The following is a 72,089-nucleotide window of genomic DNA, read 5'->3' on the forward strand; positions in this document are numbered from 1 at the left end:
ACATTAAAATGGAATGAACATAAAACAGGGATAGAAAGACATAGTACCAGTAAGGTGGAAAATAAAACACTAGATTGACAAAAATAAGTTTGTTGGTTTGTTTCAGAACATTTGTAGAGGTCTGGGAAGATTAGACAAGAGGGTAAAAAATAAACCTTTTGGTAACACTTTACAATAAGGTACACAAAATTGTAGTAGCTACTACATACCTACTACATAGGTTTTTTTTTTTGTGCTACCTATGTGTTAGGTAGCACAAAAAAAAAACCCTATGTGTTAGGTAGCACATAGGGTTTTTTTTTTGTGCTACCTATGTGTTAGGTAGCACAAAAAAAAAACCTTATGTGTTACCTACTACATAGTTTTTTTTTTTTTTGCGCTACCTATGTGTTAGGTAGCACAAAAAAAAACCCCTATGTGTTAGGTAGCACATAGGGTTTTTTTTTTGTGCTACCTATGTGTTAGTTAGCACAAAAAAAAACCCCCTATGTGTTACCTACTACATAGTTTTTTTTTTTTTGCGCTACCTATGTGTTAGGTAGCACAAAAAAAAAAACCCTATGTGTTACCTACTACATAGTTTTTTTTTTTTGCGCTACCTATGTGTTAGGTAGCACAAAAAAAAAACCCCTATGTGTTAGGTAGCACATAGGGTTTTTTTTTGTGCTACCTATGTGTTAGTTAGCACAAAAAAAAACCCTATGTGTTACCTACTACATAGTTTTTTTTTTTGCGCTACCTATGTGTTAGGTAGCACAAAAAAAAAAACCCTATGTGTTACCTACTACATAGTTTTTTTTTTTGCGCTACCTATGTGTTAGGTAGCACAAAAAAAAAAACCCTATGTGTTAGGTAGCACATAGGGTTTTTTTTTTTGTGCTACCTATGTGTTAGTTAGCACAAAAAAAAAACCCCTATGTGTTACCTACTACATAGTTTTTTTTTTTTGCGCTACCTATGTGTTAGGTAGCACAAAAAAAAACCCTATGTGTTACCTACTACATAGTTTTTTTTTTTTTGCGCTACCTAACACATAGGTAGCACAAAAAAAAAACCCCTATGTGCTACCTAACACATAGGGTTTTTTTTTTTGTGCTACCTAACACATAGGTAGCACAAAAAAAAAAAAACCTATGTAGTAGGTATGTAGTAGCTACTACAATTTTGTGTACCTTATTGTAAAGTGTTACCAACCTTTTATTTAACTTTATTCATATCGGCTATCCTGTAATCATCTTGCGATCCCTTACATTCAATTTACCTGCCCGGTTGGGTAGGCCTGCCATCTGCCTTTTAGGGTGTATTCACGTATGCCGTGTTTGGTTCGGTTGAAACGAACTCAGATGCACTTCTGCCTTCGGTGCGCATCTTTCAGGCAGGTGTGAATACAGCAATCGCACTCGGGTGCGGACCAAACAAACGCTCCGAGTTCCAGCTGAAGAGGTAGTCTCGATGCGTTTCCAAACGCACTCTGCTGCAGTTCGTTTGTGGTGTGAATTGGTTCGGACTCGATCCGACCCAAATGCAGGAGGCACTGTGCCTTTTCTTTCTTTTCTTTTTTAATAAATAGCCGTCAGCTTCACATTATGGGAAAGTGTTGTTGTCGCCATTGTTAGGAAGATTAGTTGTGGTTTGACCGGGAGCCCAGAACAATATAAATGCTGAATGTGTTCAGCGATCAGATGAAGGAGAGGGGAGCGTCTCTCGCACAGTGCCAACAGGTTCACGCTGCGCAAGAAGTGTGTGTTTTTATTTTGCTTCCCATGTACGGGACCGTCAATACTATCCCCGTGTCAATTTGGAGCTGAACTGCGCCGACCCAGCTGATACACAGCTTAATCAGTTGAGTGTCAGCTTGAGCCTATCCTTCTCGCGTGACGCGCATCCAGCACCAAAAATACAGTAAAAATTATGTTTCACATCGTAGGCTACAAGCCACATAACGTGGCATTGACATAAGGCTACACATTATGACCATATGAAACAACAATAATTTGATGTTTTTCCTCTTTATTTATAGGTTAGATGTAGGCCCTTTTATTATTTGTAGCCCCATATTATATCAATTATATATATTTCGCAGTTTAAACTTCGTGCTTCCTGTTTCTCTCCACCCCAGAATGTCTGTCCAATGAATGAATGACCTCAGATCACGTGTGGTTTTGCTTCGTAATGCTGGTTCACTTGCAAAAGGGGCAATATGAAAGTGGACCACACCAAACAAAAAAAATCAAAACTCTATTTGGTCTGGACCAAAGCAAGTGCACTAGCGGACATTCCCAGTGTGAATACACCCTTAGTGTCAGGTTTGTGTTATTGATGTGTTAAAAAAGTTAATATAGGCTATATATATATTTGATTTTGACTCTTATTTACATAAAAGATACGGATTGTCAAACAAGTTATATTATGGTATTCAAAACAAACACAAATTCATGAAATCAGCTATTTGCTCAAAACATTACAAATTAACTAGGGCTATGTCAGTTTTTTATTTTAATGGCTTAAACTTGTATATAATTTTAAATTGAAACACCACATGCTCCCAGATTGTGAGAACACACAGCATACCTGATCTGATGTAGGCATAGTAATACAGCATGTGTATTTGTATCTGCAGTATTAGTGCTACTTGTGTTGGGTCACATTGAAAATAATGACAATTTATGACATCACAATATGATCAAGCAACACATTCAGTAACTTGTACTTTTATTTGAAAGCCGATTTCAGTAATAATCAGGAACAGAGATTTAAAAAGAAGTTCCTGTCTGGATGTTGTTACTGACTGTTGACGATGACAACTTCCTGACTGCTAACCAGAGTGGTCACAGATCTCAAGTGTTTCTGGTCAGCGGCAGCAACATCTCTCCCTGTGGACAATACATGGAAATAGTCAGTTGCTGTCAGATTTGTCAAGTGAGAAACAAGATGATTCAGACATTATTTATTCTTTTGGTGAAGGTGAGTTCAGCTAAGAATATCTCTGATTGCTCTTCCTATATAACAAAAAAAAGTCAAACAAACGCATATTGTTTCAGTATAAATCTTGAATACTGTACTCACTCTTTCTGAAGCACCTAGGTTCACAGTTGTCTCCATGAGAAGGTCGGCACACAGTGGTTTCGCAGTGGATGTACACCTGGTCAAAAACACATGTATTGTTTGCAAATATGTAGACGAGGTGATATTAAGCATAATGTAAAAACTCAAGAGAATGTTTTTTACTTTTTCTTGAAGAGGAATCATGACCTCTGGATCTGCAGGCCCTCCCTTTCCTGCATCTAAAAGCAAACCCTTTTGTGGATCGGCAGGGTTAGGGTTAGTTACAGTACCTACAAATGTGAACATCTTGAAACTAAAACGCCTGTGGTGAGTTGGGAATTCAAGTCCTGATGAGGCATCAACCGGGATCAGGCTGGAAAGATAACGATCATCACGGTAGGGACAGCTATGAAAAGAGGAAGGAGTATGGAATAAGGACTGAGTATAACATAAAAAAAAGAATTATAAATATTCAAGTCAGACCAACAGTTACTGTTACCCATCAATCAGCAAGTCCCATTGGGGATAACTATAAGGGATGGGGTCAGAAGTTGCCCAACATCTTCCAAGAGTCAAGACAAGGTTTGGATCAGTCCTCTCCTGGATTCTGACCTCAACATACACAAGATCCCTGAGCACCTTTACGACGGGGTAGTCGCCATCCGTGTAGAAGGAATTGAAGGCTGCATCCTCTGCTCAAGCAGAAATATTGGTTGGTGACACAGTCACTGCAAAATAAGACTAATTGCACAAAATATCGCTTTCCCACTAACCTTCCACACAACCCTTGACATGACACAGGCCATTGCCCAGTCTGAGCTCCACACGCAGGGGTCCAGGAGCTGCAACTGGAACTGGTGGAGGAACTAGGCCAACCTCAATGACCAGAGCCTCAATTGAGGTGCCAATGTATCTACACTGCACAAGCAGCCTGAGAGAAGAAATAAGGTATAGGTCAGTCAGTCAGCAAACCATTTGGGTGGCGTTTGGCCTGTAATATAAATTATAACAATCAACTAATCGCTAACACATTATAGAAAAACCGGGTTCACTGTACCCTTCTAAATACCACAATATATTTTTATATTGCAACCGGTCAGTGTTAAGAAGAAAAAAAAAACATACTCAAATTGGCTGTCCCTGGTAATCATTCCGAAGGGTCCAACAGCGACTTCAAACGAGGAGGACATCCTGTTCTCATAGATAACAACTCCAGGTTCCTCCTACAATAAGTTAGCAGTAATTCAAACTTTATTTCTACCTGACAAAAATAATACAGGTCAAATCAAAATGTCAAATGAGTCGCCGACCTTACCATCATGACAGTCCCACAGCCAGTGACGGGGAACTGGTAGATGGCAAAAGCTGAAGTGGTGCCGACAGGAGCGCACTCTTGACCACTTCCAAGGAAAGTAACTGACTCCAAGTCGATATTGGGTAGGGTGGCGTCTCTGGCTACCACCACAATGAACTGGGCATCCTTGGTGCACTGCAGAGTCACTGAGAACAGCAAATGATGAAGCAAAAAGCAGTGCTAATGCAAATGAACAAATTCAGTTGTCAGAGTAAGATATCCATGTAGTTCTGAGAGGAATAGAAAAGCACTTACCAGATTTGCCATAAAAGCACATGCGTCCATCGAAGCAGCAGTTTATCTGATTACAGTCTTGAGCAGAGAAGCCAGCAGCACCACACTGTATCTTTTCGAAGTCAGCCACTTCACAAGTGTGAAACGAGTCTGTATGCGGCATTGTCTTCTTAGGTGTCTGTGGCTTTGGCTGCTGAGGTGTCTGTGGCCTTGGCTGCTGAGGTGTCTGTGGCCTTGGCTGCTGAGGTGTCTGTGGCCTTGGCTGCTGAGGTGTCTGTGGCCTTGGCTGCTGAGGTGTCTGTGGCCTTGGCTGCTGAGGTGTCTGTGGCCTTGGCTGCTGAGGTGTCTGTGGCCTTGGCTGCTGAGGTGTCTGTGGCCTTGGCTGCTGAGGTGTCTGTGGCCTTGGCTGCTGAGGTGGTAGATATTGGGGAGTCTGCTGTGGCTTTGGATGATATTTGGGCTGCGGTACCTGTGGTTTTGTATAGTCGGGCTGCGTTACCTGTTGTTTTGGGGGCTCGGGCTGCTGTACCGGTTGTTTTGTATAGGGGGTCTGCGGTGCCTGTGGTTTTGGGGAGTCGCCGTGCTGTACCTGTTGTTTTGTATAGGGATCATAGGTATTCTTCTGTACCGGTGGTGGATGGTAGGAATCCTGTGGCTTGCCAGATTGAGCATCGGCCAGACAGCCAAGCAGGGCAACTGCCAAAAGGTAGCCACAACTGAACTTCAACATCGCCATGGCTCCACAGCACAGTGATTCGCAGAGAACACTCGATGCTGTGAAAGATTCGGTGCAAAAAGCGGACTTTTATAAGGTATTGGTAAAGGTCACTTGTTAATAACTCGCATCCTATTGGCTACCACAGCTGCCAATCAAATGCACCACTTACTGATTGGTCCATGGCGATGGGCTGAAGAGAATAGAGGTAATGACAAAAATAAGTAAACTAAAGTAAAAGTAAGTGAAGTAAATAAAGATATTACTAGTGTACACAGTAAAATTGCTATTGCATACACATTAATGTCGATTGCATTCGTGGATTAGATACTTAATCCATGCTTGGCACAGAGAGCCCACTGACATTCCAGCTTGTTTGAACAATTTCAAAACCAAAACCTTCAGAGGGTCAGTGTGACCTGCAATCTGTAACGCTGTATCAGCAAAGCCATACAAAACAAATACCTCTTCGTATCATACGTGCATTTGCCAGCTGAAAACATAGGAAGTGATGATACCTAACCTTCTTTTCAGGGAAATTTGATATACAATCATCATTAATAACCTCCAAATTGCCCAACCTGTAGGTACATGGCAAGTGTATTCTTTCCGTATTTAATTTCTTGGCCGAATTCACATTACATTTATTAGTATTCATCAACTACTAGTCAAATAATACATTTCAAATATCTTCAGAAACTTGAGTAAATGTCCTTTGTTACATTGCACCACTGCTTAACTTGGATAGCTAAGATATTTAGCTTCATCAATAATGACACCTCTCCTCTAAAAAAAAATCTGTTTCCTAAAGTTAACACAAGCCCTGAACCAAGCACTGTGCAACAAAAACAAGAAGAAAATTAAATTAAGACTTTATCTATAGTAAAGTTGTTTTTTTAGTTGTTTTTCAAAATCAAAGGGTCCTTATTAGATCAAGTATTAAGTAATTCACCAATATCTCTGTTAGGAAGAATCAGGGCTGTACAGTGCGACAGTTTTGATCGCATTTGCTACTGAAATTGATCACGTGCGATGATGAATTCAAGTCCAGTCGCACCAGTGCTAATGAGCAGATGATGTCTGTTTGAGACACAGAGGAGCTATGCACAATACTGCTTAGAGGGCTCTACATTAACACTCTCCAAATGCGGGTGAATGTAGTCTTAGGCGAGTAAGTTATTAAGTCTACCCTCCACTTTGGCCGGTGAAAGATGTGTGCTCGGGATCTGTGCTTTGTGCGGCGATTATAGCGTCTAACTTCACCAACGGTTAAAAACAGGAAGGAGACGGCTCTCTTTACATTAAGGCAGTCAAGTTAGTGCGTGTGCAAACAGAACATTTCTTGTGCGCCTTCACAATAAAAGTCGGTTATTATCCAAATGCGAGTTGACTCTTATTTTGAAGCAGGTAAGAACAGGAAGTTGGCGCTTCTCAGCCCTGCAGTCAACCATGGACCTATAAAGAAAGCAGTCAACAGCAGTAACTATCTATGATTTAAACAAAGATTGACACAACCTATTTAACTTGGCCTAAATTGTATAACTATGTTTACTAATTTATTTAATAGGCTATATGTTCAATGTTTTAAAGTATGGTTTTCATTAAAAGAATGAAATGTTCTAAAAATGTGTGTTATTATTAGCCTAATATAATAATGATATGTTTATAAAAATATATAGGTATAGACGTTATTTTTATAGTTCTATGGGGGGGAAATAATTCTGAATCAGCAAAAAAATTGCCATTGGCAGGTTAGGCTCTTTTGTCTAAATTGCAATCAGTGCACCCCTATTCATTTTTCTACAATTATTACTGCACACTAGGATATCATATTCATTGATAATCTCAAATAAAACCAAGATGACATGCTCAAAGGTAATTAGAGCGAAATGCAAGGGTTAAGGTTATGCAAGTTTTCGATCATTCTTTGTGTGCTACCAAATTTATTTTTGTGCTACTGAATTTTTTTGCTTGCTAGCACCAGTGCTACCACTTTAAAAAATAAGCGTACAGCCCTGGGAAGAATACATGTTATAATAATGAATCCACCAAGATAGACATTTCTTGTTATTTTCATGTTATTTATCTGCAGCATTATTTAAAACTATTAACAGTCACCATCAAATATCTGGTAAAATAGAGATCTGGGGAAAGGACTGGAATATAATATTAATAACATATTTTACAAAGAAATGTATATGACTTTTTTGGAAAAATGAATCTCTGCCAACCTTTTAAGTTGTTTTTGGATCAAATGTCACACTTTTTTTTTTTTTTCTACTTTTATTTTAGTGGTTTTATAGTTTTATACACATGGACAAAAAAAACAGAATAAGTAAACACATACAATACATACACAACACTCTCCCTTCCCCCCTCCCCCCTCCCCCCTCCAAATGTCACACATTTTAACATTAGAGAAACTAACTTTGGAAAATCTTTATCAAGGTCATATTATCATGACTTTTTGCTCACACGTAGGCCTATGTTTGCAGATCTACTGTATGCATGTATGTATGCATATGTTCATGTGTGTATATGATGAAAAAAAGTCGAATTAATAATAGCTATAGAAAATAATTAATATTCTCTCCTTTTACATACAGTATGTGTCTATAAAATACATGGAGAACCTTTTTGTTGCAGCATGCACTTTTGTCATCTTCAAGAGGTTTTACAAAGAACAAAATGTTTTCTGGACTTAGTGCAGTTGAAACTCACACTTGGCCTCTGTATTCTTCATCAATCAATCAATAACCTTTATTTTCGAAAGACACTGAGGTTTCCCTCATTAACAGTGACAACGAGCATACACAATAAACACAATTACAAGGATAACATATAATGAGCAGAGAAAACAGAAATTAAATAGGATAAAATTAATATATATTAATTTAAATAAAATAAACAAATAAAGTATATAAAATAGAAAAAAGAGCAAGAATAAAATGAGATGAAATACTAAATGAACAATGAATTCAGCCAAAACAGTTAGTCAGATGTGTAAAATTCAGAAATCATAGATTTAAATAAACCAAGTTTTAAAGCAGTCATCTGTAATGAATCTAAGAGCTGAATGATTCATGTATTTAGTTTATCATGTATTTAGTTTATCTTAGTTGATACTAAGTTGGACCAATATTTATTTGCAGCCCGTGACAAAATGGACTTTGACAAAACATACTGTTTGACATGTGATGTTGAGGGCAGGTAGACCTAACCCGGTGTCAACATAACTTTTTATGACCGGAATATTTGCCAAACATGTATCAATCTTTTCTTCTTTGCATGATAAAAATAAATAGTAACTTTCAAATGCCTGCCAATGCGTGCTCTGCGTCTCATATTTTCTTGGCAAAGTCGCATTTTACACATGAAAAAAATAATAAAGCTGAACATGCCTCACCAGAGATTTAGGCATCACTTTTGGAAACAGCCTCAGTGATTTAGTGATTGTCTAAGGTGTAGTGGGGGAATGGCCAATAGAAGGGGCGGGGATTTATGGAAGTTCACATGATCACTGTGTTATAAAAGTGGGTGCATCTGTCCATCTCTCTCACAGCACCTGGTGAACTGTGCAGAGCACTCGTTGTTGTGAAGCCATGGCGATGAAGTTTACTGTTGCCTGCCTTGTGGCACTGGCCTTGCTGGGCAGCTTATGTGATGCTCAGTACGGCAGCCAGAAGCCTTCATCATATCCAAAACAGGAGCCCTCCAAACATGTGCCCCAACAGGAAAAGCACAACTATGAGAAAGCCCTCGCCTGGGAATACCCTCAGGATCCAAAGCCCGAGCCCAAAGACGAAGTGAGTTTCATGCTGTTGCATCCTGTTCCTGCTGCCACTGTTAGTGTTGAGTGCGGAGAGCAGATCGCCCAAGTTAGAGTCAACAAGGACATGTTTGGAATTGGTCAGTACATCGATCCCGCCGACCTTACCCTGGGAAACTGTAATGCTCTTGGACTGGAAGGCCAATTTGTGATTTATGAGACTGAACTGCATACCTGTGGCAGCTCATTAGCGGTAAGCAAAATGGAGATGCCAGTCCCTGAAAAAAAAATTATGAATTGGGAAGACAAGTATGGTCAAATTTGTTCATGCATGATGCTATTTGTTTGCACTAAAATTTGTTTATTTTCTAGACGACAGAAGATTACCTCATCTACACATTTATTCTGAACTATAATCCCCAACCTTTGGGAGCTGCTCCTGTGGTGAGGACAAACCAGGCTGCCGTAATTGTGGAATGCCACTACCCAAGGTTTGTAGACTCTCACCTTTTAGGTGTGGCAAAAAAAAAACAAAAAAACAGATAAACAAACAAATACATAAATCAAATAATATGACATAAACATCTTAAATCCACATCCCTTGGCCTAAGCAACCCATGAGCATGGATCACTGAATCTTATTTGCCTAATTTCACTGGCAGGTGCATATTAACAGGTGAATAACTTTAGATTTCTGGTTTCTAATTGAAACTAATTTAATCTTTTAGGAAACACAATGTGAGCAGCCTTCCACTTGACCCCAAGTGGATCCCATTCTCTGCAGTTAAGGTGGCAGAGGAATTCTTGTACTTCTCCCTGAAACTCATGACCGGTGAGTTAAATAACTTTCTTTTCTCCACATATGAATTTATGGAACTGTGATTAATGTAAATATCTCATTACGCAGATGACTGGATAAATGAGAGGCCAAGCTACCAGTATTTCCTGGGAGACACAATCTACATTGAGGCTACCGTCATGCAGTACTTCCACGTGCCCCTCCGTGTTTATGTGGACCGCTGCATAGCTACTCTTTCACCTGACATGAACTCCAACCCCAATTATTGCTTCATTGAAAATCATGGGTAAGGTATTGTAATGAGGGAATCCTTGTTCTGTAAACTGAGGCTAGATTATTACAAACACAAACACTTTTATATTCTCAATGTTGTTTTGTATGTTTTCCTGTGTACAGGTGTTTGGTCGATGCTAGGATCACAGGCTCTGAGTCTAAATTCATGGATCGCACTGCAGAGAACAAGCTTCAGTTCCAGCTGGAGGCCTTCAGGTTCCAAGGCGCCGACAGTGGAGTGGTGAAAATCTCAAAGATTGATTTAATAATTTCAGCTATGTATTGAATGCGGCAAAATGACATTTGACGAGTACCCTAACCCTCTGGTAATATTCCAACAGATCTACATTACCTGCCACTTGAAAGCAACATCTACAGCCCACCCCTTGAATGATGAACATAGAGCTTGCTCCTACGCCAATGGGTGAGTATGCGCGTTTGCATGTGTGTCAATGCAAAAGTGTGACTTGATCATTAACACTGTGTTTGCTGCTCGTGCTAGGTGGAGGGAGGCCAGTGGAGCTCATGCAGCTTGTGGCACCTGCGGCGATGCTGGCGGACAAGTCACTCCGGCTAATCCTGGAAGGAAGTACCGTGATGTTTCCCAAGCTGAATGTATGTTAATGAATGGTCTAAATAATTTGGTATTATTTAAGGGAAAATGTAACAATAATATAATGTTGCAACATATAGGAATATTGTACCACTACCATGATGAGTTGACATCTTACTATGTGCTTGCCTGTGCTGTAAGACAACCACTGTGGTGCTTAATGTAACAAATGTCTCATGTCCTTTTTTCTCAGTTGTCGAATGGGAAGGTGATGTCACCCTGGGTCCCATCCCAGTTGGAGAGAAAGTGATCGCTTAAGTCAGTTTTCTTGCCATGGCTATTACCATCAAAATAAACATCATCTTTGATTCATAATTGTCTGGTATTATCTTGCTTCTAGTTAATAATCTAGTTTATTAAAATAAAATGTTGCCACTTAAAAACATTTGAAAAAAAAGTGTACATAACTAGATGTCCCTGAGATAAAAGTGTAACCCGTTTCACATTGCCCTCTGTGTAATGACAAATATTACATATTGACCAGTTAATGGACTGTGAAATAAAAATGCAATTGTGTGAAAGGCTTGTGTCATTCACTGTACATGACCGTTACAGAAAACCATTTCCAATTTTTTTTCCAAAGCAGAAAAAAAATGTTGCCTAAGCATCATGAAGTGAACAACCAAATAGATAAATATGGAAATTAAGTGGTAATTATTCAATTTCAGGTCATTTGAAAGGGACTCACTGTTTTTTAATTGATAGACTAAGTAAATCCTAATATTCATTAAATAAAGGTATAACATTACGAAACATACACCAAAGAAAGCGTCAACTTTCACACAATGAATGAACTTTCATCGCCACCGTGTGGCATATATCACAAACTGCAGCGTTCAGCACCGCAGGCAGTGAACAGCTCCACACAGCCACCACTTAGCACGGCATGATGCTTCCTTGATTCAATGCCAAGCTCGGGACAAAATATACATTTTCAATGTATTTTTCACTGGAAAGACAGTGTTTCTGGAGAAAAAAATGATATTTTGCCTAACTATGATGTTTTAACTCACATAGGAAATATGCACTTGAGGCTGGTCGATCGTATGCACGAAAATAAAAATACAGACAATAAGAACTTATGTGCTTTTGTATATCTTCCATAACGCCACATATCACCCCAGTTCGTAGGGTTGCATCCCTGTTGGGAGAGAATTACTACTACAACTATACATTATTTTCGTGATAAGTTATCCTGTATTCCTTTATATAGCCTGCCCTACATCATGCATGTGCACCGTGAAACTATAGCATAATTTTTCTTTCTGTTTAATATCGAAATAGTTTCGTATTTTACCTTGTGGAACTGGATTTGCAATCTTTCGCATCCTGAGAATTCACCAGTTCTTCACTGTAATCTTTTCCTATTGTTGTTTGTGTTTTATTTATTATGGAGACAAGGGTCAAGTTGATGCCACGTACCTGATCATTACTTTAAAATCATGGAAAACAGCTTCAGTAAAATAGATTTTTCTCAAGGACCTATGGTGGTCCACGGACCTAACTTTGGAACGCACGTTTGCACTGACATACTGTAGGCTATATTCACTGTCAGTGTAATCTCACTGTAAACACTTAAGGGGAATTGTTTTTCTCCGCCACTGTTTTGCTGCACGTTGAGCCTGCAGGCGCTTAGCTCTGCCTGCATCCACTCCTCATGGGAGCCTGTTTATAATACGATAAAGGCACTGACGTTACATCGTCTCTGCTCTACATCCCCCTCCTCCTCTGTCTCCCTCTGCACTGCTGGCCCTGCATCCGCTGTGTGTCACAGGCAGCATCACAGCAGCAGACATTTGGCGAGGAAACGCTCGGACTGCCGTCGCATAGGCTACTGCACGCTTATACTTCGTGTGGACGTATCCTGGGAAAACAGGATTGTATTTTGATAGTTGCGGTGTTGTGTATTGTCTCTGAAGATTTTTTTTTTTTTTTTTTTTTTGGTGCCTTTACAACCTCCTCCTCCCTTGCCTGTGTGGATGGTTGACTGCAGATTTGATGGTGCTGAGCAGGCTCGTCTGATTGAAGGCTTGCGGGCAGGGGGGCATCTGTGGGGCCGCACAGAGCTAGAGTGAGAGACAGCTCTGTCCACGGCTGCAACTGTCCAAGGCCCTGTGGTTGTGAATGGACTGCGCTCCCTCCCTGTATTTTCTACCGTCACTGAGTCATTTGTAGTAGAAGATGGCGGACAGGGCTGAGATGTTTTCCCTTTCCACTTTCCATTCCCTCTCTCCCCCTGGATGCAGGTAAGCACTTCCATGTAGAGAGACACTGGTGGTGGGTGACGATGCACGGTTGATGAGTGGAGGAAGAGACAGTAAAAAATTATAAGCTTGTTTTACCGTTTTGTTTTCATGTAGCCTATGCGGTAACAGCGCCCACCGTCCCATTGTATGAGTAGCTTATTACCGATATTTTGATGAACCTGACAAGGCCGCTTGTCTACTACTTTCTCCCTGCACGCCAATAGCTGCTGCAGCTGGTCAGGGCCGCAGGTTTGTGTTTTGGAGCTGACATTTCCTTCAAAGGCAACTGTTTTCATAGGGTTAACTTTTGTTGTTCAGCGTAAAGTGTGAAAAAGCCAAAATGGTAAAATAGACGCTTATGATTCATCTTTAGCTGACTCGCGAGTCGCGACAGGCACCCGCCTTGCGCATTCTCCGTTAGAGGCCCACGCCCTGTTGGGTCCAACCCAGGCAAGGGCATGTTGATGAACAATGATTTGCGGGAAGTCCTACTCCTTCAGTATAGCTTGAAAACGCTTCAAATGTGACTTCTAGACACATAACCTGACAAATCTACATGGCTTTCTTCTTGACCTAACACAGTTGGTAGCCTAGTGTGATTCTGCTGGCTGTTACCATATCAACAGCGTTTGCAGAATTAGTGATACAGCTACAGCTTTTTCTCTCCAAGGTCTCTCCTCTCCAATGACAAGTTAGAACACATGATATGGCATACAGCATAGTTAGCTGGGTTGAAAATTAGGCATGTAGTGTGAATATTGGTGTGATATAGCCTTCATGAGATTGCGATGAGGCTGCTGCAATAATCAGATTTGCGTTTGACTGGAGGCATATAGCCTAGTATTATGATGGATAAATATGATCGATTTCATTGTATTTACATTTTAATAAGATTTCCACATGTACTAATCTAAAGCCTACAACTGCTGTTGCTGCTGTAATGTATTTTCTTTCTGTTACCAATTGCATGAGGAGGAGTTATTTGGGCTACTTAAAAACAAAAACAATGATCTGTTATTGTCTTGTTTCTGTTTGCTGCTACACTGTCATTTTAACTCAGCAGAGTGGCAAAAAGAAGACAGTCAGGACAATTGGAAGGGGGTTGTTTGCTTTGAACATCACAAAGCGTATGCGATAATGTATATAATGGCACATCATTTCATTGCCCCTGTGCCTATACCTCCAAAAGTCACATGTCAATAAAGAATACAATCATGTAATTTTATATCCACAACATGTACTCATGGGGGGATCTGGTTACACGCTGTAGCTTCATCTCATGGACGGATCATGTCAGATCAATATACCGGATTTTTTGCATGACTACCAGTGACCTTAGCTCAGAGCACAGAGCCAAGCTTTGGCGATCACATCAATACTTTAAATGTACAGCTTTAGCGAACAGCTGGAGAAAATTCATCTCAATTGTTTCAGAGGAATAAAAGCCAGGAGTCTTTTCTATATGCTGATGTCTGTCGATCCGCCTGCTCATTAAGTACATCACATATCAAAATCTGGTTACTCTTTTTACTTTACAAGATAATGATGACAATTGAAGAGCAGCTTTTTGCGTCACTCTACTAACTCAGTAGGGTGGAGACTGATCAGTTTCTATCTACTGTTTTCAATGAGTTTTATGTGCACTGAATAGTACAAATATTGTTCGTGTTCATTTTGGTTCAACAATAGATCATCGATTTCCGACTAGGAAACACCAAAAAGTAATTTGGAAAACATATTAGTATGTTGAATGAGATGAGATGCCTTTATTTGTAGATTTGTTTCTCCATAAAGAACAACCATATCCAACATTTAATAATGTGTGTCCATGGGCGCCGGTTTCCTCTCAACAGAATGTTTCTCTGTGTTTTTGTGTCTGCCTCATTATAAAACTATATAATTATAGTGCTTACAATCATGGTAAATGTTTTGGTTTATTTTTGGATCTGGTTCCTAGCTGGAAAAATACGTTTTGTTCAACGAGAGCGCAGATTATGAGTAAGTTAATTATGAAGTTGAACAACACAAATATAACTACATATAATGTATACAGTGTGTGTAATAATTTAAATGTTGAACTGTTGATTGGACAAAACTAGACGTGAATACATTACCTGGGCCTCTGTGATGTGATGGACATTTCCCCCTTTTTTCTGAGAAGCTGAAGCATCAAGAAACATTAATCAATAATGAAAATATAAGTTATTTCAAGCCCATGATTCAACAACGGATCCAGAAGCTTTCAGTTTTAATAAGAGAGATACTCTTACCAGAATTGATATTCTAATGCAAGTCTCTGCTGTATTGTACAAGTAGTGCATCAATATCTTTAGACCTAACTACTACAACATTTCCAGTAAGCAATGCATCCTTCTGATGTCACCCCCTGTATCCCTCCTTGTGTGAATCTTATTTGTTTAGTGGTCGATGTTCCACTTTTGCCTTCTGACCCTTGAGTGTTGTTGCATGAGGCAGAGGGAGGGATGTGCGTGGTGGTTGGTATGGCTACCATGGGGGTAAGAGGCTTAAATCAAATACAGATTCATTTTGGCTTAAGCGGTACATCTCTTCCCCCCCACTGTCCTTCTATCCCTCCTGTTTTTTTGCGTATTTCATCTCACTCTTCCACTCTGCACAAGCAACACTTGCCATGTTTTGGCACATCAATCTTTGCAGCGGCTGTCGCTATAGCTCTGTTATTCCTGTATGACAATAATTAAACAAGTCATCATCATGTAGCCAATGAGATTTGTTTTCCCATCCATCAGCAGCAGTGTTTACTTTACATCAAACGGCGAGATTCATCCAACTCCAGCCAAAATCGACATGAAATCATCTTCTCTGATTGAACGCATCCTCTCTGCCTTTGGTTTAAAAAAAAATGGCGTTATCTTCTGGTTTGGATCTGACACAGACAATAGAGAGTGCTTCATTAGGTTAAATGCATGACTCATGTGCCTATGTGTGTGTGTGTGTGTGTGTGTGTGTGTGTGTGTGTGTGTGTGTGTGTGTGTGTGTGTGTGTGTGTGTGTGTGTGTGTGTGTGTGCATGTGTGTGTGTGTATGTGTCGGCTGTGTGTGTGTATGTGTTGGTTGTGTGTGTGTGTGTGTGTGTGTGTGTGTGTGTGTGTGTGTGTGTGTGTGTGTGTGTGTGTGTGTGTGTGTGTGTGTGTCCGTGTTACTGGAGACCTTCAGTGGGTAAAAAAGAAGGAGATTGATCCCGTTAATGAGTCAGAAGCGACCACATCAAATGTCCTGGGCTTTTAAAGAGGTTGATGTCACCGTGAAGCAGGTGCTTATGGTTAAACGCCAGTTAAATCACAGCAGAGAGAGATTTCATGAAATGGACTATATTACTCTGCTAATTATCTTAACATATGACTAACATTAACTTAATTTACTGTATTTGACTTTGTTGTACCTGGACTGGCTTTTGTTTAAAGAATATACAGTATCTGGATCAGGGATGCAATGAATGATTCTTTTCATTATTGATTCATATGACAATTCTTTTCTCATTCGGGCTCCAGAGGTCAAGGTGCATCTTCAAATGTCTTGTTTTGTCTGACCAAGTGTCCAAAGCCCAAAAACAGCACATTCAAAAGCTGGAATAATCAATTATTGTTCATTACTACTTAAAAAAAGATCGTCAGTGTTCATTTGATTACAAAAACCTAAAAGTGCAGAAAAAAAAAAAAAACATTCAAAGTAAGGCAATGACAGTGTGATGCTTTGACAACAGCTGGTCTGGACACGACAGTATCATAGATGACAGAGCGCATTAGAACAAAATATTGTCTGGAGAGTTTGTTTGCCTTAGAAGGGGAAGGGAGAAAACTAAAAGGAGCGAGCTGTGAAGACGCACAGAGATGGTGGCACAACCTTTAGCTGTTGCAGATAATCTGGGAGTGCCGTGGCATCATTATGAAAGTACGGTAATCTTTTGCTGACTTGTTTCCATGCAGTAGGATTCTCATTTCGCTCGGTGTCAACATTCAGACGAGATAGAGGCTGGTGTGGTGCAGGCCTTTTTTTCTCCCTTGGATGCTGTCTAAACACCAAGCAGCGACATGGACATGCAATCAAAATAATACGACTGCATTTTTCAGACACAGGACATTGTTGAGAAAAGAGGATTAGGAGAGAACAGGGAACTGGTTGGTTTGTCGATCTTCAAGGTGAGATGAACAGGAGATGAACAGGTGGATGTGTATGAATAGAAGATGTGCTTGGAGGTGGGTTTTCACTCTTCCAGGAGAGAAGAGAGAAAATAGGCCTTTGGTCTGGGCATTATTCTGGGTCTGCAACTTTCACTGACACACATTTCTTATGTTTTCGCCAGTTTAGGGGAAATGGGGCCACACTCTGTTGTGACGTGCATTGCTGAGCTACGGGAAAACTCCCAACACTTAGCAGACGAGCACACAAACAAAATGGAGTCCGAGCAACACAACAGAACGGGGCAATAGAGGAGATCAGAAAAAGGCATAAAGGAAGGGGGAAAGGATGAGACACAATAGTAAAATGATTGCTGATCCAAATAACAACAAACATATTTGCTCGATACCTTAGTGGTTTAGCTAGGTTTCATTTATTCAGGTTTTTGGATATCTGTCCCTCATCCTTCTGCCTACTTGGTCACTTCACCTACTTAGGTTACAGTCCCCTCCCCTGTGTTCCTCTGTTTCTCCATCACTATCCAACCCTTCATCCAGAAACAAAGCATGTCATTTCACTGGTGTGGTTGTGACTGACGACTGCTTTGGCTGAAGCTGCACCAATGTAGTGTTTTTTCATTGAAGTGAATCACACACTACATTAACAGCCTCTCTGAAAACTTGGATAGCTGAAGGGCTCATAAGAGGCATTTTCTTCAAGTATTTTGGTGGATAGCAAAATAGTATTGGTGGCTCCTCTGTCAGTGTGTGCTTCCATGTTGAATGGTCTGGAGTGGACGACCTACAGTTTACACCATTTTTATGTTGGGATGAATGTGAATGAATTTTACTGTACTGTATATTATTTCACAATGTCAGGCTCTAGTAGAGAGGTTGTACCAGTGTAGTAAGGCAACTTATGTCCAATATTGCACACCACATAATCCATTGTACTATCATGTCAAGTCAATCTAAGCATAATTTATCCGGATTAAATTCTTTTTTTTTTCGCAAACTGATTTTGCAAGCACAGTGTACACACTGCCACTGACCAATCACAAGACTGAATAATCTCACAAACAACAAAACACTTGAATTTTTCAGCTTTATTCTGCTTTAGAATGATGAAATTTCATGTACACACTTAACATTGTATTATTGAATTTACAAATACATATAGATCTGGACATACCAATTTGAAAATGTAAAAGGCGTATATAACAATATTAGGTACTGTACTATTATGACAAATACGTTAATTGCGAGGAAATCCAAATTTTCCAAACTAATTAGTTTACCTCAGAGCCGATGTCTAAAATGAACCAAAGCCTTTGTGGACGCAAACTTAATCATTAACATCTGATCAGGTTTATGTTCGGGTTGGTTCACTCAGATGAGGCTTAGGCAGCTGTAGCAAAGCCAACGCGGTTGTTGGTGCGGTCGTAGACGGAGTAGTACTCTCTGAGGAACACGTCTCCGAAGATCCACAGGGGCTGGCCATTAGAAGAGGGCAGGTAGGTAGGGGTGATGCCCACTGAGCAGAACTGGTATCCATTCTGGTAGTTCTGGTGGGTGGAGACAGAAGACCGGAAACTTTCACAACATTGCACACATGTGCACAGGCAAATAAAAAAAAAATTAAAATACACATAAAGGAAACACAGAAATGCACAGAAATACATTATCTGAATGCATGTAGTAACTTGCCTGAATGATGTAAGCAGAAGGAGGCAGAGGGTAGGCAATGCCGCTGATCACGAAGGTGAGGGTTGGCAAGTTGTTGATCTGTCCGCAGTTCACCATATACTGGAGATAAAAATAAACAGGTCCATTGTTTCAGTACATTCCTTTATCTACGCTTACAATGCACAGGTATGTGACTTAGACGTCCACTGCCTAAAATTGATGGATGGAATTGGATAGGTTTGAGGACTAACAATGGTTCATTTATTTCCTACTGTTTCACCTATGTGTGAGAAAGTGTCTGCCTGTCCAGTTGTCTTACCATTCCATACTGGCTCTTTTGGGCTCCAATGGACTGCATGAGGGCAGGCATAATCTGGCTTGGGGCTGTCAGCATGGAGGTTCCAGTGTCCACAATGGACTGGCATCCCTGAGAGCACCATCCGGTCTCTTGACCGTTGATCTGGAATCTGAAAGCCAACACACATGCCAATTTATTTTTGGACACAAAAAAACTAATCAAAGCAGCAATGCTCAGTAGTTATCAGAGAAGCACAAACCCTTGAATGCCGATCTGCCAGTATGTCTGAGAAGTGACTGGGGTCCAGTAGATCTGTCCCTGGTACAAGCTGTTGTCCACTCCTCCAAAAGAGAGCACGCTGCCCTGCTGTCCTCCCCTGTGCCAGACATCAACCAAACACTTAACTTCAAGCTCTACTTTTACTGTTTAGTGCTACTTGTAGGGCTATACACAGTATCTCCCATATGTGATGTTTGTTTGTTTTCATAAAATTCTTATTTCAGTTATACCTGGAAAGGTAGAAAGAGAACATGTTGGCATTCAGCAAGTGTTGAGAAATCATGTTGTCCATGACGGGAGTCTCTCTTCCGGCTGAGATGCTTGGGTAGGACAGCCCGAGGATGCCGTCAAACTTGGCCACCACAAAGTTCTGACCAGGCTCGTCTGTGCTCAGACCAATCTCTTGGTTATTGATCACAATGCCGCCAACCTGCAAGTCGAAAACCCAGAAATATCATGAGTGGGATGCAAATCACAGACGGGGTGTTATATGCTTTCCTTTTTGTGCAATCGAAAGTATCTTTTATACAAAAATACATATCTATTTTTGTTTTTCACTAATTCATCCGCACATAAAACATAAAACTGCTTCACTCATCTTTATTTACTGATCCTTTACAGCATGATGCAACCATGGCCATGCCTTTTTGAGATAATATTGAAAATGTCTCCTTCCTGGTAGCACTCTTCCTGGTATGAACTCTGTGTGTTTGGGTGGTTGGACTCACATTGACAGTGTCATATCCAAAGACTCCAGAGAGGCTTCCAGCTCCGTAGGGAAGGTAGAAAGTCTGTCCATTGGCACTGTAGGTGGAGGACTGCTGGGGGTTGAACTTGGTGTGTGTATCTGTAAATGGCATAGATCAGGAGGTTTTTCTGGGAGTTTATTTCCATAAACATGTCCATATGCCTTGCAGAGCCCATTGGCATTCCAATGTTTCACTTGATCGTAGAAATCATGAGCTTAATTTGATCTAGCACATCAGCTGATGTTTCCCAAAGCCCGGAACACATTGTGGCGTGCCTGTAGTTACTCTAGAACTCCAAATTGCATGTATCTACAAAATGTAATCTCTTGGAAACACGATGACAAACCCCCTTAGCTCTGCACACATAGGACATGTCAGTGCTCTTGAGAAGTTATTCACATGCTAAGACTGTATGTTCTGAAGAAAGTGACACAAGAAGGACATAGTTGTGTAAAGCCTGTTGGTTTGTACTCACTACAGGCCTGAGTGTTACATTTGACCGAGTCCACCCACAGGTTGGCAGAGCCGGTGTCAAAGAGCACCTGGAAGGACTGGGGGGGTGTTCCAATAGAGATGGCTCCATAGTAAGTGGTCTGGGAAAAAAACATTGGTTGCAGGTAAAGAAACAGGGGAAAATAATAAAAGAAAGTACAGACCCATCAGTCAGTTAATGTTTCCATCAAAATAGTGTGTACGGTACATGTGAAAGAGGCATTAAAGTGGGATTTCTTACATCAGCGTAGTTATTGATGTACATGTTGGCGGAGCCGTAAAACTCCTCGGGCTGGTACTTGTGAGCTGGATCTTGGTAAGGAAGCTCAATTCCTTGCTCTCTCAGAGCCTCACGCATAGACTTGTGCTTTTGCAGAGGGATCCTGAGCAAAAGCACAAATGATTTTAACTTCCCATGGCTGTCAGTCACTTTAAAGGGATAGTTCAGTATTTTTGGAGTTGGGTTTGTATGGGGTACTTAGGCATTGTTAGTTTTTTACCTTATGGAGATGGTGCTAAGTGAAATCACTTTAAGGAGTTTAGGGGAGATCTCGCTGGAGCAGAAGGGGGCCAGCTGAAATTTATTTTTTCTCAACATGCTGTATATAAATGCTCACCTATAACCTAAGTATCCGTTCAATTGTACACTAAACTGAATTTTTTTCCAAAGATTTAGTTTGCCACCACACAGCCGTTTATTTTTGTTTTCTCGGCTCTTTTGAATAATCCACAGTAGCTCTGTGTCGAGCAGCTGATTGGTAGAGTGTTAAAAAAAAGATAAGCTGTCTGCTGGCAAACTGAAGCTGTGGAAACAATCTCAGTTTAGTGAACAATTGAAAGAACATTTAAGCTTAGCATTTATATATGGGGTGCAAAACTGTTTATCACCTGGCCCCCTCTGTAACAGTACAAGGCTGACTTCTGCTGCAGCAACGTCTCTTCCAAAACTATTTAAAATGACTGTGCTGACCGCCATCTCCATAAGGTAACACACTAACTATGCCTAAATACCCCATACAACCCCACTTCAAAAATACTGAACTATCCCTTTAACAGTGGACCTTAACATCAAAACTATGAAGGTAATGATAATTTGTCATAAAGCAGGCACAGCAACTATATAATTTCCTTACCTGACGAGTCCCTCGGCCAGCACCGCACAGACTAGAACAACAACAAGACACTTCATGATCCCTCCCGTATGCTCAGCTCTCCTGGATGGATACAACTCAGCTTGGATCTGAACAGGCTTTATATACACATGTTCGGCTGGAGCGTTATCAAACATTCAGCCATATCACTTCAGACAGGGTGACCCACACGTATATATCACTAATTCAATATAGGCCTACACCACCACCTGTGATAGCCACACTCCACAAACACAGACTAAAAACAAACACATATAACACAGTGATATAATACGATGTTATTCAGTTAGGTACATGTGGTAGAACAATGTAGTAAATTTGAAACTTTAAGTAAGTAAGTAAAGTTTTTATATAACACACAGATACAAAATGTTTGATAATTATATACACAGAAACAATAGATTAAATAATTAAAGTAACAAAATCATACAATACGGAATTCAGCATGCCATTTATATTGAGATTTGCCTATACAAGTGGATTTTTAGAAGCTGCTTAAAGCTGTCCAGTGATTCAGCAATTTACTTTTTGTTTTACAGTTGGAGAATTGACGATCAAAACATTTGAACGAGCAGAAAGGAGATCAGTAATGTTTCTAGGGGCAAGGTCATGCAATGACTTACATGTACGCAAGAACAGGGGTAACGTGGGACCAGCGGCTAGTTCTAATTTAATGCCTTGCAGCTGAATTACAACCATCAAGTAAAGTACTTACCTGTTTTATGTAGTATGATATTAAGCCATATATAAAGATTGCTTTTTCAAAATGAAAATAAATAAAATACAAGAGGAATCAGTTGTTATTTCTTAAAGTTACAATCACAGTATGATAAATATGTGTGAGGAAACAGAGGATTTCAGCCCTGGCAGGGCACGGAATCTTCCGTCTCTGTGAGAATGGTGAATGATTCCCTCACTGCAATCTGGTGTGTGGCACTGATAGGCCTTTCACACCAAAATGAACCAAGAGTCAGTTCCAGGCTGGTGTTGGGGTCAGTTCAAAACTGGTTACAGCCTTATCCCAGTTATGAACCGGTTGGTTTCACATCGACCGGAGACAGCCATGGAGCCGGCAAGAGAGCAACGTCATGACGTCACTGTAAACGTGTGTGTACGTCACCCGACGCCGCTGCTCTTGTGGCTAACGCTAAAGCTACCGCTAGCTTTAAGCACAACAACAGCGGCGAATACGTCTTATTTTTACACTTGTTGGCTCTCGCTTTGCTTTCTTAAGCAAACAGGACCCATACAGCGTATTCTCGCCGGTCAATTTGATCGCTACGTTCGGTAATTATGTTATGTTTACGTCTCGTAGTAGCGGTGTTTTTAAATATGGCGGGCATGAGGTTTGAGTTGCTCTGGTTGGTCAGGATAATCCCTCCCCCAACCGTTCGCGCAAGCAGTTCTTATCAAACCCTGCTCAATCCTGGGGTATGAGTTCCCCCGGTTTTTACGGCCCGGAGCAGGCTCTCTGGCGGTGTGAAACCAAAACACTGGCTCTAACTCCGAACAAGCCCAGAACTAGCTCCGATTTTGCGGCGGTGTGAAAGGCCTATGATTGGCTGATTGGACCCAGGTGTGAGGAGATGATATATGCTCTGAGATCCCAGTGCTCTGTGCTGCTCATTATCTCGCCTTCTGAGGTTGTGAGAGGTTCGCTCTGAGTGTTCTCTTGGTTTTGTCTTTCTGAAGTAAACTGTTGAGTTCTTTGAGTGTGTTTTCAGCTGCTTGGCAGCAGTGGTTAAGTTGGTTGTTTTAAGTGTTATTTCTTTAAGGAAGCCTGTGTGGCCCTTTACTGTTCTGTTGTGTTTTTGATTTCTCCCCTTCCCCGTCATCGCATTGCGATTTAGTGGTTATTTAGTGGGATAACTTTTTGAAGCCCCTTGGTCCGCACCTGTGTCCCAAACTCCCCCCCGAATCCTTACAGAATGAGCAGCCAAATGCAGGGCACAGCGGACCCCACTAGTGCTGACAGTTTAGAGGTCCATAGGCAGGCAATTTCTGCTCAAGGAGCCATGTTAGGCTCGCACGACCAAACCCTACGTGCCATAGTAGAGCAACAGGCCTCGCAGGACTGCATGCTTCGGGAGATACTGGCCCGTTTACAGCCACCTGGGCCAGCCCCTACCCAAGCACAAGCACCTCCAGTTCCACCCCATGACCCTTTTGTAGGCCAGGAGACCAAGCTGGCAACCCCAGCCCGCTATGACGGGCATCCAGGGAGGTGTAAGGGATTTATAACCCAATGCAGTTTAGTGTTTGAGTTACGACCCTCTATGTTTAGCACCGACCGAGCCCGGGTCGCATATATAATATCCCTTCTTTCGGAAAAGGCCCTTTCATGGGCTACAGCCTTATGGGATAGGCAGACTCCAGTCTGCGCTGACGCTCCCCTCTTCATGGCGGAGATGAGGCGGGTGTTCGACCACGACGTTAATGGCCACGAAGCAGCCAAACGCCTCCTTAGGTTACGTCAGGGCTCTGCAAGCGTTGCAGAATTTTCAATTAAATTCCGGACTTTAGCTACGCAATCAGGTTGGAACAGGGAGGCTCTAGTGACCACTTTTAGTCATGCCTTGTCTGAGAAAGTTCAGGATGAGCTCGCTTCCCGTGAGGTTCCAGATTCACTTGAGGATTTAATTTCATTGGCTATTAGAATTGACAACAGAATTCGTGAGCGCAATAGGGAGAGAAAACAAGTGTATACCCACCAGATGTCCGAGGAGTTTAGTATCCCTTGTGAAAGACCTACCCTGCCTGAGGGGTCCCTTAACAATGATGATCAGGAACCCATGCAAATAGGACACACACGGCTTACTTCCATGGAAAGACGGAGGCGTATGAGCAGTGGCGTGTGTCTATACTGTGGGAGTGTGGGTCACTTCATTCGCCAGTGCCCCTCAACGCAGAAACACAATAAGCAGGGAATCAGGGTAGGCGTGTCAGACCTTGGGGAGGTCTTGCAGAGTCTTAATAATTCCCCGCCCGTGGCCAGTAGTCACACCCCTTTGTCCTTTGAGTTATTTTGGGATGGACACTGGCGCACCTTCTCGGCATTTGTTGATTCAGGAGCAGCAGGTAGTTTTATGGACTCAACCCTGGCCCAAAAGCTCAAATTACCCATTTATGATCTTCCGTGTCCACTCGCAATTACTGCAGTGGATGGGCAACCTTTGGGTAGGGGTAGGGTTGAGAGGGTCACCGGCCCGATTTTCATTCGCATTGGCAATCACACGGAAGACATTACGTTTTTTCTTATTGATACACCTCAGTTACCCCTCATTCTGGGACACCCATGGCTCAAGGAACACAACCCTCACATCAATTGGAGGACTGGGAGGGTGATGAGCTGGGGGCCCAACTGCGCATCTCACATGATGGAATCAGACTCTATTCAACTCCAACCTGTTGGATGTGAGCCTCCTCCTGCCACCAGTGCCTCTGTCTCAAAATCTCCCAGTTCAGTAGGCCTCACCTGTGCTACCCCCAGTGACCGCCTGACTCTTGGGGTTATTGAGACCTTGACTCCCTCTGATCCTTCGTCTCTTCTTGCTAATGGGGTTCCTGCAGAGTACGCTCAACTTAGTGAAGTCATTAGTAAACATAAGGGCCGTCCACGTTCAAAAAATCGGAGGCTAAATGCCTTATCTATACGATTCCAGTGTTCAGATAGGGACAGTTCTCCAGAGCCCATTGTGCCCCTTACCCACATCCGTGCCCCACTGACCGAGGAGATTTACACAGTGGTTCAGGGGGCTCAACAGCAGGAGCCTGACCCAGGAGGAGACCCCCAAGGCTGTCGGTAAGTTCCGGCACGAGTGCGATCACAAGTGCTTGAGTGGGGCCACTCCGCACACCTCACAAATCACCCTGGTGTTCGTCGCACTATTGGTTTTCTCAAACAGAGATGCTGGTGGCCCCGGATGGGTAGAGATGTGAGCGAGTTTGTGGCAGCTTGCAAAATTTGCACCCGAAACAAGACGGCACAACAGCATTGCCGCCCAGCCCCAAACTATCGGGTGGGTCAGAGGGTGTGGCTCTCCACAAGGGATCTCCCACTGCGGGTAGGGTCTCGCCAATTGCCGCCACGTTTCGTTGGTCCCTTCAGGATCATTCGAAGGATAAACCCCGTCACTGTTCGCCTCTTGCTCCCCCGTTCCATGAGGATTCACCCCGTGTTTCACGTTTCCCGCCTCCAGCCAGTCTGTTCCGATCCACTAGCCCCTCCAGGGAGGCCTCCACCCGGGGTGGGTGGGGGGTCCTGTTGGAACGTCAGGTGCCGTTCCTTAGAGGGGTGGTCCTGTGAGGAAACAGAGGATTTCAGCCCTGGCAGGGCACGGAATCTTCCGTCTCTGTGAGAATGGTGAATGATTCCCTCACTGCAATCTGGTGTGTGGCACTGATTGGCTGATTGGACCCAGGTGTGAGGAGATGATATATGCTCTGAGATCCCAGTGCTCTGTGCTGCTCATTATCTCGCCTTCTGAGGTTGTGAGAGGTTCTCTCTGAGTGTTCTCTTGGTTTTGTCTTTCTGAAGTAAACTGAGTTCTTTGAGTGTGTTGTCAGCTGCTTGGCAGCAGTGGTTAAGTTGGTTGTTTTAAGTGTTATTTCTTTAAGGAAGCCTGTGTGGCCCTTTACTGTTCTGTTGTGTTTTTGATTTCTCCCCTTCCCCGTCATCGCATTGCGATTTAGTGGTTATCCCCTCCGGGGATAACCACTAAATCCGGGGATAACTTTTTGAAGACCCTTGGTCCGCACCTGTGTCCCAAACTCCCCCCCGAATCCTTACAATATGTCTGCCTGTTTCACTTGTCTTTGAAGAAACTGATGCTCAGTACTGAGCTATGACTTTGAGTTTGGATTATTAATTAATAATATTCAGCATTTTATATTAAGAGCATTCTGTCCCCGTATCCCTCTGCATGTTTTTAGAAATGCTGAGGATGCAGCTTTAGTGGAATTTTAGATAAACATATCAGCAGAAAGGTCAAGATCATTAGTCTGTGTGCTCTATCTAGGCTGCAGTATCAGTAGCACCTTAACCACACAGTTTAATCAAAACCTTTTGTGTCGTCCACCTTATCATAACTTTTGATATTGTTTTTTCCTCTGATACAATGTAATGTATTGTTGGGTGTTTAGAGTAATTGTTTTTTAAAACATCATGCAAATACATTTAAAGTTTAAGGGGATGTAGTTAATATAAAAAACACGTGTTTATGCCTTATGCCCATAAATTGCTTTAATCCTTTTTGCTTTGACAGAACTATATTAATTAAAGTCTTGGATTGATGATCATTAGCTTTTTACTTTTTCAGTATTTACAGTACCAACCTTGTCATACATTAAAGCAGAACAGTAGCATGGGGGCACTCGGTTGCAGTGACTTTTTCATATACCTTTAGATGCATCAGCATGTCCTCATTGGCTCAATGGGAGCAATGGCATTGTGTAGACAGGACCCTGTATGTCTGTGTGATGTAAGCTCCCAATACGTAATATGTAGTGTCCCTTTCTTAGGTAGGAACCTGCAATGCAGCATTTCCTTCAACACATTGCAAGCAAACTCCTCTACAGAGAGCCTGCTGAAACTAATGGAGCATAGATGAGATTGAGCCTAATGAAGAGAACTGGCAATGCCACGTCTCATTTCAGATACATACAAACTTCCCTGCTGCTGTGTCCTGTTGCTGTAAATAGAAGTTCAAAAATATTTAGTGTGAGAGACTACCAACAATCCACTTCCAACAAGGTGTAGAACAGGTGTATACATACTATAGGATAAAAGAAAAGCAAATTTTCATCTGAAAAATGTACTTTTAATATGGATTCTGTTGTCACTGTTGCTATTCTGCACCACTTAAATGTGTCAAACCTTGTTATGATAAGGGTAGACAGGATAGACGGCGTGGGTGTTTGTTTGGCAGTCTATGTCCAGTATATGAGACTGAGACCCAGATAGACAATGACAGCCAATAAGTTATTTCCCCCTGTTTCCCCTAGGACTGGGCTAATATTTGGGCACGACTCGATGAGAAATTCCCTTCTCGACTATCACTGATACAATGTTTTTCTTCAAAGCATGTAGACTAGAGAATTGACTGTCTTTCTTGTGTTTTCTAGGCCATCCCACGACATCAGCCTGGAGGAGTTTGATGATGAAGATCTCTCTGAAATCACAGATGACTGTGGGATTGGACTCAATTATGACTCTGATCCATATGAGAAGGTGAGGCCCCTCAATTAATTAAAAATTTGACCTTTCCTTGCATCATTTGTGCTTTATGTCTCGAATGTCTTTTTTTATAATTCAATAGATGAACAGCTCATCTGTTTCTTCTTGCTCATCGACAGTTGCATTGGGTGACTACTGATAGTAGTCCATTAATTAAAACCTGCAGGTGATACAGTACAGTAAAAATGTAAAGTGCATTGACTAGAGAGAAACATGTAACTTCAAGCAGCAAACTATAGTGAGTCCACCTAGCTGTTTAATGTTGAGAACTGCTTATTTGCATATGGCTCTCTTATGTAAGCATCTCTGCAGCTCTGGATTTATTGGGACAGGATATCTAGCTTACCAGCATTGCAGACATTACAGTGATGGCCGGACCGCAAATATCTATATAATATTACAAAATGGCAACAAACATGGCTTTAGTGAAAAGGGTGAGGCATTCTAGATGTACCCTGTTCATCAGACAGATCCTCATTTTAGATACTGGATCAGAGCAAACAGCATACATTCACTAAATTCTAAAAGTAGAGTTTCCACTAAGCCTCCGCATTCAAGTGACTGTGTTATGAAGTATTTGCAAATGATTGAGTAATTAGCTGTATCATCCCACATTTCCGAACAGCTTAGAACTTAATTACACAATTTATAAGATTTGTAATCTCACATCATCTTTTCATCTCTTCCTATATTTCTCTCTCTCTCCACCCTGTGGGATGTTAATGTTTTATGCTGGTGGCATGGAGCCATGGCTGCAGCAGAGGGTGGGTGACCCAGTGCAGTTTGCTGCTATGCAGAGACAACCTCCCTCCTTCACTCCCTCCCTCTCATGTGTCTTCCCTTACCACCCTCCTATGCAGAGGGTTGCTCGGAGACAGAGCTTGGTTTCCCTCCTCAGCTTCTCTCCCCTTTCCCCGTAAAGCCGTCCTTCCGTCACTCTCTCCCTCCTTCTATCTCTTCTCTGCCGAGGTGACTGGGAAAGGGGATTTATCTGAAGGGACGGTTGGTTGTGAGGGTTAAGCTCTCTGCATAAATCTGCGCTACACATTTTGCTTCCTCTGCCTTAATCCATCAACAAAACACATTATGGATAGCTACCAAAGCCCTTCTGAAACAGGATTTTTTTTTTGGATAGAATTTGAGGAGACATCCAGAGAAGAGAGACTTAAAAGAGTGGATTGGTCATACAGTAGTAAACCATTTATCAGAGCCCCTTTGTCCCGTCTCCCTCCCACATGCTTTCTCTCTCTCTCTCTCTCTCTCTCTCTCTCTCTCTCTCTCTCTCTCACACACACACACACACACACACACACACACACACACACACACACACACACACACGTCAGACACGCATTAGAGGCCATGACTGCTCTTTCCACAAACAAGACAGCACTGGGCAGGGTGAGTGTCGGTCCTTGTTACATTACATCATTGCCCACGGGAAGTAAATCCTGCTGACATGGATGGAATGGAAGGGACACACGGCCAGTTGCCCTCTGAGTGTGTGTGTGTGTGTGTGTGTGTGTGTGTGTGTGTGTGTGTGTGTGTGTGTGTGTGTGTGTGTGTGTGTGTGTGTGTTGTGTGTGTGTTGTGTGTGTGTTGTGTGTGTTGTGTGTGTGTTGTGTGTGTGTTGTGTGTGTGTGTGCACATCTAAATAATGGGCAGAAAGGCAAGACGCAGAATTTCCTGTCCAGTGTCTTTGACATGGTATTTGATTTTGCCTGCATCAGTAGGGAGGGAGACTATCTGTCAGCTCATCATCATCAGCAGCAGCAGTACTGCCTCTCGCTCTGCACTCTGCTGATGAGATGAAGGGAGAGGCTTTGGGTATTTATGTCAGTACGAGTCGGTCATACTGAGCAGCATGTATTTGATGTTTAGGACCATCAGCCAACCTAAACAGTGAGATTATCCTATGGCCCCAATCCTCAGCTCTGATTAAGTCCAATTTGTTATGGGGTACAGTTATTAATCTGCATAACCCTTTAGATAAGTACTTTTGTGGCAGGACAACACGCATATATCCAAACAAAAACAAATAGACACACATAATGCTTTTACTGTAATATACTGTAGGCCCATTCTGTCATCTGAAGCTAAAGGCAGGCCATTAAAGATTGCTCACATGAGTTTTTTTTGCCAGTGTCTGATTTCCTATCTCCAGGGAAATGGTAATTGCTGGCCAAAAGCTCTGTCTGTCTTTTCTTAGTATCTGCAGATGTCACTGGGGGATGGGTTAGACAACATGTTTTTTTTTACCTTGCATTTCCACAAAATAAGCAGATACACCACACCAGAGGGAATCCCTCCCTTGTATTTCATTTCTGAATCTTCCTCTGAGTCTCCCACACACACGTCTTTCTAACATCCATCTCTGTCTCTCCAGAGCCCTGATTGAACACCATGACTGCATGCATAATTCAGTATGTAACAGAGCTATGGTGTCTGTGTCTCAGCTGGGGCGCCACACTCAGTTTAAAATGTGGACATTTTAAACTGAGTGTAAACCCCCTCTTTCCCCATTCTGATGCTCAGTTTTAACTTCAGCATTTTGTCTTGACCACGTCCACGAGTTGCGGCCATGTGATTGGAAGATTAGCTTTTTGTCCATATAAGCAATTTAACAGGTGTACCTAATAAAGTGGTTAGTGAGTGTAGAGGACATGGGCAATCCATTCTGTGAAAAGAGCACTGTAGATCTTCTTGTACTTGATACTGGGGATGTTGCAGATGAAGCAGTCATTGACACTGTCAACCAGACAAAGCCAAACAAAGAAAACATCAAAAGGAACAACCTCCAGTCCGAGAGAAGTCCAGGTCCCAACAACAGCTCTCATCCCGGTTCTCTAGGCTTTATATCGTATCCCAGATACGTGATTGAAGTCTGAATGAGTTTTTTTAGCACGAAAAACCAGGCATGTCCACTGGCATTGTCACAAATGGGCAAGCTAAGAACTGGAACCAAGTCAGACTTGGTTGGCTGTTTGGAGAACCTGATTTCATCACAAGAAAACAAATCCAACCCCATAGTACAGGTCAACATACTTGATGGGGCTGCTCTCGTAAACATGCTACGACCTGGTGCTGCTAAGACCTTTTCTAAATATGCACAGAAGGTGTTCTCACCATACATCCTGTCTAAGCTGGAGCATGTCAGCAGAGTGGATGTTGTGTGGGATCAATATTTTCCTGACAGTCTAAAGGTTGAAACACGCAGCAAGAGAGATGCCAGGAAGGAGAACAGTTCAGCCTTGTTGTTGTCAATGCGCAACAACTCTGGCCATTTTCGAGGAATGGCACTTGACGGCTCAACTCTTCTATGAACTCCCTGAAGTGCCTGAAAGACCTCAACACTGAAAAACAAGTGAATAGCAACCATCATGCTGAACTCCTCTGCACTCAGCCTCGAGATGTAGAAGTTATTGCACTATGCACACATGAGGAGGCTGATACCTGCATCCTACTGCACCTTGAAGATGCTGTGAAGGAATGGTATAACAGTGTATCAATATGCACAGTTGACGCATATGTGTTAGTACTGGCAGTGACTGCAGCCCACTCTCTCAACATCAATGAGCTGTGGGTTGCCTTTGGAGCTGGAAAGAGTTTTCGGCACTTAGCAGCTCACGAGATGGCAACAGCACTAGGTCCAGAACGATGTATCGCCTTGCCGGGGTTCCATGCCTTTAATGGATGTGTCACAGTGTCATCTTTTGGTGGCAGGGGTAAGAACACTGTGTGGGATACATGGAGGATCTTTGAAGATGTCACAAAACCCTTCTGTCCCTTTGCTGCCATAGACAACTGGATGGAGCACATCTGAAGAGATGTGTTGTATTGCTATTTATCCGCACCAGCAGCCAGGAATCTGTCAATCAGGCAAGAAAGCCGCTCATCACCCAGAAAGGTACGTCAATTGAGGGACTTCCAACACAAGCAGCACTGATTGAATACAGAAAGAGGGCTGCCTACCAAGCTGGTCACTGTTGGGGACATATGATTGATTAACTGGAAGTGATCACCAAACTGACAGACTAAAAGGACTATTGACTACACTCGTTTATTTTAAATGGCCCATGTTTTTATTTTCAAATTATGTATATGCATATGTGTTTTGGGTGTTACCTACAACTCTGTGAGTAAAAGTTACTGCTTGCAACTTACCTTGCCTGGTGCTTTCATTGTGGTAACTGTTTCACTTAGCTCCTTCGGAACCTAGAGCAATGTTGACTTACTCAGCGTGGGTTACATGGATAAAATAGCAATTACACCTATCAAACAGGCTAAACTGATGTGTTGGTCAGGCTTTGAAATAGATATTTACTTGTAAGCATATAAGGTCAGCATACAACTCATGAACTGATTCTGTAATTCATGAAAATATGCATAACTCCGCTAACATTTGAAGGTTTTACCACAATTTTGTTCCTTGAATGCCAGATATATGAAGTTGGGTACTTTTTAGCATGTTTTAAATAGCACCACTGTCTTGTCCATCCTTGAAAATGTAGGATTAGACACCATAATCAAGATCCTAGGTGCTCAACAACCCAAGCTACTGGTACTATAACAGCTGCTGGTGGCCATTTTTAAAAATGGCCGCCGTGGGCCCCATAGGAAAAATTGGAGATGGCCCTATAGCAAAAAAATCTTCCTTTGGGCATGCTCCATCAGTGTGCCAAAGCTCATGTTTGTATCATAAAAAGCACAATACATTCACATATCTGCTGGACTATAGGCTATTTTGACACCTATCCCCCATTCGGAATGTCCCAATTTGGCTATTTCAGTGCAGGAGTACTTCTAGAGAAATCTCATTAGAAATTGAACTGTAATAGATATCTTCATACAACCACTGGTTATTGTTCAATAGCATCCTAGACAACACATAAATGGTTTATTTGGTAGGGATTTATGTTTTGGTGATATTTGAGAGAAAAGTAAAGGAACCCTCTCTCACCACAAAAGTACCATTTCCGCCTAAAGTAAAGCTATGTATACAGGACCCTATTTCAATAAATGTTTAGCTAAATTACATTTTAACTTTTTGGTGATGTGGGACAGACACCTGGTTAGTACCTCGGCAAATCTGATGAAGAAAAGAGTGAGCATTCCCAAATTATGGGCTTTTTTGTCACATATCCCCTATTCGGAATGGCCTAATTTGGCTCTTTTTGAGGGACTGGGGTGGTTCTAAAGAATAACCAAAGAAACACATTTCGCCCAAAGATAAAAATGCTCAACAATCAGTTTCATGAACAGGACATTCTAAAGATAAAAAACTGCTAGTCTAATAGTGAGATGGTAGCTCCACTACACAGCACTGCCCTCATAACGCTTCCAGGAGAGCAGAGCTTGGTGACAGAGGAGGGACAGTCACGCGGCTATAGGTGTGATGTCCTTGGAAACTCGAGACGATGGGGATCGATTATCACCGTCACACAACTTTTATTTATAGTTCTCTCTCTTTTCTTTAAGCCTGCATGCCTCTCTCTCTCTCTCTCTCTCTCTCTCTCTCTCTCTCTCTCTCTCTCTCTCTCTCTCTCTCTCTCTCTCTCTCTCTCTCTCTCTCTCTCTCTCTCTCTCTCTCTCTCTCTCTCTCTCTCTCTTTCTGTAAGGTTGCATCGCTAAAGGATCTGCAGATTACTTTCCAAGGCAGATGGGGCATTTTCACAACCCCACTGATGGATTTCTGGATTTTTACACTGTCATGGCGGCGTTATAGGTCACATATCCTCAGTGATAGATGATGATGGGTCGGCTCGGCTTGAGGAAACAGCATTGTGAATCTTGACAGTAGACGATGAACTGAGAGCTACACACCAATTCTCCATTCAAACCATTTCTACTCTTCTAACATTCTATCACATTTTAAAGGCTTAATCACAGACACAAATAAGAGATAACTCAATGTTCATGAGTAGTCCCCGGGTAATAGAGTGCGTGTTGATTTCTGTTGCTGTGGCATAAAGTGGGCGCACCAGACGTCAGCGAAATTGAGTGCGGTAAATGGTCGAGAGGGTGAGTGTTGATTCCTCTATTGCAAAGACTGTAAGACTGAGGGAGACTAATGCGCTGTTCAAACGGCAAACCAGCTAAACCCATCCTTGTGTTGTCACGTTCAAAGAAGGGAAGAGATCATAAAACCGTTCATAATAATAACGGTTAATAATAATAATATAGATGTAGCAGCCTTCATTGATATTATGCTGAGCAACGCTTTCCACTCATGTTTCAGGCTCATCAAGGAGAGATGATGTTGGTGGTTTTTTTTGCACTGTAAAGTTGATTTTAGGTGAGAGACCTCCTAGACTAATGGAACACTTATTCTAAATGTTCTTTTGAAAACAAATGACACACAATTGCAATTGCATCATCATCCATGTGTCTAGCAGATAGTTTGACACGTGCACAGCCTTCCGGTAAACCTGACGATGTGTTATTGATCAACTCTCATTATTGGGCCCCTCTTATATTTTTCTTTCATCTTTGTCTTTCACACAAAAAATCTCTTCTTCTTTTCACTTCTGAACAGTTCCTCCTCAGGACTACTCTGTTATTCTCTTCCCTGCAGCGTGACTCTGTATTTAGTGACTTAATTGTTTCAACCTTTTCACCTTTATCTTTTCACCGGGAGGTGGTAACTGCTGATGCCGAAAGCTGTACTTAGCTTCTCTGTCTTTTATACCCACACATCAATGTACTGTATTCACACACACACACACACACACGCACGCACGCACGCACGCATGCACGCACACACACACAGAAAGCCTTAGGCAGCAAAAAGAGAATATCAGCAAAATGTGATGTGACTGTTGATGTGAACTCTCCTGCAACATTGCCAACTACAGTGCTTTGATGTGTACGTCAGTGCTTTATAGATTGTCCTCTGTGTAATCAAAGAACATTATGTTGCATGCTGTCCATTTGTGGTCTCCTGATTCTATTCATCTTCCAGACAGGCCTGTTCCTGGCAAAGCTTGTAAATTAACACGAATATAGTATACAGTGGATGGAAGGTAGCAGCATTTTCCTTTGTGTCGGCTAACTACATTAGAGTTTCCCCTCCTCTTTCAGAACAGAAGATGCTTTAACTAGTGTGGCTATCATCTGGAATATGCTAAGGTGTGTGTGTCCCTTTTTAAGTCTGTTTCTCTCTCTTTTTCTTAGGACTCCCTCATTCTGGAGAAGAATGACATGCACCACCCAATCTGCTCCTTCCAGGATGACTTCCAGGAGTTTGAGATGATAGATGACGAAGACGATGATGACGAGGAGGACGAGGACGAAGACGAAGAGGTCGACCCTGATGGACCCCCGTCCCCCTCTGCCTCCCCTCCTCTCTCCCCTTCCCTTGGCACTCTGAAGAGCAGACCAACCACGCTGAACCTTACCACTGCTGTGTCACAGGTAAGCTGTATCAAGCTCTGTTCCTGAACAAACACCAAACAAAGATTATGCATAGTTCTGGAGTCCTGTCCTTGTAATAATACTGTGCAAACTAGTCAAATATGTCCCTTCCTCCCCTCACATTAGGACTCACTGAACAACAACAGTTTGTCCCCAAAGAAAGGAAGCTGGCAGGACTCTTTACGAAACCCAACCTCACAGGGTAAGGACATCCTTCATTTGCTGCAGTTTATTTGGGTGATGACTATGCACATGTTTTTTTTGTATTAATTTTTTGGTCCTACCACACATGATACTTCACAGCATTGCATTGTTTAGATGAAGCTCGACCATTATAAATGATACATTCCAAACCACAGTTTAAAAATAATAATAATATCTGCTCTCTATCTGCAGGCCGTCTGTCTCCAACCCACTCGTGTCTTGAGGATGGCAGCCATGTGACAGGCCAGTGCCCAGCCTCTCCCGTTTCCCAGGCACCAGGGTCTAAGAGCAAAGGTACTCCACTAAAACAGGCAGGGGAGGGCGGGAACCCCCAGTCCCCTCACAGGCCCCTCCTCTGCGACATGGAGGGCAACAGGCGGGAAAGGCCCGAATACGGTAACAAAAGGGCCAGCCCAGCAAGCTCAGAGCTCATTCCATTAACATTGGTGTCGTGAAGTGCTGTGATGTGAAATTAGGTGTTTTGAATTTGACTTGTTCAGTACAACATGTATTCAGCAAAACCCTAGTCTACTTTAGGGAATCAAATTAGTGTATTGCAAACTTGCAAACTTGTGTATTGTGTATTGCAAATTAGTGTATTGCAAACTTGCTTATCATCCATCTTAATTTGAATCTCTTTTTATTCATTATTCTTAATAGTCTTTCCTTCGATCTTGTATTTTAATCGTTCAAACTTCTCCTTCCTCCACGACTCCTCTGACCTGTCTCCTTTATCTTTTTATCCTTTATCTCACTTCACAATCCTATTCTTTCTTTCATGGCCTTTCTTGTTTCCTCAAACCTTTTTTTTTATCTTGGCAGGCTCATTTGGTCAACACAAGACGCACACTTGCTCCGGCAATGGTACCGAGCCAAGGGCAGACCCTTTGATCCAGACCACAAGGGTACCTTCTGTAGACGAGCAATCCCAGTGTTCTGACACGGAGGTGGACCATGACCTCAACAGCTACCACAACCACAAACACTCAAGCCGGCGTGCCACTGACACCTACACAATCACCAGTGAATCAGGGATGGAGCAGAACGACCTTGACCTAGATGGAACCAGTCATTGCTTGTCATCCACGGCACCCATGGGAGCCAACGACGGCGCTGATACACCCTTTTCTGATGAGGAGCTGGAGAAGGACTTTGAAGTGGAGTTCATGTGCAAGGAGACCTACGACATGGTGTGTAAGGAGAATCAGTCGTCATACGTGGAGTTCCCCTGCATTGAACCCTTTGACCCGTCCTCCTTCTCCAGCTATGTGTCCTCCAGCCGCTCGGATGCTCTTGACCAGTCCAACATCTCGGGAAATCTAGCCCACTCCGCCATGGAGGCAGCAGCTAATGACTCAACCTCTCCATCCTCAGACCCAGGGATTGCAGATATGAATCAGCGGGGTTACGGGACTTCAGACCAGGACAAGGACCTCAGCTCTCCTGGCTTTGACTCTGACATTGAAGGGGAGCTGGAGGCAGCGTTTGCCTGTGGAGGTCCTGTGGTTTCCAACATGATCTCCTCTATCTCAGAGACAGAGCTGGACCTGACCAGTGATGACAGTAGCAGTGGACGATCGTCTCACCTCACAAACTCCATTGAGGAGGCCAGCTCGCCTACATCAGACCAGGAACTGGACCTGGATACCGAGTTAGAGCAGGACAGTGGCATCGTGGGACTGAAAGCATCTCTCCTTCTTGGCCAGCCTGATCCAATCAAAGAAGGGTCTCCTCTACCCTCTCCTTCCCCTCTTCCCTCACCCACTATTGCTACACCATCCCCAGTTGACTCACCCTTCTTACCTCCTGATTGCTATGATGACGATCAAGCTCTGATGGGGCTGCAGAATGTGGATGATGAGCTGTCCTATGAGCACCAGGCTGACCCAGACGAGACCCTTCCTCCAGCCCAACAGTGTGAAGACAGCCTGTCCAGACAGATGGTGCTGCAGATAGAACCAGACCACAGTCTAGAGAGCTTCAAACGCTCCTTCTATCTTCCAGTGGGACCCAGGCTAATGCCCAGTGCAGACGATTATGATGGAACCAGTGAGGGAGACTCAGAATCCGAAAGCGAAGATGAACTGAGCGAGAACTCTGATTCACCTTGGCTGCTCAGCAATCTGGTCAACAGGATGATCTCAGAGGGATCATATCCGATTAGTTGTCCCGAGGAGTGCTTTAAGAGGAAGGTGTCTGTGTCAGACACCATCTCGCCATCCTCAGACATTGGAGAGGGAGATGGTTTCAATGATGAGGACCAGGGGAAAAAAGCAGCAATGGAGGGATTGGAAGAAGAAGGGAAGAAAGGTGAAGGTTACAGAAATGATCGGATGGAGTCAGGAGAGAGGAGGAAGAGTCCAGAGTTGTCAAAAGAAGGAGCGGTGATAAGCCCATGTCTCTATATGAGCAACCCAACTGTTGACACCATTGCCCCTATAATATTTGAGCGCTGTGCAAACAGTGGGAGGGGAACCACGGATTTCAACTCCTTGTATACCACCAAAGACTCTGAGAAGAACTTCACAGAAAAACCATGTAAGAATGCCAGGAGACGGGAGGAAGACGTAGAGCCCAATAACGACCTGATGATTCTAGCGGGGAGGAAAGATCTGGACTCACCAAGCCTCAGTGAGAGTGTGGTCAGTGACAAGGACGAAGGGCGAGAGACTGAGCCCAGGCCAACAAGCCGTTCCTCAGCCTCTCTTGAGCGCATCACAGAGGTTAAACACAGCCTGACACTGGACATACCCACCGCCCAGACTAACCGCTGCTTCAGTCTCACCTACTCCACAGACAATGACGAAGAGGAGGATGATGGGGACTCTTACCCGTACCTGGATGGCATGAGGAAGCATTCCTACAAGGGTTGTGATTTAGAGCTGGACAGTTCACCGCCCATTGATTCCAGTGTGCAAGACCGGCCCTCATCTGACCGCGACCACCCACTGTGTGAGAAAGACATGGCACTGAGGCAATCAAATGAAGATGATGAACTGGCCTATGACTCCATGAAGTACACGCTAGTGGTGGATGAGAATACTACTCTGGAACTAGTCAGCCTCAGAAGGTATGATTCAACAATAAAATGTGTGAAAACTAAGAATAAAAGGAGTTGCACTAATAATAATAATAATAATAATTGATAGGTTTTATATAGCGCTTTTTTGTAGGTCACTCAAAGATGCTTTACATTGCATAGAATATACATAAAAGAAGAGACCTCTACCTTACATTTAGCTGACACTTTTATCCAGAGCAACTTATATTTATGTGCATTGGAAAACAAATGTAATGGAATATTGTCTGCATTATTCTGCTGTTAGCTATCATATTTGAAACATTTCTTCAGTAGGTTTGAATTGAACACCACGTTTTGTAGGGAACATCCTTCTTGTAGTACATAACGTATTCTTAAGGGCTCGTTGCTGGCAAACCCGAAACTTTTTTCTTTTCTTTTCAGGTGCACATCTGTTCTGAGCGATGACAGTGAGCTCTCCACGCTATGTGACGAGGAGCCTTTAAGGACCAGAGGGGTGGGATATGATTGCAATGATGAGGAGGTGAGGCCAGAGCTTCTCAGTTCATCTGAGGACTCCTCCCCTGAGGCTGACCTCCCATTCTCCAAGAAGTTTCTCAATGTGTTTGTCAATAGCACCTCCCGCTCCTCCAGTAAGTTGAACATTCAGACTATGCACCTTTCGGGAAAAGCTCTCAGATTTGTTCTTTCTATGTCATTTTTTCTAGAGATGTTTTATATGATCGTCTCATCAACTCTGCAAGAAAGTGAATAATGCTGGGCTTACACTAGAGGACTTTTAAAAGACTTTGAAAAGACTGAAGACTGAAACCCTCTTACATCTGGAGACAATCAACTCACACCTGAAGACAACTAGTCATTAGTTTTCAGTCACAGAATGAGATTTTGTAAAGACAGTGGTCTCATATTGCAAGACTACAACTAGACTCCTTTTGAGATTAATATTATTTCCGCAAACGCGATAGTGATTATTTAATTAAAAAAAGGTTAATTCAATATTCCGAGCGGGGGACTTCCTTTAGTTATTTGACCATCTTTATTTGCTGATCTCGTCCCCCAATAACTTTAAAGGCCTACTTCACCGGTTGGTGAAGGTGTATTGAACTCGGAGATCCTATGAAGTATAAATGTGCAAAAAAAATTGAAATCGGATCATCCTAGCCTGAGAAAAGGCAGAAAGAGTGTTTTATGGTCTCACTGTCTAACCCTACATTTCTCTTTCTGTGATGTCTCCTAACCCTGTATTTGACGGTAAAGTGTTAAGGTTGCGAGGCTGTCAGCCTGGTTCTCCCGCCGAGGCTTCAAGGAAAAAGTGTCCGAAATAATTGCCTGCACAGGTGGACACAGGTCGCGACTAATGCCGCTCCTCCTGCGTCGTGCTTGGTGCATGCGAGAGTGTGGCAGTGTTTACGTCATTTCGCTTGAGCCAACCCCTTAAGACTAACGATAATATCAAACATGTTTGATAATGTCGGAACGTCAAGACGGGAAGAAGACTGGCTGAAATCGGGTCGGAAGACCACCACACACCAAACGACTGAGATTATGTGCGCGCGCCACAACTCCAGCACGACTTCTGTGATTTCAGTCCGACATTGGAAGATTGTCTGCGACTGTCAAATCGCGTGAAAAGTCATGTAGTGTAAGCCCAGCATAAGAGTGTTTCCAAAAATGTCTCACCAAGCCTTTAAAATATTGATTTTTGTTTCCATTTCTTTACCAAAATCGATTTCTTTACTTTAACCTAAGACAATGTTAATTAGACACCCAATAGGTAATGGCCCAGAAGCATTATTGTTTAAACCATCTATTTAGAATCGTCATGATGAATATACAGTCAAGTGCGAAAGTTTGTGAACCCCTTGAACATTTTGGAATTTTATTTATTGTAACCATCATTAATTCATTTTTATCAATACCAGTATTTTTTATATGAAATAACAGATGTTTGTTTATCAATTCAACATTTTTATTTTCCAGAAATCAATTGTTAAAACAGATAAAACAAATTATTTGACGAATGTTGTATGTGCAAAAGTTTGTGAACCCTGAGCTGCATTGCTTAAATGGAGCAGGTAAACACAATCAGATGGGCCAAATTGAGTCATGAAATGGACCAATGTAGTGAGAGATCTTTAGGGAAGAAATTGGGCGGCACTAGATACAACAGAGATAAAACCAGGTCAGTTTAGGCTCACCAAAGTGAACCCATACAGGTCAGACATGCTAAAAGGGGAAACAATCTCAGAGGATCTCAGGAATAGAGTTGTGATGCTGCACATTTGTCTGGGGACAGCTATAAATTATTTTAAAAAAAGTTTGAGCTCCATCGGTCCACCGTGAGGCAAATCATCTACAAATGAAGAGCTTTAAGAGTGACTGAACATCTGCCTAGAAGTGGACTTCCTTCAAAAATATCCACAAGCGCCACAAGATAAGTGATTTTTCAGTTAAAAGCCAACCCAAACATTACATCTGGTGATTTGCAGACCTCTCTTGCAGCATCTGGGACAGATGTGCATGGTTCCACAATAAGAAGAAAACTCAGTCAACATGGCTTTCATGGGATGGTTGCTGAAGAAGCCTCTGCTCTCAAAAAAGAACAAAACTGCTTGTCACAACTTTGCCAGAGAGCACCTGGAGATACCTGAAGTCTTATTCTGTGGACAGATTAGTCAAAAATTGAACTGTTTGGTCATAACCAAAACCGCCATGTTTGGGCAAAAACGCAATTCTGCCTACCACCTAGAGAACCTTCTCCCAAGTGAATAATGGTGGTTTCAAATTGTCTGCAAATCTCCAGGTGTAATGTTTGGGTTGGCTTTTACCTGAAAAATCACTTTTCTTGTGGCGCTTGAGGATATTTTTGAAGGAAGTCCACTTCTAGGCAGATGTTAAGTCACTCTTAAAGCTCTCCATTTGTAGATGATTTGCCTCACGGTGGACCGATTGAGCTCAAATTTTTTTTTATGAATTTATAACTGTCCCCAGACAAATGTGTAACATCAAAACTCTATTCCTGAGATCCTCTGAGATTTGTTTCCCTTTTAGCATGTCTGACCTGTATGGGTTCACTTTGGTGAGCCTAAACTGACCTGGTTTTATCTCTGTTTTATCTAGTGCCACCCAATTTCTTTCCTAAAGATCTCTCATTACATTGGTCTATTTCATCAACCAATTTGGCCAACCTGATTGTGTTTACCTTGCTCGATTTAAGCAATGCAGCTCAGGGTTCACAAACTTTTGCACATACAACATTCGTCAAATAATTTGTTTTATCTGTTTTAACAATTGATTTCTGGAAAATAAAAATGTTGAATTGATAAACAAACATCTGTTATTTCATATAAAAAATACTGGTATTGATAAAAATGAATTAATAATGGTTAAAATAAATAAAATTCCAAAAGGCTCAAGGGGTTCACAAACTTTCGCACTTGACTGTATTACAGTACATATGGGTGTAACTCATAACTTTCAGCAGGTTACATTTAAATGTGATCTTAATTTGCAGGGAGCCCACACAAGACCACTGGGAGGGTGCTGCTTCCTATGCCATACATCAATAATCAGTACTCTAGCTTCAATATTCATATTCCTAATGAAGCCAGATTTGCATAATGGCTCATTACAAAATTACAAAGGCGTCTGACATTTCTTCTTTGAGAAATCCGATTAGCTTGATTTCAGACTTCCTCTCAAGCACTGTTTGTCTTTGGTTAGAGAAAACTAAGATCCAGTGTTTTTTTATTCTGGACATTTAGCTCTCAATTTGATTGTAGTTTTCAGGCCATTAAAACAGTGGTTTCTGTTTACCACGTAGGTACAGAATCCTTTGGACTTTTCTCCTGTACCATCAACGGAGAGGAGAGGGACCAGACACACAGGGCAGTCTACAGGTAAGACGACCTACAGAAGTACACTCAGTTTTGTTAATGGGATATCAATGGGAGCAACGTGATTTACAGGAAAAGGCAGCTATATGTTTAAGAAAAAAATTGAAAATAGGCTACTAGTTATTTTGTCAATTGTAGAAACTGTAGGGATGAACGACTTTGGAATGGTATTATCTCCATTTAGTGTTCATGTGTATAAACAAAACAAAATTTCATCATGGTTTTGTGATTTTCAGTGTACTGTAGGGGTCATGTAGCAAATAGTGAATTGCTAATTATGTTATGGAGGAAGGCAGATGTCCAAGCAACAGCAGGGCTCGAGAGCTGCAGGGTCGCCAGTAATGATCACATTAGTCGCCACCTGTGTCTGTGCTAGTGTGTGTGTGTGTGTGTGTGTGTGTGTGTGTGTGTGTGTGTGTGTGTGTGTGTGTGTGTGTGTGTGTGTGTAATTATACCTTTCCTTTACCATAGTCCTCTTTCATGCCCCGCATTTAGAGCTCTTTGTGTCCCTCCACCCACCCCACCATCTTTCCCTGTCAGCTGTCACATGAATCCCCAATGGGAGTCAGCTGAAACCAAAACAGATGCTTCCTGATCAAATAAATTCCAGTCCATAGGATGTCGTGCTGCAGGGATACCATGTTTGGAGAGTATAACATGGATGGTTTTTCTTTTTTGTCCTCCTTTCTTTGCTGCTCTCTGCAGGTTTATTCCCAGACATGCAGATGAGCTGGAGCTAGATGTGGATGATCCTCTATATGTGGAGGAAGAAGAGGATGACTACTGGTACCGGGGCTACAACATGCGGACAGGGGAGAGGGGCATCTTTCCTGCCTTCTATGCCCATGAGGTCATAGGCCAGTCGAAGGAGTCGTTGGGTGAGTTGGGATACATTCACTGACTTTTATTCTGTCTCATTGTAAATGTCAGAAATATCACATTTTCTGTATTAATATGTCCAGGAATGAAAAGAAATCCAGCGTGGATCGAGACTTTCGGCGTTCAGTTTTTGGGGTCTGTTGAGGTACCTAATCACCAAGGCAACGGCATTCTCTGTGCTGCCATGCAAAAGGTAATGCAGCAAACCACATGGGTGATCTCAGAAAGAAACAGATGCAAGCATGCATGCCATCTTGTAAAGCACCCGTGAAGCATGTTTGTTCTGACATGGATGTATTTTTTCGTCCGTCAGATTGCAGTATCGAGGAAACGGACGGTACATGTGCGACCTCCTGCTCTGTGTGAGTTGGAGATTAGCTTGCAAGGAGTGAAACTGATCATGAGCCTGGAGGATGACTTCGACACCCTCGATGAGGTATGGATAAATGAATAATCTAATAAATTACGCATTCAATCAATTTAAATGCATTTTCACATGTTATATGGAATAGTATTTTCTTAATGCTTGATCAATGATTTTAAATCAACTTTTTTGCTTTCTTTCAGTACGACAGATGTAGTCATTTCTTCCAGATGAAGAACATCTCGTTCTGCGGCTGCCATCCGAGGAACAACTGGTAAACAAACATACTGTGTTTTTTTTATTTGTTGTTTTCTTTTTGTCCTGGTGATACTAGTGTAGACCTGAATGATTTCATTCTATTGTTTTGTTCCCTCTGCAGCTACTTTGGCTTCATCACTAAGCACCCGATGATGAACAAATTTGCTTGCCACGTGTTTGTATCCCAGGAGTCCATGCGACCTGTAGCAGAGTGTGTTGGGTGAGTCCAAAACATGTTATTTGATCAATTACTCCCTTTCATGGTACATCATATTTAACGTGATCTTTGACAGTTTTTCAATTGTAGTCTGACATCAAAGTCCTTGATTAAAGTTAATCTTTACTACCAATCATTCTCAACTCTTGCTGGATAAGTGAGCAGTGTTCCAGGTTTTATTTTGCACTGGAGGCTTTTATTTGTGTGCATGTGTGTAAGGTTAAAATAATGCTTGCAGTCATGTTGTTTCCGCCGCATTGAGTATAAGCAATTAAAAATACAGATAGCTCGCTGTCGCTGGATGGAGGCAGCAGAGCATGGGATAAGCAGAACTGGAAATAGACCTGACTATTGAAGTATGAGCATCAGAGTATACATGAAATGTGTTTGGGATTTTTGGTTAGACAAAATTATTTTATAATGTATCTACTTGATTTATGTTACCTTCTTTCATTTATCCGTAACATTTAAAGAGAGCTGACTAAATAATGAATGTTAAAAGGGTAGTTGTAATAAGTTAAGGCCTACACCTTTTTGGTCCTGCTTGTCTCTTGGTTATATTTTGTTTTGTTTTTTAAATGCTAGAAGCATTCATTTAATGTTCATAACACTATTTTCTTTTAAATGTCTTGACCAGGTGAATGGTCTATACATTGGAAAATTAGCTAAATATTGAATACTTTATTCTTTATTCCGGACTCAAAGTTCCATATAAAAGACAATACAAATACAAGTCAACACAGATTAAAATACATACAAATAAATAAATAAATAAACTAAACTAAACTAAACTTAACTAAACTAAAATTAAAAAACGACAAAACAATGTCTCCCTCCTTCAATTCAGAAAGAGTGGTTTTGTGTTTTCACATTAATAGTCAATCTCTCACCTGTCCGTGTTGTTTGCAGACGAGCCTTCCAGGAGTACTACCAGGAACATCTGGAGTATGCCTGCCCCACTGAGGACATCTACCTGGAGTAAGACGTGTTGCCAGGACGACCACCGGCTCTCTCCACAGCTTGTGTATGTTCATCGAGTTTGCCACCAGAGGGCGCTGTCAGTGGGGTCTTCTCTCCATTGTAAAAATTCTCTTCTGTGTCCCTCTAAAATTTCTACCGTATGCTAGGCATTTGACTGATTCCATTCATCTCCCTCTCTTTGTTTATTTTCATCGCCTCGATGGATCTATTGCCTGTTTCTTTTATTATTTTTCTATGATATAAAACTAAGACGCTGAGCACCTGTTTATTTAAAGGTTCCTCTTTTGAAACGAGAACAATATACGGTACCTACTACTGCTGTTTCACTTTTCAATGCATGGCTGGTAGGGTTACTGCACACAGACACACCAAGAAATACACATATCCATGTGAATGGCAAGCAGCTCAACAATCAGTAACGTGAAAGGTGTAGAATCAAGAGGCTGTCGTCAATTAAGTGTAAATATGTATTTGTTCAATATAGACAAGCTCATCGATTTCTACTGATAGTGGCATTGGAGCAAAGTAGAGAGAGTACAGTGAACTGTCCTTGGTCCGAGCTTACCCGTGTCGCGTACAAGATGTAGTGTGTTGTAAATACATGTATAGAAAGTAGACATGCAGGCGCCTCTTCCAGACTAATTAAGAAACAGCTGAGACTGACGGACAGGGTTTTGTTTGGTTGTGGGTATCACTAATTCACCCTGACAGGAGTGACTGCAGGTGCAAGGGATTTCAGAAAAGTTGTTATGACTTGGAATTAACTTTTTGAATGTCATTAGCCCCGGAGATATTTTATTCAGCTTGGATTAGGCGCAGTGACTGTCAGCGAATTTTTAATGTGTGGAACGGTTTTACTTTTGTCCGGCACCCTCTAAATTGCACTGCTTGCTGAACTTCACTGCGGGGGGAGCTCCAGGTCAAATAAAGCAAAAGGCCCTCTGAAAAGCCATATTCTCCCACCTCTGACTGTTCAACTCTGGATTACCGTGACATCATTTTTTTTTGCCTGGGCAGTTTCAATGTCGGAAAAGGAATGACTTGTTTGACCAGTAGCCATGTGTCAGTAATGCTGTATTGCAGTGTGCCTAGTGTACAGTGAGAGCGTCCTGCTAATACTTGGTCCTGGTATCACAGCATAATCAAACCTTTAATAAAGCATTACATTGAAGGTTTTATAGCTATGTAAATGGGTAAAATTTGATCATGTTTTTTATGGTAGCTGAAAGGGAGGGTCACATGTTCTCACATTCATATATTGTCTTTATTCCGGTAAAAGCATCAATCACACGTGAGATAATAACCTACTCTGGGGTTGTTTTAGCATACCATAGCTTATAGTCTAGCACCTGATATGTATTACAAACAAAAACAATAAACAAGGCGGTCATTGCAGTCATCTGAAAACTTTTCTTGGTTTATCACCCCTAACCATCCTCATCATTCTTTGGGACACTGTTCAGCATTGTGTACTGTTGCTTTCAGTCCACGTTCAACAGAACAAACACCTCAGATCTTCAGGATTTCAGTGCTCACTGAAAGCTCATTCAGCAGCAAGGGAGGTAGGGTGTTATCTACATGTGTATCGCTGTCAGTTAGATCATGTATATACAATAGTGAATCTAAGCTAGTACTGTGTCTTTTATGTTGAGTATGTTATAAAATGAAATGAATATGTACATTAAAAATAAATAAAAAAAGAAAAAGATCCCAATCAGAGAAAAACCCCATGAGAGAGAAATGCATTAATTATCCGTGATCTGCAATAATTCTATTTCAATGTCCTATCTTTCCACAAAAGTAGTTATCTCAGTATCCGTCACACAAGTGGCATTTGGGTTCCTGCCAACCCCATTACTCTACACAGGCTTCAGCAGCACATTTGTGAGATGTGACATCATTAGTGTGCGACATACACCCACCTATCGACTACTGACCAATCTGCTGTTAGAGCTGAACAGTGACTTTTTCAGCGGTCACTGGTCACCTATTATTGCATCTTGCCAATTAAAGGTGGTTCACCTTTGGGCTCCAATAGGGTGACCCAGCTCTGATCTGTACCTACCTATTTGCTTCTGATTATGTTTTTCTATCTCGTTACGGCCTAGTTATACTTCATTCCAACCGTACAGCTACACAAAACTAACCTCTGAGAATGATCTAGTCCCATATAGCCGCTGAGACATACATTAACAGTTAAGACAAACTTTTGACTTTATTACATTAAGACTCTTCACTCTATACCTAGAGCAAAACAGTATGTGACAGAACATATCCTATCTTGTATCTTTAAAAAACAAGGACTTGTAAAATGCCATTGAAAAATATCTAAAAAAAAGTAAAAAGAAAATCACTCTGCCTTGTCATGGGTTTGGTCTTATGAATAAAATATATGCTTGATGTTCGAAAACATTTGTTGTGTTCTTTATTGTTTAGATATTAATTGTCTGTGTGATTTAATTATGTTGCAAAGCAGTGTCACATTAAATTATAAATACATTAAAAATCTTGGAATTTTAAAGAATGTTGAGGTGGAAAATAAATTACACAGTAAATCACCTAATTATATTATAATTGGAACATAATTTCAAATGGAGCAACTCAGGACATACACAGTACATTGTTATACATTCATTTTAAAAGTAGTCAGTAATAATAGGAAAAGCATCTCCTCTTTGAGGAAACGGATTGTTTATAATATCACTTTTCAGTATGAAACAGTAATAGCAAGTATAGTTGTCCACAAGCAAGAAGCAATGCCCCACCAGATATTTACACTTGCCGACCTTCACAGAGCACATGACCAAATCAGTGCAGCAGGACCTCCAGCCTTTCCCACATCATTTAAGGTTGTCATGGCAAATTCCATCCCATCAACACCTACAGCAGCCGGGCTTGGGGTTACAATCAGGATTGCAACAAGGCTCCAGGTTGGGGTCTTCTCCTTTTGAAATTTGGCTTTCTCCGAACACCATGGAGCCCTCAAACTGCTCCTTGACTTTCTTGATCTTCTCCAGCAGTGCTTGCAGGTCGGGTTTTTTCAGCACGGGGAGAGGGTAGTGCTCGGAGGGGTCCGCCTCCAGGTCAAAAATAAGTGGGGGGTCGTGGGCTTTGAGGACTGCAGAGGCCGGGCAGTCTTGGTCCGGGACGGTAGCGCTGTGGGTGGCACCTGATGCACAAAAGGAGGAAAAGCAGAAGTCAAAATCTCCTTTGTATTATATGAGATCATGCCTGGTCGTCTTATCTCACCAGAACTGTGTATATGAAAGCTCTTTGTACCTTGTGTATAGAAGTGGGCCTTGTACTTCCCCAGCCTGAGAGCAAACAGGCCATACTTCTCACTGGGGTTGGTGGGGTAGAACATCATTGTCTCTCTTTTACTCTGCAAACAAACAAAAAAAGTTTGACTAAATGTAACATTGATAACACAGACTTGGTTTTCACATGATTGAAACGTTTAGGGAGTATAACAGATGATGGTGCCTTTTACCTTTCCCTTGTTGACGAGCATTTCTGTCATATCAACCCCATCCAGCATCACCAGGGGCAGTTTTGCTCCTGCCAGACTTACAATGGTGGGCAGGATATCTAGAGTGCTGGCCAACTCACGAGTCACACCTGAAGATGTGCATGCAGAGTAAGGGCAAGCAGCAGCAATCACCTAAAGGCTATGTGCAAATCGGTTTGTATTTATTTCATTATTGGATTTATTTCCATAGTGGAAAGAAAGAATACCAGCTGATGCCTGGTATAGCATGAAGTCAGTGTTAAAAAAAAAAAGCAACAACTTGTGGTACGCTTTTCCACAAGGAAAAGCTTTAATACATGTGATGAAAGTCTGCAGAACCATCAGTATGTGCAAGGCAACACTGATATTTCTTCAAACACTTGATCTACACCAAGCAGTTTGTGAAGAAAAAAACTCACAAATGGAAACATCTTTTTTCGTCTTTTGGAAGTGTCAACCAATCTTAACTCTCTGTTCAGATTACTCTACGAGGTCAATACCTGGCCTGATGGTCCCTGGCCAGTAGGCGATGGCTGGCTCTCTCATGCCCCCGTCATATGTGGTGCCTTTTCCACACTTTAAAGAACCAGCGTTACCCCCGCGGGACATACGCATCAGTTCAGGCCTGCACACAGAGACAGGAATAACACACCTCTTAAATAAAAGATGATACAAACAATACCAGGCTGCATGCTAAAGAGTACAAAAGAGGGCAAATATATCAAGCGACTCAACCTTTGAACAAAGTCAAAACACACAATGCTGTACCGCAGCCCATATTAAAAGTGTCTGCACAAGAAAGTATGAAAGTGACATTTGCATATAAAAACAATGGCCAGGGGTAAAAACCTACCCATTGTCTGCAGTGAAGAAGATCAATGTGTTGTTGATCACTCCCGTCTTCTCCAGGGTTGCCAACAGGTTTCCTATCGTGTTGTCAAATTCCAACAAAGCGTCTCCGAATGGGCCCCTTAAGGACCGACCGGCTGCCCCTGGACCTGCATACTGGGGATAGTGGGTGTGCTGAAAAAGGAAGTAGATAAAGGTGAAATGATTGTAGAATTTACTGTCTCGCTGCATTGAGTTACCATCATCTATCTACATGGAGGGGGGGGGGGGGGGGTTGAACCTGAAAGTTAAAACCTAAACAAGAACTTGAATGTAGTCATGTTTCGATGCTATTTGAAGTGTTTTGAAGGATTTCACTGACCACAGAGCTCTGACTGTGCACTTATTGTGAATGTTATTTTTCTCACTTAAAGCGGCAACGAGTAACTTTTAAATATCTTTTAAACAGCCTCATGTTTCCTCTCATAATCATAAATTACATTTAACAGCAAACGAGACCATCAGTGCAAAGAAAGACGTTTTTATATAGTTTTTATTACTGCATTTGATCTGGTCGCACACCCAGTCCGATTTTCGGCTTGCTCGTGCATGCTCTATGGTCACATATCCGTATTGGTCGCAGATTTCAGTGTGGCGCAGGAACGCGATTTGAGGAGCCTATCACTCCAGGTGAGGGAAGGGGATAGGGAGACCAGATCCCAATTCACCAGATGTGGGACAAAGACTACGTTTGTGCGGGACAATGCGGGACAAAGTGCCGTTTTTTTAGCAAAATAAACTCGTGTCACCACCGGTAATGCCAGAGACATGGCTTTCTATATTAAAAAAACACTATCTTTAGATCAGCGCGCAGCAGTTAAGTTAGCTACTGTTAAACAAAGAGCATTAAGGCTGCGGCTTCACATTAAAAGCATTTCACTGGCTTCACATTAGCATTTCACTTGACAAACGTGAGTTGGCTTTTATTTTGAAGTAACAGGAAAGTGAACGCTGAAGCACTGCAACACCTTCACAGAGCCACTGAGCCCAGCAGCCCGATACACACACACAGACAAACGGAGACTGCTGTCTCCTCACAGCTATCGGATAAATGCCAGATTATAAAACACGCATTTAAAAAGGGGGGCTCACTTTCAATAACAATGCGGGACAACGTCACAATTTGCGGGACGTGTGAAAAGTAATGGAAATGCGATCTGGTCATCCTAGAAGGGGAGCGGGAGCCTTGTTTGAGACAGTTAGGCTATTTGTCGTCATAATGACTGATAACGGGGCTGAACCATCAAAGAAAAAAAAGAAAATGCAATGAAGAAAAGCGAAAAGGGAGAGTGATAGTAGGGCGGGAGGGCGTTGCCAAGCAACGTATACACAATTTCACGCAGCGAACGTAGACTGCAGTGTTTACTCCTAAATGAATGAGCGGTAGCCTACTAAAACAAAGTTTACTTTGCCTCACCAGCATCATCAGATGACCATTATTCATCTGAAATAGTCATTATTTACAACATAAACACATTACCTCATCGTGATCCATTCTAACTAACTGCCATCTCTCGTTCATTCGCTTTGTGTGGGGACACAGACTCGTTCAGCTCCGTGAGAGGTGACAATGCATCAACTCATTGCAATCAGGTGTGTTTAGCACTTACTGGCATTAGTTGATGCTGTGTCACCCATAGACTCACGGAGCCGAAAAGAGTCCGGTGCCCTCACACTTTGCTTCCAACACACGGACACGCACCATATTGCTTCCTGATTATTTGAATCTGAACGCCCTGCACGAGCAAGAAAACAGCTTCACGACAGCTGGCGTCGTAATAATAATACCGCTTTTGTTCAAAGGTGTCGCCAACGTGCCGACTTACTCGTTGTAACTTTAATGGGCACTCTCTCACTGACTGTTTTTATCGTTGCTTACATGGGAAGGATAGTAGAGGAAGAAAGGTTGTTTTTTCATGGCGGACGAGGAGATGAAATTGGTCGCAAAGTCGCTGTAAGCCCTTTCCAGGTCCAGGAAGTCGACTGGTTGCTGCTTGATGACCTCGTTGAACACTAGCGGAACAGTTACGGTGGCGAGATCACACAGTCCAAAACACTTCACATCAGGAGGGAAGCAGGTCAGGTTCCAACAGGGGCCCTGGGAAAGTAACAGGAAGACAAGAGAAAAACAAAATTTAAAATGGATATTGCAAACGAAGACATTACGTGACGTTTCTTACGACAAATAAAATGGCAATCCAATCGCACTGACCATGTCGTGGGAGTAGGGGATCCCCAGGTACTGGTCAAACCCCTGGTTGGTTGGAAGAAACATCCCGTTGGCCCCAACTCCTAAGTGCCATTTCCCCATGGCAGCAGTAGCATAGCCCAGAGGTTTCAACACTTCAGCAATGGTGGTCTCATTCAGAGGCAGGCCGCCTATAGAGCCTGGGTACAATACTCCCGGGTAGATACCTGACCGGGTCTGGTAACGCCCCGTCAACAACGAAGCTCTATCAAGACATAGCAAGGATATGTGTGACAGGATGGACCGGCAAGTGTGTGTGTGGTGTGTGTGTAGACTAAGAGGCATTTCAAGAATGTGGCTAGTAATAATCTAAACTGACAACTCTAAGGATTTCAACATGGAGATACATTTCATTGTGAACCTGCGGTGTTTACCCCCAGAGAGAATGTGAATGGAATGAAGGATGAAAACAGTGTAGCGTAGCCGCATCAATTTGATAAATAAATATGATGTTTTTCTTTTGGTCACCACATTTAGTTGTTTCTGTTTCATAGTCATCTTACTGTATTCCTCAAACAACACCAGCATATGTTAACTGTCAAGTGTGGCACAGCACTGCATAAAGTTTAACGTTGAATATGCAATTAGGTAGGCTATCTTATTAAAGTAGGATAGCCCACGCGTGAATCCATGCAGCCAGGTCTTACACAGGCTTACATAGGTTACACAGGATGTCAATACTCCTCCGTCTGCTCTGACCATGGACTTAACTGACACTACTTCTTGCATTCACGAACGCGCGTACATTTTGAAGGACTCGCGAGACACTTTCGAGGGAGAATGGGGGTGATAATTATAGAGTTCACCTGGACGGGCTGCACACGGGGCTGGTGCAGTAGAAATCTGTAAACCGGAGTCCTCCGGCTGCCAGTCGGTCCAGGTTTGGAGTGAGTGAACTGGGATGTCCATAGCAACCCAAGTCCCCGAAACCCAGATCATCTGCGAAAAGAAGAATGAAATTCGGAGCTGAGGCCGAGCAGGTGCCAAGGAGTAAAATGATGATAAAGAAGACGAAGACGCGGACGTCGTCCATTCTCCGTGATGAATAGGAGCTGTCTCTTCCAGGGGAGAGGAACCAAAACAAAACGTCACGTGCTAACTGTCGCATATAGTTGACGTCACGCGAGGCTAGGCAATGTAGTTTCGCTGGGTACTTTGGACTAGCCTACAAAGTGCAGGTAAGCCATTTTCTTCTTCTGAATCATACAGTCTTTGTTATGAATAGCTAGGCCTACTTGATTTTGTTTTTTCCTGCTCATACAGAGCGTTTTACGATTGCACAAACCGTCTGGATCAACACTGTGTCTATAGCCTAGAACAGGGGTTCTCAACCTTCTGCAAGCTGGGCCCCCCCAAAGCTGGGTCATTGCAGTTGGGCCCCCCCACCGACCGTGACACCCCCCCCCCCCCCCCCCCCCACACACACACACACACACACACACACACACACACACACACACCACCCTACACAGATAGATAGATAATCTATTATTGTTATTATCACAAGGGCTAGGCCAGTGGCGCACCTTTGAGTTGAACATTGGGTTTAGGGTTGGGGTCCGGACATTTCTTATATTTTAACGTTAAATTCTGGTGCACTTTAAAAGCTAATTATGAGATTGTATCAATGAGACACTGAGGAAATGTTTTTTTTTTTTTTAAATCTCCTTAGAAGAGAAGAAAATAGTAGCCTAAATAGAACATACACAGAATAAATTCTACAATAGGTATACCTGTTATGAAAAAGCTTCACAAAACAAAGTCTATGATCAATGGGAAACACTGCTGTCTGACAACCCAGTTCAGAGAATGTTTCAACTATTGAGTCTTGGATTTGGAAAGTGGCCAGATTTAGCTCAAAATGCTACCTGCGATTAATGTGCTGTGCAGCCTGAACGCGGAGTTGTGTGTGTCTCAGTGGCGATTCCAGGAAATTTTGACTGGGGGTGGCCAAGGTGGGCCACAGAGCTAGAGTGGGGTGGCCATCGCACCCCTGAATGAATAGCATGTGATATGCTGTACAACCAATTCAAAGATGATTTATAATCCCAAATGCCCAAATCATGTTAGTATCCATTGTAATGTTTGTCAGAAAACTAAACCCCTGAAGGGGGGTCTGGGGGCATCCCCCCCAGAAGATTTTTTTGTGTTTTTAACATGTAATCTAAGCATTCTGGTGCATTCTGGCGAAGATAATAAAGGAAAAAGTCAATATTTATTTCAGTTCAGATGAATAGTAAAATTAGCAAGACAACATAACTTGCTAGCAGCCAGATGCCTAACAACTGCACAGAGGGACGGATGACCACTAGCTTTTGACCAAATATCTTGCTAAAAAAATAAACCTTTATTTATGAAATTCTGCCCTAAGAACATGTTAAACTTGCTAACTACAAACTTACATTTTTTTATTCAGATTTCAAAAATCTGCTGGGACACGTGCCCATACACATGCATGGGTGGCACGCATGTCACAAGCACACTTATGCTGTTTTCAAGACCTTTGCTGACCAGAGACCAGTTCTAGTGGCCACAGTTCTACCATTAATTCAGTACTTGAAAATTGCAAACTGATCTCATATCAGTGGATTGGAGTGTTTGTGTGATGAACTTGGCAACTACCTATCAAAAAAAGTTAAGAAAAAAAATACATATCATCTCTGAACTAGGCTACATATCAGGAAAAAAATTTAAATTACTAAAAAAAAAAAAAAAAAAAAAAAATTAAGATTTTTTTTTTTTTTTTTTTTACCATCCCCCTCGCGCCCCCCCGGTAGAGTGTCCGCGCCCCCCCGGGGGGGCGCGCCCCACCGGTTGAGAACCACTGGCCTAGAAGATCAACAACAACAAACAATGATCTAAACTTCGGAATCAATTGATTTGTTTGTTTGTTTTTTGCATCCATAAACAAAACCTGTAACAGAAAAGCACAAATCTACTCCACTAATTTGATACCTTATTACTTTGTAGGCCTAATAGCCTTCTTATTGTTTTAGACTAGGCCTATTTATTTTACAATTCTAGTGCTTATAGGCCCATATGTCGTTGTGTTGGTTGTTTTGCACAGTTTAAAAAAGTAATTGGAAAATATGAAGGAAATTAAGGTTATTTAATTAATACGTGAACTGACTGAACACAGTCAGAATTTAATTGTTCAATTCGCAGAGGTGTAAAATGAAGGAGTTGTGCTTTATTTGTGTGGTTTCTCGACATTTCATACCGAAAGGAGGAATTAACTGCTTACAGCTGCTCAACTGGACTTTGACAGCAAAAGCTTCTCACAAATAAGTTTGTATGGACATTTGAACAGGTGCTTGTCCTATGGCTGGACCTGCCAACCGTGGCAGCAGCACACAGACCGTTTCTGCACCCTGCACGTCTGATGTTAGTCCGAGGGCCGGCAGGCGGCTCGGTTTCTGCCCTCTGTGGCAACCTTGGCTTCTGCCACTGATTCAACCTGACACATAGTCAATTACGCAAACAAGAGGAAAAATAAATCATGGTGCGCTGCTGCAGGAGCCTCCAGTTTGAGGAGAAATGGACGTCACTGTTGATTTTGTAACATAAAGGTTACAATCCAGTCCGTGGCCTATTTATTTATCTCTTCTCAGCCATGTGAGTTGGACAGGGGAAAAAAATAACACAAGGTGGCCCCCTGCATTTAAATACACTGGCATCGCCTGTGTCTCTAAAAGGGAAAGAGAGCCATTACATGGGTACAAAGAATGAATAGAAATCCAAGCATATCATTTTAATCTCCAGAGCACTTTACTCGGATGATTCTATAGATAGTATATAAAATGGATGTCGTATCATGGCTGATCTCAGTTCACCGAGGAGCATCCCTTTTTCTTGGCTTATGCACAGTGATTCCCAGGTGATTTTATGCAAAGTAATGCTGAAGCCTGAGACAGATTCAGAGAGGAGTGGCCCACTGCTATTGGGATTCAGGTAAAGCCTGCATCCTTTGGCCCCGATGAATTATGCAACACATCTACTGTACCTTTCCAACACAAACACCAGCGTGTGTGTGTGTGTATGTGTGTTTGCGTGTGTATATGCCTGTCTCTACACATAAGGCACATCAGTCAGCTTGTGTGCTGTCCTGCACTTCTGTTTAGCCTCAGGGAAGCATTGCTCTGGCATCAGCTGATAGATAGTTTTGATTTACTATTCACTTTCACATCTCTCTACAGGACTGACCTACATTCAGCTGCTACTGTGTGAGCGTTTCTGTGTGTATGAGAGTGAGAGAGAGAGAAAGAGAATGAGAATGAAAGAGAATTAAGATATCAAATATAATATTTCCTGTTTGAAATGTATCGTGTCATTGCGTGCGTATGGCTAGCAGCCTTGGAATAAAGGGGAAAAGGCAGATTTCTCCTTGTGAATGACTAAAGTGAACAAGTGCACACACATTTACACAATTATACATAAGCATGAACAGAAAAGATCTGTTCTAATGAAGCTGTTGAAAGCAGAAGTGAGAAAGAAGAGAGCAGGATCACTGTGAGCCTTTTGAAGAACTACAGTATAGCTCGCTGCAGGAGCTCCCTTCATCTAATGCTGTGGAAACCCTGGGCTCTGGAAAACATCTCTGCAGGGAACATTGTGGTGCTACTAGCCTTGGGGAGAGGGGGGGGGGTCTTATCTCAGGTAGAGGATTAATCAATAGTTAGTCCAGTAGATTGTAATGGAATACCTAGAAGGAGCCATCATTAGGTCGCAAATAATTTATGATGATGAGCGTTAAGGTTTTTGCCACCACTGAAGACTTGAAGACGTGTTTTTTTTTTTGCAGCAGCAGAGCAAAGTTGTCGTCAAGCATGTGTCTCATGCAAAGTAATGAGGACAGCAGCTGTGCATAAATGACAGATGACAGTCAGTGTGTGCACTTCATATCCCTGCCTGCATTCTCTGTGACTCAGTAAAAGATGACTGCTCTGACCTTTTGCTGTGAGAAAATGAAAACGGTTGTCAGAGCAAGTTTATTTTTGCTTCACTAGAGGCACAGCAGGTAATAACTGAGTTGCAGAACCAACAGCAAACAAGTCACGGATCATTCAGGGTAAAACCTTTCTAGCCTTCCTCGTTTCACACATTATTAGCAGTCTGGACCTGAGTGAGTTAAACTGTCAACGATAATGCTGCAGTGTTTGTGGACCACTAGTCTGTGTTAAACAGCTCCACAAGGCACAGGTAAAGGGTTTGAGCACTAGTGGGCGCCGTTGGATAGCACTTTCCCCTCACCTACTTCCACGTGATCTGGAACAGAAAAGATGAATGTGAAGAAAAGATGAACCTCCATTCAGTCAGATTTTTATCATTATTTCCACAGAAGACAATCTCTGCTCAATCGGATCTCCCATGCTACGCTACACAATGCACTGAGCAATAATGGGGCCAATGAGGGTTGATATACATCTGCAGCACACGCTAAATTGCAGGTTAACTTTCTGATGTGCCCAGGCTTGGGAAAGGTTTTCTTTCATGTCTTTATGTAGTTTCCTCCTGCCAAACCTTACAAAATCTCACCGTACGTATGCTTTCATACTAACTTGCAAATTGCCGTTGCGAAACTGTCATAGAAGGTTACAGTTTGGATGGATGAATTTATAGATAGATAGATAGATAGATAGATAGATAGATAGATAGATAGATAGATAGATAGATAGATAGATAGATAGATAGATAGATAGATATGAAAAGAGGGGGAATGGAAAGAGTGAGAGGAAGGGGGTTAAATTCAGTGGATAATTCAGAACCTTGGACAAATCTTAATATCTTGATTTAGCTCTGCCCTGACAGCAGAACGTCTCTAGATGAGCATGCCAGCTATTATCTTGTCACGCAAATGCATGTTGAGCAGCACACACCACTTCATCTTTGAAGTTGCTCCTGAGTGAAGATATAGTGATGGATAAGGGGAAACTGTAAATGAATTTTTTTTCATTATTGACTTCACAGACAAACTGTGCTTCATTGTGATCAGTAGCAGTAATTACATGTATCATCAGTATGATATTGCAAAAGCATAAAATCCCAGTTTAATAAACTGTAGTTTTAATAACAAGATTACATACAAGATCCTATGAAGACAGCCTGAGGTGTTTGCTTAAGGCAGTTGAGTGAGCACATTTTGCACACAATCTTCTGTATGAGCAGGGATCAGCCAGTCCTTTCAATGATGAAAAGTCATTGTTATTCTTGGCTCGTGAGCTTAGGGGAGCCGTGATAGAAAACATCCTGGCAAATAAACAGAGGTTCATTGGCACAATAGAGGCGCAGAATTATGCAATGAAATCTAACAGGCCTCCGTGGAGCAACCTAAGCTGAAGAACTCATAAATGTTTGAGGACCTGCTGGGGTAATGTGCCCTTTCGTCGACGTTCTCGGCTCCCACTCTGAAGCCCTCTCGTTGTACTAAACACAAGAGCAGAAGTTCTCTGAACTACACGTCACCTGTGCACAGAACACCCAGGAGACAGAGCAGTCAAAATGACTGTCACTGTCATTTTGTCTTTGCTCCGCTAGCACCTACACAGTGACAGTCGGATGAAAGCCATCAGCCCCTCTCTCTCCCCCCCCCCCCCCCCCCCCCTCCCCGCTGTGATTTCGTTTGTGTGACCCTGTGTGGTCCCTGCTTTCTTTTGATGGACTATTGGTGTTAGGGAACATCCTGCCCTTGGAACCATTTCCTCCACAAATGTCTGGTGATATTATAAAGAAAAAGCAGTTGGACTGGCCCTCATGCCTACTTCCATCTTCCAACTACCCCTCCGGCTGTCATCTGCTGCCATGCTGCAAAGCTGCTTCCCCCAAGTGATTTATTCTACTTTTTCAGACTGACTCCTGCATCACCCCCTGCTCTCGTCACGCAGACAGACTGGCATGAGAGATACACAACGATGACTCGTAAAGGGAACGGGCCCGCACAGAGTGGGGTGAAATGCACTCAAAATGGAGCTTCTGCTGCATTTGTAGGGAGATAACCGGTGTGTATGCTAAGGGGCTGAGCTAAATAATATTCAGATGAGTGCTCCATGAGATAAAAGCCAAAAGAATTCTAAATAAATGTGTGCATGTTGAGTATCACCCCTGCTCCTCCATCTACTGTTTAGCTCACCTTGAGATGTGCCTCGGCCGGGCTTGTCCTCAGGGGGGAAAACAAACTCTGTGCTCTGATTGTAAATATCTCTGTCTGAATTTATTATCATCTTCCATGGGTGTTTAATCACAAAGACCACCAGTTCCTTCCTAACAACATCTACATTTCCATATTCATGCAAAGGCTGCTTTGGAAAGTAAATGGTATTTTTTCTTTCATTTTCCAATTTGAGTTTTTGCACTGTCATCATTTGTAATAGGAACAGACATAGCCAACCCACTAAAGTGCACCATCCCGCTCCCCTAGCATCTTGGGATTGATTAAAAAGAGTAACGTGGAGTGCTGTTTGGATTGGATCAATTCTGACTTGATAGTGCTCAGGTTGACAATAACTTTTACCCTGTAGTTATCATTCATCAGAAAGTAACTTTTTTCTTTTTCGTCTTATTATTATTATTATTATTATTATTATTATTATTATTATTATTATTATTATTATTATTATTATTATTATTATTATTATTATTATTATTATTATGGTGTAGGTGTTTTTGGTGTAGGATTGTTTTTCTTGTTTTTGTTTAGTTTTTTGACTGTGTGTTGTATATGTGCATGCATGTAGGCCTATGTATGCATATATGTACTGTATGTGTTTATGTTGGTGCAGGGAAGGGATATATATGGACATTCTATGTTCAGTGTGTTCATCGTTGTATATACCCATCCCAAATAAAAAAATAAAAGAAAGTAACTTTTTATACGTCTTGCTGTGAAAAACACGTTTAAATCTTTTCACTTAGCACCTCATTCAGTTCACAGAACAAACTGATGCAAAATACTGATAAACAGGAACAGAATATATTTGTCGTTGGAGGATGTAAACAAGATTGTCAGGGCCTTCTTTAGCAGCTTCGGTGCTTTGCTCAGTTCCAGTATGCGACCACTCCTAATGACTTTGGAGCCACAAATGGTAATGAATGCAAAATGCATGAGCTGAGTTAATGATTTTTTTTCCCATCTTAGCGTTTATCTTTATCAGCTGTCATACGTGCCTTCCTCTTCAGCTCATCCCGGGTGCTGGGCGGATCTGATAAAGACAAGGGCCAATCATATGCCAAAGAATGGAAAGGTAATGTACTAAAAAAATCTGCATATATTTTTTATCTACAATTTCCTTCATTAAGTTCTCCTTAGTAACACTTTTAATTGGACTCCTTTTTTTAACTAAAGCAAAGCACAATGTTCCTATGAATCATCTGTAACGGGTGTAAAAAAAAAATGGTATTGATGATAAAACAGGTCAACATTATCATATTCAATAATATTAACATTTAAACGGTCTTTGGTCAAAACTCATATAGACATGTTTTAATGTTTAATGTTTAACCTTGGAAATAGTAGTATGACAAAAAATTACTTTAAACTTAAAATTCAAAGCTGTGTCTATTCGATTTCCCCTTTGCTCAGTTTTTCATATGTAGTGTCATTATATATTGTTGTCAAATGCATATAAACACAAACAATCCTCCATATCTCTTCGTTCAAATTCATTAATGTGTTATATGACCGTTTGTAATTGCTTGTGTACTGGTTATAAGTTATGAGTACCTCTCGACTACATAATATGCTCAGTGGTTTTCTTACTGACGGGTACTGTAGAGTACTGCTTATCATCCTTGTTATCGATTCCAACGCCAGATTTCTTTAATCACACAGAATTCATTTGGTGACAAAGCAGGGAAAGGCTGTAAATGAATTAACAAGTATAGCAAAACAAAGTGTCTAATTACAGCTGTGACTTTGAATTAGCGGGGCGAGCTAATTGCCACATCAGCTTGAGCAGTGACTCTACACAGCGAGGAAATTTGCTCGGCGTTGAATGGGCATTTAAGCTATCACACTGCATATCAGCTCCCATACAACAGTGTTCCTGGGGCCGTCGCCTCTGAGCAGCAGATATAGACCGTTGAATCAATTACCACTCCAATGCCTACAAACCCAGATCCCATTTCTCTGTGTCACGCTCGATAAATGCCATTCTCCGTCTTTTCTACGCCGTCTGTCTCTCAGCTGCTTCTCATTTGTCCCATCTGATCTCTAAAGTGACTCAGATCCCCAGTTGGAATACGACAACTCCCACTGGTGCTTCAAAGTCAAAGTTTAAGTTTTGACTTAAAATGCCCATCACACGCATAATCTGAACTCATCTTTTTTTGTTCTCTGGAGGAAAAAAAGATGAATACTAAAAAAAAAAAAAAGTACTTTACAAGGTAGTGGCATCAACAGTGAGGTTCGCTACTGCATTACTCACTTTTATTAATTTGATTTTAGACACTCAGCAGACTCATATCTCTTCAGCACTTAATCACTAAGAAGCTAACCAGGAGCAGCTGGGGTTGAGGTGCTCCCTGACACCTTGGTGTTTCTTCCTGCCACGCTCATAATCCACAGATAAAACTCCAGCTTCATTGCTACAAATGTTCACTCGATAACTCATAACCCTTTATCCCAGAAGATGCCCTTCAGTACCCTTTCACACCTGAAATGAATTTGCTTTCATTCATGTACAAAAAACCCTGTCTGTTTAAATATGCTGATGTTCAACAACTTCAAACAAGAATGATCAATAGCTCTACACGAGAGACTGCTGTCGCCTCATAGGTGCGGCGCACACACACAGATTTACACACGCATCATCCTTTCCGATGGGCACGAGACGGCCAGTGTCATGTTTTCCTTGGTGACAATGCAGCAAGAACAAATTATTGCATGGTCCCAGATTAAACAAATGCATATCTACGTCAAGTCCTTACTGTCAGCAAAATAAAACTGTCAAACGAAATAAAAATGTTAACTCACGTGGGGATACAGTTGTGATAGCATGAAAAAATAAACATTCACACACAGAAAATAATATTCAAAGAGGTCCATTGACAGTCGTGAGGGAAGTGTCTCATTGGTTTGAAGTGAATTAGAGACATAAGAGGGGAAATAAGGTTAGAAATTAGAATACAGTTATCAAAAATAATTGTCTTGTACATTTCATTATTGCTTGCATCAGTACCACATTGTCCTAACCATTTCACTGATGCCAACTGTATATTGGCATCCTAATACCTCCGCTGCTTTCTGCCTCTATGTACAACCCTTGACAGTAATCAGCTCAAATCAGCTGTGGCTTTTTCTGAGGGTGACCCTCATCAGATTCAGTCAGCATTGTTCCCTTTCACCATGAATATGTAAATTGTCTTTTTTGGCTCCATTTGAGATAAGATCAATTTGAGGCTGAAAGGGATTGACTCTCAGACTGTTAAATGCCCAGAAATCTCATTCCCATCAGCTGCCCTTCCCAGGTGGGAGAGTGTGTGGAATATTAGGATAGTTGAGTAAGCGTGTGTGTGTGTGTGTGTGTGTACGGAGTATGACTGTTCCGATAAAGATGTAAAGCCACAGCTCGAGAGTGGTAATGATTTCAGATCTGGTAAATTGCCAACCAGAGTAAGAGAATTTTGCTGACTTTCAATGCAGAGAAGAAAAATAGAGGGTGCAGATATTGACTGCACAGTGCACCACACACACACACACACACACACAAAACAGCATTCCTCAATTATTAATGGTGGTGTGGATTACGTCTGCAGAGAGGGAGAGTTAACACATAAGGGTAAAAAGTGATCTGCCCCATTTCCTATTCCCACTTTAATCTCTATCAGACCCCCTCAGCCATATCATCCCCTTTAACTCCCCAAGAGAACCTTTGAACCTGCCAGATGATGAAACATGCACGCACGCACACACACACACACACACACACACACACACACACACATTGATAGCTAAAGACTGGTCAGTTGCTGAAAGTCTATCCTTCTTTCTTTTCTTCACAGAGGAGGTATTCAGCCCACCCCCTGCCTCTGTCTGGTCCGTTCAAGCCCGGCTGAGATCTGCTCAGCATGACTCAGTTAAGTCTGTCCATCCCCGTTTGAATGGCCAGGTATTGTTTCACTGGCCAGGATCCTCTTACCACGGACAACAAAGAGAGGCCGCCATGCCCTCCACACACACACACACACACACGTATACACACACACGCACAGAGGAACAGACGGAGTTGGGTCCACAGCCTGAGAGAAGCAGTCGCATTTCTCCCAGGCGTCTGCCTAGAAAGCTTCAAGGGATTGAAGTTTTTTGAGACTTTCAGAGGAGCAGATACAGTGCCTTGCCTCATGGTGGTCAGAGTTTTTTTCTTGCTTTTTTAATGACAGAATTATTCTGAGCTTCTGTTCTGGTGTACTTCTGAAGTAAATTTGTTGGCTGGACTCAGCAGTGTTTTTCTCCTCGTGCAGTCTGTCTGAGGTCCATCTATTCAGGTAGGACACAGCGAAAGATGAATGAATGAATATTGAAGTTGTTTAATTGTCTCATGCATTGTTTCTTATTGTTCACAGAAAAAAAAATTGTCATTGTTCATTGATTTATTTTTTCTTACCTCAATAGCTGTTTTTAAGCAATGTTATATCTTCAAGTGCATTACTCATGATGAATACATTCATTGTGTTTACTTGGATGCATTGCATTGGAGCTATTTTAAGCCTTTCGTTTGCTTACAATACCTTTTTGTTATTTGTAATTCCACAAAATCAAATTTTCACAACTACTGCTATTGCACCCTTGGACAATGAGGTGGCTAAATTTCCTTTTGAATTTCCCCTTTCCCAATTTTATTTCATTTTTTCCTCTCTTGTCTGAGGTTTCTCGAAATCGGTTGAAAACTGTTACTGTTTCAGGCCTGATAGCCACTAAAAAGAATAAAATGATATTCGGATATGGAAATAAACTCTGTACATCTTGGGTAAATAGTATCCTATAGTATGTCATTCCTAAAGCATCACAACCAGTACAAATATCAAGGGCTGAAGTGCCAATTACACAAAAATTATAAATGTACATAAACTCTGCTCTCTTGACATTGCTTCTCAAAGGAGTAAGATGAGATAAAACCGTATTTGTCGTTTCACACTCAAAATCGTTTAGCACCACGTTCTCCTACAATCCCCAACAACATAAAACAACATCTGACATAAAAAACAAAACAACACAATATATCATGCACACAGAAACTAAATAAACACATTATTCCAATCCCTGTGTGGTTGGCCATATAGCATTTAAGTGAATAGGATATGTGTATGCTTTCCCCAAAGCCTGCATCATTTAAATAGTGTAGCACTATATAACAAAATGTAAAGAACCCTCCGGGGGAGAAAAATGCAATATCATAATAAGGTAATAAATGTAATTATCAAATCATCAGGGACGCCAAAAGTGTGAAGAAGTGAAAGAAGAATCAGGAGGAGGTACGTACACAAGATAAGAAAGCTCGGATGACCTTTGGCTGCTCCGAACCTCCCATTCTGTCTTTTTTATATCCCCTTTAATAACTTTGGGATAAAATTAAAACAACATATTTCTAAACGACATCGTAGTGCAGTAGATGTGAGGACACAATGGATTGAGTTTTTCTCTGACGGAAAAGTGTTCCTCTGTGTTAAAGCTGGGGTAAATGACTTCTGATTGGTCAAAGTTAACATGAGCTGACACTTTGGGAGGCTCCGATTCTCTGTTATTATTGGCTGTTGGGACTGTCCATTCACTTTGGCACGACTTTGTTGGTGTAGAGCGTGTCAGGGAGGGACCATAGGGGAGGGACCAAAGAGAATAAGTGGAGCGGTTGAGGTATTTGGATTCAAATCTCTATCCCAACTGCCATTTTCTCCCCAAATCCTCCACCCCAGCTTTCATTGTGTCATTAAGAAGCCTCAGTAGTAGTAAACAGTGTTTGCTTTAGATGCGCTGAAACAACCAGTGGGTCCTCTCAGCGTCCCATCCTGATGGCCTCGACATTCTTTATTTTCTCCTTTCGTCAAAGCCGCCCTCAGGGCTCCTCCTTCGAACCTCCTCAACTCCTCCATCTGTTTCAATCAGCCGGAGTGCAGGCTGGAGCATGGCAGTCGATCTCACCAAGCTCCAGGTCTGCCTGTACAGTATATAGCACACAGCTAACGAGCAGTAGTCACTGTGCATGTTTCACAGCTGAAGGTATATGTCATTGCTATAAGGGAGCTTCCAAGAGTATTGATGGGACGCTGGGATGACTTGGGCACTTGGAGATAGTCAGCGACTATCAGAGCATCAAAGATACACAAACACAAGCACACAACCCCACACAAATTATACCCACCATCTGTTTGACACAGATTGGAGCGTCTGCTGTGTATGTAGTAGAGTGTGTTTGTCTTGCTGTTTTCCTTGGATTAGCAGTAGATGTTCCTTTCCTGAGTTTTACTCTGGTCTTCCAGTACTGCCGAGCACAGTGCACACTATGTTACTGATGAGTGAGTCAACCTTGTCTTGCTTTACAGCATGTGCATCTACGTATTTGTTCCTGGTGCGGTATATGTTGTGTTTGAAGATAGGTGTAATTTATCCAGAAAAGAAGCATTTCATTTGGAGAGTTTGTATCTCTCCTGGAGTAATTAGGACATCTGGTATCTAGGCCAATACTTCCATGCTTTGTACAAATAAAGTACATTGTTTATAATGAGGGAGGGTGCTGCAGAATATGTTCAACCCCAGATCTGCTGGCTGTTTTAGCTGAATCCTAGGTGGACATGTAGCATCTGTTACTGTCAGTGTCTTGCTTAAACGTGGTCTCACATTAGGGATGAGAAAGACTAATCTGCTCAAAGTAGTGATTTTGGGTTGCAAGACCACCAGTGGGCTGTCCGTCTTTTGTCTCTCAAGCAATGAGAATTCAGATACAATTTTAAACATAGAACATTTATATAAGGTCATTTGTTCGATTGAAAGTTAATTTTAGCGCCTTAATAATTGTTCATTCAGGCCTAGATGTCTGTCATGTGTCTGTGTTCCATGCTTCCACACAGGACTAAGCGACCGAGTCATTTCAGGCCTAGATTCATCTCTCTGTTCGTAGCAAAAGGCTCCCAGGCTGCCTGCAATGTAGTCCTGAAGGTGATCAAACGCCTTCAGACCTGTACATCTGTGCCATGCAAACATAGCAAGAGTCCCAGCCGCCTGCCAATAAAAAGGGCTCTCTTTGACCCATATACTTTGCCAATAAGATGTGGCCTAATGGACGGCAGTCATGTCAGCCACTGGCAAAATGCTATCGAGGGCTTCAAGGGACGGGTGATAGAGCATGTGATACCAGCAAAACAGTGGCAGATGCTCTTTTGACTCCCTGTCAGACACAGGGACAGATGCTAATGACATTCTCCCTCAAGCACTGAGGGGATATAGATGGAGAAACACTAATGACTCTCCATCTCTCTGGTCACTTGCAAGCCAGCAGACAGCTTGTTAAATCTCGCAGCAGAGTAACACAACCGTTATTCAGAATGTTTGGAGGGAACTACACACAAAAAAGGTCTGCAAATTAACGGCATATGTGCAATTAAAAGGGTCCACGGTGACGATATATAAAAACATTTAAAGGGGCATCCCGAGTGTGATTTTTTCCCCTTAAACACCTGGCAGACTTTTGTCCATTTTCTGTGGTTTGATGGTTTCATCTGTCGGTTCGGTCTGTTTGATTTGTTAAAAAGATTGGTTTAACTTTTTGGGAAATTTTGCTTATTTGCTTTAATTCTTTCTCAGAGAGTTAGATGAGATAATATAGATAATAATATCGATACCACTCCCACGCCTGCAAAATGAATATGAAGCAACAGCAGGAGATGGTTAGCTTAGCATAGCATAAATAGTGGACAGAGGGGGAAACTGTTTCCAGTGTTTACATGAAGCTAATACCTCGCTGTTACCTTGTATTGAGCATACAAAGGCAAGAGTGGTATTATTTTTTTTCGCCCAACACTCAAAATTTAATAAGCATTTTTTGCCAAATGTCAAACTATTTTACTGAATGTGGAATTAATTAGGAAGGACTTAATGCACTGAGCAGCGTGTTCTCTAGTCTCCAGTACTTTATTTCAACAAGGAAGGACGTCTTTCCAACTTCTTCTTTCTCCAAACTAATATCTGTCATCGTTAATGGTGGAAGGCAGAGTAATTGGCTATATTACAGTCTTTTCCTCTGAGAATGCCTTCATGATTAAGGCAATTATTATATGCCCCAGTGCGTGATACAGATACACAGATATACATGTGCAGGCCCACACACACACACACCAGTGTATTCATATACGTACACACACCTACAGGAACTTCAGTCATCAGAGGTTACAGAGTTTAACGGAAAATTACTCACGAAGACGCTGACAGTTTTGAAGCTGTTGTTCAAAAGTGTAGAAACATCCAACTTGTGTTTGTGACTTCTATCTGCATTCTCTAGACTTTGTATGCTTTACACAACCTTATTATTCTAGCTTGCCAAGCAGTTACATTACAGCTAATTCATAAGAAAAAACAACAACTATTGGATGGCTCATGGCTGAGCAATATTACACTCCTGCTCCTCCCTGGAGAAGCATAATAAAAAAGCAAGGCCTTATCTAATATCTTACCGGGTTTATCCACTTATATTTTCAGATCGACAATAAGCATTTAAACCTTAGGCGCAAAGAAGAATTTCTCCCTCTGTCTTATGGTGTTTCTCCCTGCAGAAGCTTGAGATGTATTCTGAAGCCCTGCCTCTGCTTCATCCCTCATTGGCTGAGAGAAGACTAAAAGGGGAACCACTGAAAAAAAAAGATTGACTGTTTGTCTGTTGCACCCTATCAAGGATGAGACGAGCCCAAGGATTGGGCGAGAGTCAGACTCATCCATCACTTACAGATCCCCTCATACTCTCTCCTAAACTTTGTTCATTGCTGTTACAATTTCACAAAAACAAACAGGGGGCAAGGAACTGCTAAAGAGCGAGGTCAAAGAACTTATGGGCAGTCACTGTAAGAGGGTAAACAGTGTGTGTGTGTGTGTGTGTGTGCGTGTGCGTGCGCGTGTGTGTGTGTGTGTGCGTGCGTGTGCATGTGCACACGTGTGCGTGTTACATAGAGCTCTGTTTTACGTTGTTTTGATCAGGGCTGAAATTAGACACTGACACTGGATAACTCAACTGAAGATAATAATCAGCTGAGGTATAATTGTTGTAAATCAACTATCCAGTTTTGTGTAGGTGACCGCGCTGCATTGGTATTGCCTCTAAAAGCAAACTGTAATTGCACTTTGATTGAAGCATAATGTTTGGCTTGAGAGAGCTGCTGTAGAGCACAACAGAATCATAACTGTATTTGTATTTGATTTTTTTGTCATTACTATAGCTGTAGAACTGGAAGACATTAACTTCAAAACATCTTCCGATGTTTCGCGCAGACTTCAGTTGAGGTTTTTGCCTCTTCTTTCACTATGGTATCTGATTGCATTCATTTTCCTCTGACTACAGGCACGATATGATCATCTCTCGAAGCCGACACCACAAGAAAAGCTCACAGGGTTTAGAGTTCAGTGTTTTGATTCGGCCATTTAAATAATTTATCATGCAGATTAGGTTGGGGTCATATTATTAAAACAGCAGCACATCTTTTACAAGATGTTCTATATAAAGTGCCATCACCAACTTCATCAGTGCTGGTATAATTCTATTCAGATAATTTTAGTTAAATAAAAATTAGCAAATTTAAAAAATAAAAAATAAAATAAATACTTGATAATAATGTTAAATTCTGTGGTCAATCCCTTGTGAAAGTGCTGAAGTATTGAAAGCAAAATGTGTTATAAAAAGAAAAGGACATGTAAGAACTTATAATTGCAGCAGAATGGCCCCTGTAAGTGCTTTGTTATATATTATATTATGTTGCTATTATTACTGTAGCGAGTAATTGTGAGTGGGATTTTAATGTTGGTCACGGGGGAGATCATTTGAATTAATCTGTGTGTGTGAGCCAGTGTTTTAATCTATATCCATGCCTAAACTAAATTTTGCATGTTAATACAATTCTCTAACAGTCAACTAAATGTAAAAAAAATGTATAATAATATTTCCCTCTACATCACCTACAATAAACTGCTTCATGTCTTGCTGTGAGGGCCAAAACACTTCATTACATGTAGTTTAAATCAGTTGGCACACATTTATAATGCAGTGTATTAATCGGGGTAAAACTAAATGTAATTTATCGTCTCTAGTTAGCCTGCAGTTTATAAAAAAATAATGAATTCACTAGTATCTGAATGCCACTGTAACCAATCATAGGTGTTGTATCATCATAATAAGCTATGGCTGGCACCTTATACCTATTTACAATAAGGGTACATTAATTAACTGTTAGTTAATGCGTAATTGATGTTATTAACGGCTAGTTAATGCTTACTAAGCAGAAACTAACTGTTAATGCTTAGTTATTAGTGGTTTTATAATGCTTAGTTTAATGATCATTAAGCATTGTCTAAGCATGAACTCAACTAACAGTTGCATAATGTACTCTTATTGGAAAGTGTTACCAGTTATTGCTTTGTGAGTAAGATAATCAGCGTTATGTGAGTGTGTTACCTCCCAAAGGTCATGTCAGAGCCTCTCAGCTTTGTTGGGAGGTGTTTAGTGTCTCTGCTCACTGGTGCACTCCTCCTGCTGATCTAATCCTGACTGTAATGACAGTGTTGACTTTGCCGCCGGCTTCGCCATGTCGCTCTCATTTTCTCTGTCATTTCATATCTCCATCCTTTTCTCTTACTTTACGTGTCTGCCCTCTAACCCACCATCTAAAAAGCTTGATGCAATGTTTAACATTAGAACAACCTCAACAAATGCACCTAAACAGACAAACACTGCTCCACCTGTTTTACAGCTTCTTTAATTTGCCTCCTATGTCTTTTCCCCCTCCCTGCCTTAATTTTTTCTACGTCAGTTTTTTTCGTCCAACGCTCACTGGCCACTATGGACAAGGGCCGCGTTTCCCAGATTCGATCGTTCTTTGGGACCAAAGAAGGCTCGAAAGAAGGGTTCGCCTAAGAAGGAGCGCTCAGATACGGGTGTTTCCCAGATGCCGTCTTAAGTCCCTTCTTTGAAGAACCGTAAAATGAAGCGAAAGAAGCATCGAAAGACGCTCTTAGTGGGAGCTGTCCACCGCGGTGGTGCTGAAACTGAATAAATCGATGCCAGGCGAATCGATCACCCACCTCTTTATCAGTGCATAAGTCACACACAGCGCCCCATGGTCCCCCCCACACAGGTGGAATTAGGCTATGCATGTATCTTGTGTGTGTGGGGGTGTGTGGGTGCGGGTGTGTGTGTGTGGCAACAAGTGTATCCAAGTAGTAATCAAGCCCATTAGCGCATATCCCCGTGGATATAGGCACACACGTGAGAATGGAAGGAACAGGCAGCAAAAGGAACAAGTGGGCACCGTTGTTTACCGCGGAGGAGATGGCCGTCTTAGTGGACGAGGTCTGGCAGCACAGGGGAGTTTTATTCGGGGGAACAAGGGGCAAAAAGAACATCACGGTGAAGAACTGTGTTTGGCAGGCAATAGCCGAAAATATGTCCCCCTCCAGCCCATGTGGCCTGCGTGACTGGCGTGCTGTAAGGAAGAAGAGGCAGGAGTTCCAGAACCAAACAAAAAGGAAGAGTGCGAAGGTTTCACTAATCAATCTCCCTTCGTTGCAGGTGATGCAGACGCCCAGTAAAGACCGCGCGGCGTCACCCCTCCCCCATATGGTTTCAATAAACTATTTTGGTTTCTTTTCAACCATGTAGGGGAGAACGGGGTAATTTGTCACATGGGTTGGATGTCACATTCGTTATATCTCGCCACCAGAGCGCGCTAGCTCTGAAATGTTGATATAAAAAAGGTCCAGAATTGGGATCAGAGGTCACATACATAGACTTCCTTGGAGTTAGACTGCTGCATTTCAGGTGAGAGGATGTTTTGTGTTTTTCATGTCAAATTCCAAATATTTTGCTTCTCAGTATTTTTCTTCTAGGCTTTTACACAATGGGTTTATAACAAAACACTTGTTACCCTCAGAAAGTGTGAAGGGTAAACTATAGTTTAGATTGTGGTTAGCAAGCTAATTAGTTGTCAGTTGGTTGTTGGCCTTGATGCTAGCAAGAAATTCAAGTTGGGGTTGGTCGTCAAATTTTTTGGGGGGTTGGTTGTCACATGTTATCTCAAGGCTGCAGCCAGAAAAGGAACCCAATAACGAAAGAAATTGTCAAGCTGTATCCTCACTGACACCCCAGAGAAGGAAATAATAGAGCAGGAAAAGGCAGCTAGCAAGCAAAAGAAAAAAGGGCAACAAAATCAAAACAACCCAGTGCATCCCAAACTAGACCAGCTGCCAAGGCTACAGAACGTTATGTAGGCCTATTTGTCAACTTGACAATGCAATTAAACATTCAAATTTGGTCCTGCCTCCTTGCCTTCTTTTTAAGATTTTTCCCATTAAGATAACATTGTGACAAACAACCCCATAGTGTGTGACAACCGACCCCTTGATGGGGTTGGTTGTCACAATGTGTCAGAGTGTCTTTGATGGTAAATTACTTCTTCATTACAATAAGTTGGAAAAAAAGAGAGACACACATTTCTAGCCAACACCTTAAGCTTCAATTTAATGTAGGAATGGCTATTGACAGATGTTTTGGTGATGAGCAATTCTCACTAGAGTAAAAAGTGTGCCTACTTACCCCGTTCTCCCCTATTGTGTGGATAATTTTGCATTGAAATGAGGGTGTCAAACCTAGCAACAAAAAGTCCCAGGCAATTTGTAATTTATCTAAGCGTAGGTTAATGACGTGTGCGTATTGTGCGCCCTTTCAACACAGCATGTTTCCCGCTAATTTCCCACTTGTTACATGGTCACCTCAGAAACGTGGACACTATACTCCCACATACTGTATGCAACAATACTTCCTTAACATTCCAGTGCCAGACTTTCAGGTAAAGCACCCGGACACTGCAGCAATACATGATAGTGTGCAGGACGTTACATGTAGCCTACATCTGCTGGT

The 72,089-nt window shown here is 41.9% G+C and overlaps 5 protein-coding genes across 5 annotated transcripts; 2 read left to right on the forward strand and 3 right to left on the reverse strand.

The window, feature by feature from the left end:
* Positions 1 to 2,781: 2,781 nt before the first annotated feature.
* Positions 2,782 to 4,796, reverse strand: LOC307250564 (zona pellucida sperm-binding protein 4-like; the record flags this gene model as incomplete). Its single annotated transcript, XM_080027681.1, has 8 exons — positions 2,782 to 2,873; positions 3,067 to 3,142; positions 3,229 to 3,451; positions 3,545 to 3,737; positions 3,819 to 3,976; positions 4,171 to 4,268; positions 4,361 to 4,545; positions 4,655 to 4,796. 8 exons carry the CDS (start codon positions 4,794 to 4,796, stop codon positions 2,782 to 2,784), a joined length of 1,167 nt encoding a protein of 388 aa, XP_079883807.1.
* Positions 4,797 to 8,950: 4,154 nt separating this feature from the next.
* On the forward strand, positions 8,951 to 11,060 carry LOC307250565 (zona pellucida sperm-binding protein 3-like; the record flags this gene model as incomplete). The annotated part of the gene is made up of 8 exons (XM_080027682.1): positions 8,951 to 9,370; positions 9,490 to 9,608; positions 9,846 to 9,949; positions 10,025 to 10,202; positions 10,313 to 10,430; positions 10,531 to 10,613; positions 10,692 to 10,804; positions 10,996 to 11,060. 8 exons carry the CDS (start codon positions 8,951 to 8,953, stop codon positions 11,058 to 11,060), a joined length of 1,200 nt encoding a protein of 399 aa, XP_079883808.1.
* Positions 11,061 to 12,983: 1,923 nt separating this feature from the next.
* mapk8ip2 (mitogen-activated protein kinase 8 interacting protein 2) lies at positions 12,984 to 45,347 on the forward strand (the record flags this gene model as incomplete). Its single annotated transcript, XM_080027370.1, has 14 exons — positions 12,984 to 13,048; positions 27,983 to 28,088; positions 35,268 to 35,507; positions 35,634 to 35,709; positions 35,904 to 36,107; positions 36,534 to 38,781; positions 39,175 to 39,383; positions 42,575 to 42,650; positions 43,353 to 43,525; positions 43,610 to 43,719; positions 43,840 to 43,962; positions 44,094 to 44,164; positions 44,270 to 44,368; positions 45,275 to 45,347. The coding sequence occupies 14 exons, from the start codon at positions 12,984 to 12,986 to the stop codon at positions 45,345 to 45,347; spliced, it is 3,873 nt and encodes a 1,290-aa protein (XP_079883496.1).
* LOC307251325 (gastricsin-like) lies at positions 18,605 to 21,897 on the reverse strand (the record flags this gene model as incomplete). Its single annotated transcript, XM_080028664.1, has 9 exons — positions 18,605 to 18,769; positions 18,912 to 19,010; positions 19,210 to 19,357; positions 19,448 to 19,564; positions 19,698 to 19,897; positions 20,196 to 20,314; positions 20,692 to 20,809; positions 20,950 to 21,091; positions 21,842 to 21,897. The coding sequence occupies 9 exons, from the start codon at positions 21,895 to 21,897 to the stop codon at positions 18,605 to 18,607; spliced, it is 1,164 nt and encodes a 387-aa protein (XP_079884790.1).
* A 2,428-nt stretch (positions 45,348 to 47,775) lies between the features above and the next one.
* Positions 47,776 to 53,023, reverse strand: arsa (arylsulfatase A; the record flags this gene model as incomplete). Its single annotated transcript, XM_080027683.1, has 8 exons — positions 47,776 to 48,515; positions 48,626 to 48,728; positions 48,837 to 48,964; positions 49,355 to 49,479; positions 49,708 to 49,877; positions 51,622 to 51,840; positions 51,955 to 52,195; positions 52,797 to 53,023. 8 exons carry the CDS (start codon positions 53,021 to 53,023, stop codon positions 48,220 to 48,222), a joined length of 1,509 nt encoding a protein of 502 aa, XP_079883809.1. The 3' UTR covers positions 47,776 to 48,219.
* Positions 53,024 to 72,089: the final 19,066 nt, after the last annotated feature.

Source organism: Ammodytes marinus (genome assembly GCF_949987685.1).
Source record: "Ammodytes marinus genome assembly, chromosome: 5".
NCBI classification, from domain to species: Eukaryota; Metazoa; Chordata; class Actinopteri; order Uranoscopiformes; family Ammodytidae; genus Ammodytes; species Ammodytes marinus.